General features: G+C 39.1%; 1 protein-coding gene across 1 annotated transcript; it reads right to left on the reverse strand.

Moving 5' to 3' along the window:
- Positions 1-7184: 7184 nt before the first annotated feature.
- Positions 7185-34971, reverse strand: LOC138879073 (pollen-specific leucine-rich repeat extensin-like protein 2). The gene is made up of 4 exons (XM_070158646.1): positions 34486-34971; positions 8413-8518; positions 8028-8328; positions 7185-7443 (listed from the first exon to the last, which is right to left on the reverse strand). Exons 1-4 carry the CDS (start codon positions 34969-34971, stop codon positions 7185-7187), a joined length of 1152 nt encoding a protein of 383 aa, XP_070014747.1.
- Positions 34972-72089: the final 37118 nt, after the last annotated feature.

Here is a 72089-nt window from a genome sequence, read left to right on the forward strand (position 1 = left end):
GGAAATTATTTATATCTTACCTTCGTATAAATTTTCGAATAAATTTGCCCTCGTCATAGGCCTTTGGTCACATATACCCAGGGGCGCATTCAGCCCTTTGGAACTAGGTTTAGATGAACCCAGTAATTCGATGCAAATCACAAATTTATATAAAAAAATTTATTAAAATTGTAACAAATAGTAAATATGAACCATAAGTTTAAAAATATAACGAGTTCAATAATAAAAACCTTAAAGATTGAATTCATAAAATTTAAACCATGGATCCGTCTTTGTATATACTCCTTCGTATATTTCTTTAACTTACAAGTTACAACAAACATTCTTCAGTTTATTCAAGTGCATAGTCATTCCTCTAATAGCAACACAATATAATATTACCCGACATATAATGAGCTGATGAAATTTATAGCAATTGTGCTCAAGTAATATTTTCTTATTTATATTATTAGATTTCTTAAAAAGTAGCATCATCTAAAGCTTATGTCACAGGAATAAAATACTAAATAGAATAAGCAAACACAAAAGGACTATTAATCTAACATTTGCACTTATCACCTTCTAATATGATAGTCTTATTGTCACGATCCGGATTTTTCGCCCTCGAAAGTCGTGATGGCGCCTACTAGTGTGAGCTAGGCAAACCGACTGTTTGAACAAATTACCTTTTTACTCATTTATATTCTTTAACAATTATGAAGCAATAACGTGTAGACAGCGGAATTTACAATAAGAGGAAGAAAAGCAATAACTATCTCAATATGTATCCAATACAACTGTTTGAGCACTGACTACCCAGAACTGGTGTCACAGTTTCACAGACGGTATAAGAATACCATATACAAAGTCCGAAAGATAAAAGATACATTGTTTCTGAAATAAGTAAATGAAACAGGATAAAGGGATAGAGGAAGACGCCAAGGCCTGCGGACGCCTGCAGGACTACCTTGGATCTCCGTGTGGACTGAAGCCAGCCACCCAAGCTACGGTCCAAAAGCTGCTGCTCCGGGATCTGCACACAGTGCAAAGTGTAGTATCAGCACAACCAATCTCATGTGCTGGTAAGTGTCTAGCCTAACCTCGGCGAAGTAGTGACGAGGCTAGGACCAGACTACCAAATAAACCTGTGCAATTTAACTATATACAGCGGAAAAGAAGAACAGTAATATACAATCAAGTATGGAAGGGAAAACATGATGCGGGGAAACTATCACTTAAGAATAGAGAGACAGCGGGTAATTAAAAAGGAACAACATATCTCAGATACCAACAAAATCAGGAATCAATAAGTGCACGACATCACCCTTCATGCTTTTACTCCCGTACTCACCCAAAGCAATCAAGTAATGAAAATGTGCACGGCATCACCCTTCGTGCTTTTACTCTCGTCCGCACCATATAATCAATATAATCGGCACGGAATTGTACATCGTGCGGCATGACATCACCCTTCATGCTTTACACTCTTCCTCACAAATCATACACGGCATCACAGTACGTGCTTTAACACTCTCTCACCAAAATAATACACGGCATCACCCTTCGTGCTTTAACATTCTTCCTCACCCAAACAACAATCACAAACAATAGGGCAAGGGAATAAATGAAATTACAATAAGAATCCCGGCAAGGGAACAATAGTTCAACAATCAAGTCCTGGCAAGGGAACAATATCAAAAGAAGCATCAACATCCCGGCAAGGGAGATAACATTAAAAGCAACAATATCTCGGCAAGGGAGGCCACGTAATAATTCTCTTCTTTATCTCACTTTTACTCCACAACTCACTTCACAACTTGAGCCAATGCTCTAAAAGGTTCAATTACCATTTATACTTTCACATTTCATTATACAACTTGGGCCAACGCTCCTCAATGTTCAAATGACATAATTACTTCCACAAACTTTGCCCAACAATAGAAATCATCACTAAAGCATGAATAATACAATGAAGTCATAATAATCATAATATAAGACTCACAAGCATGCTTGACACCAACGTATAGATACTTGTCATCATGTCTATACATCGTACTCAACAAATACCACATAGCAAATAGGACTCGACTCCTAATCCTTCAAGCTAAGGTTAGACTAAACACTTACCTTGATGCCACGAATACAATTCAAGTCTCAACTATCGCTTTACCCCTTGATTCCACCACCAATTCGCTCGTATCTAGCCACAAGTTACTTAATTACATCAATAAACGCTAAATAATCAATTCTAATGCATGAAAATAAATTTTCCAAAGTTTTACCCAAAAAGTCAAAAATTGCCCCCGGGCCCACATGGTAAAAACCCGAGGTTCAAACCAAAACCCGATTATCCATTCCCTCGCGAACACAAATATTTAATTTGTTTTGAAATCAGACCTCAAATAGAGGTCAAAATTTCCAAAATTTGAAAAACCTAGGTTCTACCAAAAACACCAAATTTCTCCCATGAAAATCATTGATTTTGAGTTGAAATCATGTGAAAAGATGTTAAAGATTGAAGAAAACTAGTTAGAAACGACTTACAATTGATATGGAAGAGAAGTTGTCTTTGAAAAATCGGTCAAGAGTGTTTTGGTTTTGAAAGAGTGAAAAATAAAAAAAAATTCGGCTAAGTTATAAAATTGCAGGTTGCAGATGTCGCAGTTGCGACCAGGGTTCGCAATTGCGAACCCAGACTTCTGCTAAGCTCGCATTTGCGAAGCGACCTTCGCATTTGCGAAATCGCTTTTGCGAACAATATGTCGCATTTGCGAACTCGCATTTGTGAGTTAGGCTTCGCAAAGGCCTGCAATAGAGCAGCTGAAACCTGCAATTTCACAAGTCCAAAATCCACCCCGTGGCCTATCCAAAACTCACCCGAGCCCTCGGGGCTCCAAACCAAACATGCACACCAACCTAAAAATATCATACGGACTCGCTCGTGCATTCAAATCACTAAAATAACATCAATGACTATGAATTTAGCATCAAAATCATGAAATTTCTTAAGAACTTCAAATTTACCATTTTCTCAAATAAGGTCCGATTCACATCATTTCAAGTCCGTTTCTTACCAAATTTCACAGGTTCGATTCAAATCATATATAAGACCTGTACCGGATTCTGAAACCAAAATACGGTCCCGATACCATCACACTTTAAACACACTTCACTTTCAAAAACTCATAAATATTCCAGAAAATAATTTTCTTTAAAAATTCATTTCTCGGGCTTGGGACCTCGGAATTCGATTCCGTGCATACACCCAAGTCCCATATTTTCCTACGGACCCTCCGAGACCGTCAAATCACGGGCCCGGATCCGTTTACCCAAAATGTTGACCGAAGTCAATTTAATTCATTTTAAAGTCAAAATTCATCATGTTCCACAGATTTTCACATATTGGTTTTCCGACTACGTGCCCGAACTGCACACGCAAATTGAGGTGAGACAGAAAGAGGTTTTTAAGGCCTCGGAATGCAGAATTTATTTTTTAAAAACAAGTGATGACCTTTTGGGTCATCACATTCTCCACTTCTAAAATAATCGTTCGTCCTCGAACAGAAAGAAGAGGGAAGTACCTGAGTCGGGGAAAAGATGGGGATAACGGTTCAGCATATCGGACTCGGACTCCCAGGTTGATGCCTCAGCAGGCTGACCTCTCCATTGAATCAACTGACGAACCTGTCGGTCTAGAATAGCTATCGGCTCCTCCTCGTAGTACAAGTCCTTGTCCAACTGGACAGTGCTGAAATCTAACACGTGAGATGGATCGCCGTGATACTTCCGAAGCATGGACACATGAAACATTAGTGCACGGCTGATAAGCTCGGCGGCAACGCAAGTCTGTAAGCCACCTCTCTCACTCGATCAAGAATCTCAAACGGGCCAATGAACCTAGGGCTAAGCTTGCCCTTCTTCCCAAATCTCATCACGCCCTTCATAGGCGACACTCGAAGCAATACCCGCTCACCAACCATGAATGCCAAATCACAAACCTTATGATCGGTATAACTCTTTTGCCTGGACTGAGCTATATGAAGCCTATCCTGAATTATCTTGACCTTGTCTAAGGCATCCTGCACTAGATCCGTACCCAACAATCGAGCCTCTCCCGGCTCAAACCATCCAACTAGCGACTGGCACCGCCTACCATACAAAGCCTCATAAGGAGCCATCTGGATACTCGACTGGTAGTTGTTGTTGTAGGCAAACTCTGCTAAAGGCAAAAACTGATCCCACGAGCCTCCAAAGTCAATGACACAAGCTCGGAGTATATCCTCCAAAATTTGAATGGTTCGCTCGAATTGCCCGTCTATCTGAGGATGAAACGTTGTGCTCAACTCAACCCATGTGCCCAACTCTCGCTGAACTGCTCTCCAGAAATGTAAGGTAAACTGCGTACCTCGGTCCGAGATGATAGGCACGGGCACACCATGAAGCCGAACTATCTCCCGGATATAGATCTCAGCTAACCTCTCAAAAGAATAGGAGACTGCCACAGGAATGAAATGTGCTGACTTGGTCAGCCTATCAATAATAACCCACACTGCATCGAACGTCCTCTGAGTCTGTGGGAGTCCAACAACGAAGTCCATAGTGATACGCTCCCACTTCCACTCAGGAATCTCAATCTTCTGGAACAAACCACCAGGCCTCTGATGCTCGTACTTAACCTGCTGACAATTCAAACACCGAGCCACATATGCAACGATACCCTTCTTCATTCTTCTCCACCAATAATGCTGCCGCAAATCCTGATACATCTTAGCGGCGCCCGGATGAATAGAGTACCGAGAGCTATGGGCCTCCTCTAAAATCAACTCTCGAAGCCTATCCACATTAGGCACACAAACTCACCTGCAATCTCAAAACTCCATCATTTCCTAAGGTAACCTGCTTGGCACCTCCGTGCTGCACCATGTCTCTGAGGACACACAAATGAGGATCATCATACTGCCAATCTCAGATACATTTCAATAAGGAAGAACGAGCGACTATGCAAGCTAACACACAGCTGGGCTCAGAAACATCCAACCTCACGAACTGATTGGCCAAAGCCTGAACATCCAAAGCAAGTGGTCTCTCACCGACCGGAATATAAGCAAGACTGCCCATACTGGATGACTTCATACTCAAGGCATCGACCACCACATTGGCCTTTCCTGGATGATATAAGATGGTGATATCATAGTCCTTTAATAGCTCCAACTACCTTCTCTGCCTCAAATTTAGCTCCTTTTGCTTGAACAAATACTGCAAACACTTGTGATCCGTGAACACCTCACATGCCACGCCATACAGATAATACCTCCAAATCTTTAACGCATGAACAATGGCTGCTAACTCCAAATCATGAACCAGATAGTTCTTCTCATAAATCTTTAACTGTCGCGAAGCATAGGCAATGACTTTGCCATCCTACATCAACACTGCACCAAGTCCAATACGAGATGCATCACAATAAACTATATAAGGCCCTAAACCTGTGGGCAAAACCAACACCAGTGTCGTAGTCAGAGCTGTCTTGAGCTTCTGAAAGCTCACCTCACACTCATCCGACCACATGAACTGGGCACCCTTCTGGGTCATCGAGGATGCGATAGATGAAAACCCCTCCACAAACCGACGATAGTAGCCTGCCAATCCCAAGAAACTCTAGATTCTGTAGCTGATGCTAGTCTAGGCCAGCTCTTGACCGCCTCAATCTTCTTCGGATCAACCTGAATACCCTCTGCGGATACAACATGACCCAGGAATACAACTGAACTCAACCAGAACTCACACTTTGAAAACTTGGCATACAACTGACTATCTCTCTAGGTCTGAAGAACCACTCTAAGATGCTGCTTGTGCTCCTCCCGGCTGCGGTAATAGATCAAAATATCATCAATGAAGACTATCACGAACGAATCCAAGTAAGGCCTGAACACTCGGTTCATCAGATCCATAAAAGCTGCTAGGGCATTTGTCAACCCGAATGACATCACCAAGAACTCGTAATACTTGTACTGAGTGCAAAAAGTTGTCTTAGGGACATCGGATGCCCTAATCCTCAACTGATGGTAGCCAGATCTCAAGTCAATCTTCGAAAATACCTTGGCACCCCTGAAGCTGATCAAACAAATCATCAATCCTCGGGAATGGATACTTATTCTTGATTGTAACCTTGTTCAACTACCGGTAATCAATACACATTCTCATCGATCCGTCCTTCTTCTTAACAAACAACACCGGCGCACCCCAAGGCAAAACACTAGGTATAATGAAACCTTTTTCAAGCAAGTCTTGCAACTGCTCCTTCAACTCTTTCAACTCAGGCGGGGCCATATGATACGGTGGTATAGAAATAGGCTGAGTGCCCGGAGCCAAATCAATGTAGAAGTCAATATCCCTGTCAGGTGGCAAACCTGGCAGGTCTGAAGGAAATACCTCAGGAAACTCACGAACAACAGGCACAGAATCAATAGAAGGAACCTCAGTACTAGAATCACGAACATAGGCCAAATAGGCCAAACACCCTTTCTCGACCATACGCCGAGCCTTCATATAAGAGATAACACTACAAGTAGAATGACTAGGAGTCCCTATCCACTCTAAACGAGGTAAACCCGGCAAGGCTAAGGTCATAGTCTTGGCATGATAGTCCAAGATAGCGTGGTAAGGTGATAACTAGTCCATCCCCAATATGACATTGAAATCAACCATGTCCAAAAGAAGCAAATCTACACGAGTCTCAAGACCCCCAATCACAACTATACATGAACGATGGACTCTATCTACCACAATAGAATCACCCACCGGTGTAGACACATAAATAGGAGCACTCAATGAATCACTAGGCATGACCAGATACGGTGCAAAATAAGATGACATATAAGAGTATATAGATCCCAGATCAAATAAAACTGAAGCATCTCTGCTACAAACTAGAACAATACCTGTGATAACTACATCGGAAGCCTTAACCTCGGGCTTGGCTGGAAGAGTATAACATCGTGGTTGGGCCCTACCACCCTGAACTACATCTATGGAACGGCCTGCTGCTGGCTGGTCTCCACCTCTAGCAGCATGAGCTCCACCTCTAATACCTCTACCTCCACCTCTAGCACCTCTACCCCCACCTCTAGCTGGTTGGGCGGGATGTGGAACACTCGGTGCCTGAACCATGGCACGAGAACCCTGATGCTGAGAGCTCCTCGATGCTAGAGGGCAAAACCTAGTAATGTGACCCATATCACCACAAGTATAACAAGCCCTCGCTTCTGAGATTGCTGAACCTGACGACCTGAGTGACCACCCCGAAAACTCTGGAGCGGTGGTGCACTAATAGGAGCCGGTGGTGCACTGTAGGACTGCTGATCAGAATAATGCATATGAGGACCACGACCACCTGAAGCACCGTGAGAAACCTGAAGTGCTGACTGAAAAGGCCTATGAGGATGGCGTCTACCATACGAATCCCTGCCTCCAGATGAGGTACCACTGAATCTGCCTGAATGACGAGGCCTCTTATCAGACCCCTGACCACCTCCCTGCGATAGAACCATCTCAACTCTCCTGGCCACATTGGCCGCCTCCTGAAAAGAAATCTCGTTTCCCGCCTCCTTGGCCATCTGAAGTCGAATAGGCTGGATAAGTCCCTCAATGAACCTCCTTACCCTCTCTCTCTCTCGGTGGGAAGTATGATAAGAGCATGGCAGGCCAAGTCGATAAATCTGGCCTCATACTGAGTAACGGTCATAGAACCCTGCTAGAGACGCTCAAACTGCCTCCGATAGATCTCTCTCAAAGTGATGGGGAGAAACTTCTCCAAAAATAGTTGAGTAAACTGCTCCCAAGTCCAAGTTGGTGATCCGGCTGGTCTAGACAAACAATAATCTCTCCACCAAGTCTTGGCGGATCCCGACGAGCGAAAAGTAGCAAAATCGACCCCATTGGTCTCCATTATCCCCATGTTCCTGAGAACCTCGTGACAGCTGTCTAGATAATCCTGGGGATCCTCAGAAGATGCACCGCTGAAAGTAGTAGTGAAGAGCTTGGTGAACCTGTCCAATCTCCACAAAGCATCGGCAGACATAACTGCACTATTACCGGTTTGAGCTACCACACCTGGCTGAACTACTCCAACTGGTTGAACTGCTGGAGTCTGAAACTGGGGAGCCTCCTGCTCCGGAGTGCGAGTAGCAGGAGTCTGGGCTCCTCCTCTAGCCTGAGAGACGGCTGGTGCTACAGGAAGCAAGTCTGCCCGGGTAACACTCTCCATAAGGCCCACTAGGCGAACCAGAGCATCTTGGAGTACTGGGGTAGCAATGAACCCCTCTGGGACCTGAGCTGGGCCTACCGGAACTGTCGAAGACGGAACCTCATCATCAAAGTCAACCTGAGGCTCCGCCGCTGGTATTGCTGCTCAAGGATGAGCTCTACCCCAACCTCGGCCTCTAGCACGGCCTCGCCCTCGCCCTCTGCCCCTTGTAGGAGCTACTACTGGGGGATCGGGCTGCTGGTCAGTGGATGAGGAAGTGCGTGTTCTCGCCATCTGCGAAAGAACAGCGTAGAAATTTAATTAGCATTGAGAAACCAAACCGTACGACAGGAAGGAATAAATGTGAAGTTTTTCCTAACTCTATAGCCTCTGGGGGATAAATACAGACGTCTCCGTACCGATCACTCAGACTCTATTAAGCTTTTCTATGAACTGTGAGAGCCATGTAACCTAGAGATATGATACTAACTTGTCACGACCCGGATTTCCCGCACTCGGGAGTCATGATGGCGCCTACTAGTATGAGCTAGGCAAGCCGACTGTTTGAACAAATTATCTTTTTACCCATTTTATATTCTTTAAAAATTATGGAGCAATAACGTGTAGACAACAAAATTTACAATAAGCGAAAAAAAAGCAATAACTATCTGAATATGTATCCAATACAACTGTTTAAGCACCGGCTACCCAGAACTGGTGTCACAGTTTCACAGACGGTCTAAGAATACTACATACAAAGTCCGAAAGATAAAATATACATTGTTTCTTAAATAAGTAAATGAAACAGGATAAAGGGATAGAGGGAGACGCAGGGCCTACGGACGCCTGCAGGACTACCTTGGATCTCCGTGTGGACTGAAGGCAACCACCCAAACTACGGTCCAAATGCTGCTACTCCGGGATCTGAATACAGTGCAGAATATAGTATCAGCACAACCGACCCCATGTGCTGGTAAGTGCCTAGCCTAACCTCGGTGAAGTAGTGACGAAGCTAGGACCAGACTACCAAATAAACATGTGCAATTTAATTATATACAGCGGAAAATAAGAACAGTAATATACAGTCAAGCATGGGAGGGGAAACATGCTACGGGGAAACTATCACTTAAGAATAGAAAGACAACGGGTAATTAAAAAGGAACAACATATCTCAGATACCAACAAAATCAGGAATCAATAAGTGCACGACATCACCCTTCGTATTTTTACTCTCGTCCTCACCCGAAACAATCAAGTAATGAAAATATGCACGGCATCACCCTTCGTGATTTTACTCTCGTCCTCACCATATAATCAATATAATCAGCACGGAATTATACATCGTGCGACATGACATCACCCTTCGTGCTTTACACTCTTCCTCACAAATCATACACGGCATCACCCTTCATGTTTTAACACTATCTCACCAAAATAATACATGACATTACCCTTCGTGCTTTAACACTCTTCCTCACCCAAACAACAATCACAAACAATAGGGCAAGGGAATAAATGAAATTACAATAAGAATCCTGGAAAGGGAATAATAGTTCAACATTCAAGTCCCGGCAAGGGAACAACATCAAAAGAAACATCAACATCCCGGCAAGGGAGATAACATTAAAAGCAACAATATCCCGGTAAGGGAGGCCACGTACTAATTCTCTTCTTTATCTCACTTTTACTTCACAACTTGAGCCAATGCTCTAAAATGTTCAATTACCACTTATACTTTCACATTTCATTATACAACTTGAGCCAACGCTGCTCAATGTTGAAATGTCACAATTACTTCTACAAACTTTGCCCAACAATAGAAATCATCACCAAAGCATGAATAATACAATGAATTCATAATAATCACAATATAAGACTCACGGGCATGCTTGACACCAACGTATAGATACTCGTCACCATGCCTATACGTCGTACTCAACAAATACCATATAGCAAATAGGACTCGACTCCTAATCCCTCAAGCTAAGGTTAGACTAAACACTTACCTCGATCCCACGAATATAATTCAAGTCTCAACTATCGCTTTACCCATTGATTCCACCACCAATTCGCTCGTATCTAGCCACAAGTTACTTAATTACATCAATAAACGCTAAATGAATCAATTCTAATGCATGAAAATAAGTTTTCCAAAGTTTTATCCAAAAAGTCAAAAATCGCCCCGGGCCCACATGGTCAAAATCCGAGGTTCGAACCAAAACCCGATTACCCATTCCCCCACGAACCCAAATATATAATTTATTTTGAAATCGGACCTCAAATCGAGGTCCAAATCCCAAAAATTTGAAAAACCTAGGTTCTACCCAAAACACCCAATTTCCCCGTGAAAATCATTGATTTTGAGTTGAAATCATGTGAAAAGATGTTAAAGATTGAAGAAAACTAGTTAGAAACGATTTACAATCGATTTAGAAGAGAAGTTGTCTTTGAAAAATCGCCCAAGAGTGTTTTGATTTTGAAAGAGTGTGAAAAATGAAAGATGTTTGGCTAAGTTATAAAATTGCAGATCGTAGATGTCGCAATTACGATCAGGGTTCGCAATTGCGAAACCCAGACTTCTGCTAAGCTCGCATTTGCGAACAATATGTCGCATTTGCGACGACTGGCCAAATGGGGAAACATCGCATTTGCAAGGTAGGCTGGCCTGGGCTATTTTCGCATTTGCGACATAGCTTTCGCATTTGCGAACTCCTGCAGACCTGCAATAGAGCAGCTGAAACCTGCAATTTCCCAAGTCCAAAATCCACCCCGTGGCCTATCCAAAACTCACACGTGCCCCCGGGGCTCCAAACCAAACATGCACACCAATCTAAAAACATCATACGGACTCGCTCGTGCATTCAAATCACTAAAATAACATCAACGACTATGAATTTAGCTTCAAAATTATGAAATTTATTAAGAACTTCAAATTTTTCAATTTTCTCAAATACGGTCCAATTCACGTCATTTCAAGTCCGTTTCTTACCAAATTTCACAGGTTCGACTCAAATCATATATAAGACCTGTACCGTACTCCGGAACCAAAATACGGGTCCGATACCATCAAACTTTAAACACACTTCACTTTCAAAAACACATAAATATTCTAGAAAATAATTTTATTTAAAAATTCATTTCTCGGTTTTGGGACCTCGAAATTCGATTCCGGGCATACGCCCAAGTCCCATATTTCCTACGGACCCTCATGGACCGTCAAATCACGGGTCAGGGTCCGTTTACCCAAAATGTTGACCGAAGTCAACTTAATTCATTTTAAAGTCAAAATTCATCATTTTCCACAGATTTTCACATATTGGCTTTCCGGCTACACGCCCGGACTGCGCACGCAAATCGAGGTGAGACAAAAGAGGGTTTTAAGGCCTCGGAACGCAGAATTTATTTTTTTAAAACAAGTGATGACCTTTTGGGTCATCACAATTATGCTTAAATTTTTTATATATTTTAAAATTTAAAAATTGCACTAACCCTCTTAGCCTTTTGATTTTCATTATAGAGATCAAATAAATGTTTCAATATTAATCTAGAAGTTGAGCTACTTTAACATCTACTTTCATTAAATGAGCCAAGTCATGCTCGTACTCTATAAGAGAGTATTAATTATCTTTTTATTTTTTCAGAAGCTACGTCTTTTAAGTACTCTCTTTCGTAAATTAAGTAAAAAATTAAAGTTCTAATAATCATTATAATGATTCAAAATAATGATATAATTTTCTCAAAAGTTACAAAAAGAAATAAGTAAAATGCATTGCTTGAAATTTGTTAGTCCCTGTATGTGACATTTTTCGCTTTTCAAGAGTCAATTTTATTAATATTTGTAAGTAAATTGGATTAGATCAGTTCAACTGAATATTCCAAAATTAAAATTTAGATACTCAAAACCATATGGAAAGTACTATAAGTTGCAATTCTTATAATATTAATATGATAAAAAAATATTTTAAAATATTAATCAAAATTCATATAATTTGAATCTCGAAAAGCAAAATGTGTCATGTAAATTTGGACAAGTGGAGTGTAAAAAGAGAGGGTGGTTTCAACAAATAGATTTTCATATTTGCTTAAAGGTATGTTATACTGCAAAAGAAGAAAAAAGTGGAACAAAAGAAAGTTGAAAGAACAAGTATAACTCACCTAAAAAAAATTAATTCAGAAAAAGGTTAAATGTTGGATAAATATAAACAATTTCGCAAGTACATGGGTTGACCCCTTTTTCGTATATTTTTTTAAAATTTACGTGGTGTTGGAACCAACTTGCATGCATCTTAATTAATACATTAGGTACATGCTCCCTCCCACGAGTATAATAGTAACTTTGCCTACCAAATCGCAAATGGAAAGACGTTTTGTCTGTGCTGAATTTGATTCCGATGTTTTATAATTTTCACGTTATTCATTGATCACTAGACCATATCCTAACTAGGTGCTTTTTTTTTTTTTTTTTTTGGTTTGAAGAAAATTATCTATATAGAATGTCTCAATTGTTTTTTTTTTCCTGGGCAATTAATGGTGTGTAAACTTTGCAGTTTTTCAGAAGCAAATGATTAAATGTGTAATGACTTAATTAATTGGACGCTAATTGGAATAGACATGCTTGTATTGAGTCTTAATGTTTCAATCTAGCTAATGATAATTCACAAAAGCCAAAAATTCCTTTTGACTTCGAGACTGTGAATGTAAGGAATGCTATAAACCAAAACTACTGCTCCATATGATCTTGCTCCCTCGCACCACCAAAGGATGTGGTGCAGTGGAAGAGATTGTTCTTCCCTTAAATATAGGTTTCGAGTTCGGGCCCTGGATATGCAAAAATTCTTGGCAGGGAGTGCTTCCTCCCCCCGAATGGGGCCACACGCGGCGCGAGTCCGAATATAGTCGGGCTCCAATGCAGGTACCGAACACCGGGTGAGAAACAAAAAAAAGTTGCAATAATTAAAAAAGAAAGATTTATTGCTTAATTATCTTTCTAACACTGATTTAGACTGAAATATGCAACTTAGAAAATAGAGAAAATACATAGGAAAGTGTTTTTCTTTGGGTCCCAATATAGTCTAATAAATCTAGTGAGACCTTAAAAAAACGGAATATATAATCATTTCTTTTCGTATATAATATAATCTGCAACGATTGCTTGACGATATTCTTTTACCTAAGTTATATTTTCTTTTTATGTTGAAAATTCAGCAATTTAGGAAAACTAATTAGTATAACAATTTAAGCAAGGAAAAAAATAGTATAAAGAAAGCTATGGCAATTTCTGTGGGGTCCATCCCATTAATTAAGGAAGACTTTTCTTCCTTGTTGGTTGTTTTCAAAGTTGGCAACCATCATCTCTTTTGCATTTATCAAATTCGGCAAACGTGCAGAAGGAAATGTCAAATGTAGTAGGCAAGGCTCTGCCTATAAAAAGAGAGCTTCGACTCTCATTTCTATACACCAACAAAAGAGAGAAAGAAAGAGTGAGATTTCACAGATAAGGTATAAGAAAATAGTTTGTGCAGAAAATAGAGAGTGAGCGATATTGTAGTGAGGTGAAAATATCAAAAGAGGGTTATTTCTTTTGAGTGTTGTAGTGGTCTTTGGAGTATTTTACTCGGACCTACAAAGTGTAAAATTTCTTACTATAGTGATATCAGTTGCTCGTCTCGGGGCCATGGTTTTTCCCTTATTCAAAAGAGTTTTCCACGTAAAAATCTTGGTATCGTTGTCACTCTTTTATTCTTGTTAGTTATCGTATCTCGGTGCTACATTAATATTCCGCTTTTAGTACCGTGAATATTATTTTTGTAGGGGGTTTATTCCCAACAACTGGTATCAGAGCACATATTCTGCTCGTTCACTGAAATACTATTCACTATCGGTAGTACTATACTCGGTGAAAAATAAAAATGTTCGGAGTAAAGTACGAGGTAGCAAAATTCAACGGAGGTGACGGTTTCTCAACATGGCAAAGAAGGATGAGGGATATGCTCATCCAACAAGGATTACACAAGGTACTAGATGCTGATGCCAAAAAGCCTGATACCATGAAAGCTGGGGATTGGGCTGACTTGGATGAAAGAGTTGCTAGTGCAATCAGGTTGCACATATCAGATGATGTGGTAAATAACATCATTGATGAAGACACTGCACGTGGAATTTGGACAAGGTTAGAAAGCCTATACATGTCTAAAACGCTGACAAATAAATTGTACCTGAAGAAGCAGTTATACGCCTTACACATGGGTGAAGGTACGAATTTTTTGTCATGTTAAACGAACTAATCACACAGCTTGCCAACCTCGGAGTGAAAATCGAGGAAGAAGATAAAGCCATCTTGCTATTGAACTCGTTGCCATCTTCGTACGATAATTTGGCAACAACCATCCTGCACGGTAAGACTACTATTGAGTTGAAAGATGTCACATCGGCTCTTCTACTCAATGAGAAGATGAGAAAGAAGCCTGAAAATCAAGGACAGGCTCTCATCACAGAAGGTAGAGGCAGGAGTTATCAAAGGAGTTCGAACAACTATGGTAGATCCGGAGCTCGTGGGAAGTCAAAGAACCGATCCAAATCAAGAGTCAGAAATTGCTACAACTGTAATCAACCAGGTCACTTCAAAAGAGATTGCCCAAATCCAAGGAAGGGCAAAGGTGAAACCAGTGGCCAGAAGAATGACGACAACACAGCCGCCATGGTGCAAAATAATGATAATGTTGTCCTCTTTATAAATGAGGAAGAGGAATGCATGCACCTGTCAGGTCCAGAGTCGGAATGGGTGGTTGACACAGCGGCATCTCACCATGCCACACCGGTAAGAGATCTTTTTTGCAGATATGTAGCAGGTGATTTCGGCACAGTGAAAATGGGTAACACAAGTTACTCAAAGATTGCGGGGATTGGTGACATTTGTATCAAGACAAATGTCGGATGCACATTGGTTCTAAAGGATGTGCGGTGTCACACCTCCTTTTTCGCCCGCGCCGCCTCAAAGGGACGCAGAAGGGAGTTTTTCCAATTAAAGGACAATCGAAACGGGATTTATTTATTTATTTCAGAGTCGCCACTTGGGAGATTTATGGTGTCCCAAGTCACCGGTTGAATCCCGAATCGAGGAAAAGAATGACTCTGTTTAATAGTCTGCGCACCAGAAATCCGGATAAGAAATTCTGTTAACCCGGGAGAAGGTGTTAGGCATTCCCGAGTTCCGTGGTTCTAGCACGGTCGCTCAACTGTCATATTCGGCTTGATTATCTGATTTTATACAATTATGAACCTACGTGCAAATTTTAACTGTTTACCGCTTTGTTATTATTTATTCAAAGAATTGCAACGTCGTGAGAATGCATCTCGAATTGCGCCACATAAATGTACCCGCAATTTTTGATACGTTCCGACTTCGTTGAGATTTGGATTTGGGTCACATAAATGTGCACCCGAGTTTAGGAAAATAACATTATTAAATACGCACCTAAAGACTAACGCGTTGTTATTTTGAGAAAAGCCGTAAAGTTCGCTATGCGGCCTATCTCGAAATCTAAGCATTCGAAATAACTATCCGTTGAGGGCCCCGCAATTTGTGTATTCTTGTTTGTCGAGGCTCATCTCGTTTATTTTAAAAGGATAATCCTAAAGTGACTACATTTTTTCTATTTTAAGTTCGTCTCTAAAAAAAGAGAAAAATTCTAATTAATTACATGCTTGAAAAGGCCGCTACTTATTTATCGGATTAAGACAAATGCAAACAGAAAACTGCAATCGAGACAAAGGGAGATTGTTTCATGCCTTATTCTATAATTGAATATTACTAAAATTGAAATTATAAATAGAATACGGAATTTACAAATAATATTACCAAAATAAACTAATTATCCTCTAACTAATTTAAACCCACATTGTTAGATGAATTGAACCGTTGGAATTAATTGTTTATAACTATTTGAAACTGGAATTAACCTTAATCACTAATGCTTATTCGAAAGTTTGTTAAACTTAATCGTTAACTCGTCTTGTTTGAACTCAACTCATGCCTATTGGATTAATGATCTTAGCAATTACTACTACGATCCTAACTTAAAATATAGTGGGCCTACTGATTATACGAAATTACTGACCATTTTTTATTCTGCCTAATATTTACAGATCTCCATTACTAACATGATTAAAAATTCACAAGCTTTGACTCATTTCTATTCCGGTTTGCATGAATTCAGAGTTATACTTCTTAAATCAAAATAATCTCCAATAATGACTATCTATCAATTCATGTACCCATAGGCATATAGAAAACAATTCAAACTACTTAGAATAGTTCTAAGCACAGTCCAATTTTCAGTATAGTTGTACAATGTAAATACATGTTTAAGATGAGCATAAACATATACAATATTTCCTAATGTACATTCTAATACATTAATTGAACACACTTTAATAGGCAATTTGTTAAGCCTTTTAATTCAGTATTTTTGCAGTTTGAAGTCACATCAGTACTAATCTCATAAATGTGTACCTGGAAAGGACCACAAGGAAAAGGAAGAAAAGGATCAGCAGGAGTAGTAGCAACAACACAGCAACAACAACAGTAACGGAAACAGAACAGCCCAGTAACAATGTTTAATAAAACTAGCAGAATTCCAGCAACACCCCAATGAAAAAATAACAAATAACCAACCAAACTCAAGGAACAAACCAAATGAAAGCCCAGAAACACCAACAACAATCAACGGGCAGACACAAAGTGAACCAGAAATGCAATAGGACAATCGATTTCTGACTCTCTGTCTTTCAGACTCTTAAGGAAAGAAACTCAGAACTTCAATTCAAAAAACCCAACACTAATTCTGATTTTCAGTAGTCAAAGCAAGACCTCACTCTTTCAGTTTTTATTTCTTAAGTTACTCACCTTTTTTTAAAACTTAAATTGAAAGACCAGTTAATGTTTTACCCTGCAAAATCTCCTCCCTTAACTTGTGTCAACCCCCTTATTTATAGCCAAACTTGAAGCACTCAAATTAATTCCCACCATCTTCTACCCATCCCCCTTTTGAATCTCACTACTTAATGTTTTATCCCCTACTATATTAAACAAATTATTATTCCCACTAACACATATCTTTTCTTTATTTAATTCTCTTATTCCCCACTATCGCATGCTTTGTCCCCCACTATATTAAACAAATATATTAATTCCCACTACCACTTGTCTTGTCCCCCACCATGTATTAAAAAATGTATTAATTTAATATTATTAGTACTTAGTGGATAGAACACTCAAAGTAATCATTTTTTAAAACTTAAAATCCCGAAAATGCCCCTGAAACTACTGAAATTACCATTCTAACCCCCATCCCTTTCAATCTGTACCAAAAACCATATCAGCTATAACCAATTCACCTAATCAACGATCCAATTACAGCAGCTATAACCAATTCCTAATCAAAATTTCATCAACAAATTTAAGCTAGAAACTCATATTATGTCAAATATCATCAAAACAAAGACTCAGGATTCAGGGAACCAAACCATATGATGAACAATAAAGAAACAACTGAAATCATTTTGACTGAACAACATTTTTAACAACAAACATACTTTCAGATTCAATAACAGTAACAAATTGAACATAACAAACAAGTAGATTCAAATTACTAAACTCAATAATCAATTGAACTTCAAATTAAATCTAACAACATTACAACCAAGATAAAAGATTCAAGTGATTAAACTAACACACTTCCATATTAAAACTAAACAAGAACAAATGAATAAAAACAAACTGAAGAAATAATCAAGAAATGATAAACAACGAACAAGAAAAGAATCAAACATATACTGATTTCAGATCCGAGAATATCAAACAAAATAAGGACAGAAATGAAACTTAAACCAACTAACCGGATCGGAACAACGACGAACTCGAACAGAAACAAATCTGCCCGGAAACTTTGAAACCAAAATAACTCGAATCTGCTCGGAAATTTTTTGTATGTTTTCCGGTTGATTTCAGGCGATGAAGCTGGACGACGAAGACGACCACGAACACCACTGAAAACGACCGAATAGTCAGTGGTTTCCGGCGTGGCTGGGCGACGAGGCAGTGTGAGGCTACTGTGCGTCGTGAGATGAAGCAACAACACTGTCGAAGAAGCTGCAGCAGCAGCTGTTCGTCTGGTGGGGGTCGTTGGCAGTGTGGTCGACGGACTGCTGTGCGTCGTTTAACGATGGTTAGCGACGAACTGCTCAGCTGCTGGTGGGCGACGAGGCAGCGTGAGGCTGGACGGAAATGGTGTTTGCGAGGCTGTGCGATGGGCTGAAGAAGGAAGCAGCTGCGTTTGGTGTTCGATGAATGACGAAGCAGCTATGGTTGTTTAGACGTGAGGGAGGCGTCGTACTGGTTTTTCCGACGACTAGAGGGGTCGTTTGGACGTGAGGCTGGACGGAAATGGAGAATGGACGGGGAGGGGGGGATGGACAGTGGTGAACAGAGGGGGGGCTGTGGGGTTTCGTGGTTGAAAATGAAGGGAGAGGGGGCGGGCAGCCATGGGAGGTGATGGTGAAGGGGAAGGGGGGTGGTTTGGGGAAGATGAAGAGGAGAGGGGGGCTGGTGGTTTTAGGTTTTTTAGGTTTAGTTTTTTTTCAAAAATGAAAAATGGAAGAAAGGGGGGGGTGTTTGTTTGGGTTATGGGGCGGACCGAGTCGGGTCGACCCGGTGGGGGTTTTTTGGGTTGGATAAGGGGTTATTTGTTTTTGGGCTTGTGGTTTAGAATTGAATAAAAGGCCTAATCCGATTTTTTTCTTCTTTTATTGCTTCTTTTTTCTTCTTTTATTTTTTCTTAAACTAAAACTAAATTCTAAAAATCCTAAATTATCCTATAGAACTAAATTAATTTGTAAAAGTGTTAATTAATTATTAATAACAATTAACACACAATTAAATAGCAATTACGGTAAAATCACACAATTTGGACATTAAATGCTAAAAATGCAACGTACATCATTTTTTTTATGATTTTTTTTGTTCTTGTAAAAACAAACTTAATTGCTCCTAATTGTAGAATTAAATCCTAAATGCAAATGCGACATATTTTTGTATTTTTATTAATTTAACAAATAAACGTGCATGGACAAATACAAATAATTATCACAAAAATGCCACAAAATCCTCAAAAATTGCACACAAAAGGAAAATTATTTTATTTTGAATTTTCTGGGAGTAATTCTCACATAGGGCAAAAATCACTTACTTACAGTTGCCCCTCTTTGCCCGAAAACACGAAGAGTTTTCGTGCAAAGATAAAGTGAGCAGATACTAGCGATTTTTGCCCATCCGAGTACTCCGTGTGAAGCAATATTTTGAAAGATTTAACCGAACCTTTGCTTCAAAGGTTTCCTACATATCCCTGGCTAGAAGGGAATCAGGTTAATGTAGTTCGGGAAATTTTGGTAGCTGGGACTACCATGGGACTGCAATGTTACTGTTGTTGCATGCTGTTATTACTGCTTGCCGATCTCCTTATTACACTATGCTGAAAGAAAACAAGAAACTAGACTAAACTACAGTCTATGAATTACAAAATCTTATCTAGATCTTCAGCCATGCTCTTGTGTCTCTTGTTGCTTTGATGTCTCGGTGACTCCTCTGGTATTTCTTTACTTCTGATTTGTCTTGTATTCTCCCTTGACTGCCGATCTCAAACTGCTTATTTCCTTCTCGTGAGCTTCGCATTAGCTTTCCATCGGATCTTGAACTTCCTTCCTCTGCTGGGGATTTTTGTTGTTTCCCGCTGGGGATTTCGGTTGTATTCCTCTGCTTTACTAGCTTCGACACCAATCACTTCTTCAACACCAATTACTTCTGACTCGACTTGTGGTCTTCCTTCTGATTTCTGCTGGGGTTTTTTGTTGTAACCCTCCGCTTTGCTGACTTCAAACTTCCATGTATTCCTCTGTTATATGGGCGGGCTCCCAACTTTAAAACTTGAAATTTAACAATTGAAATGTATTCCTCTGTTATATGGGCGGGCTCCCAACTTCAAAACTTGAAATGTAAAGCCTGAAATGTATTCCTCTGTTATATGGGCGGGCTCCCAACTTCCAGACTTGAAATATAACAACTGAAATGTATTCCTCTATTATATGGGCGGGCTCCCAACTTCAAAACTTGAAATGTAAAGACTGAAATGTATTCCTTTGTTATATGGGCGGGCTCCCAACCTCAACCAACAATTTCGAAAAATAAATCGTCATTCCGTTCTTCAGGGGGGCTCCTGACCTCAACAACAACTTCGAAAAATAAATCGTCATTCTATTCTTCAGGGGGGCTTCTGACCTCAACAACAACTTTGAAAAATAAATCGCCATTCTGTTCTTCAGGGGGGCTCCTGACCTCAACAACAACTTTGAAAAATAAATCGCCATTCCTTTCTTCAGGGGGGGCTCCTGATCTCAACAACAACTTCGAAAAATAAATCGTCATTCTGTTCTTCAGGCGGGGCTCCTGACCTCAACAACAACTTCGAAAAATAAATCGCCATTCTGTTCTTCAGGGGGGTTCCTGACCTCAACAACAACTTTGAAAAATAAATCGTCATTCTGTTCTTCAGGGGGGCTCCTGACCTCAACAACAATTTTGAAAAATAAATCGTCATTCTGTTCTTCAGGGGGGGCTCCTGACCTCGACAACAACCTCGAAAAAATAAATCGTCATTCTGTTCTTCAGGGGGGCTCCTGACCTCAACAACTTCTTAAAAATTTCAACACCTCCATTCTCCAGGCGGGCTCCTGATTTCAACAACTGAACATTGATAATCTTAAGAAAACTAAAAAAATGGCTCCCCTTTTTTTCAAAATCAAACTTCCATTTTTTTCAAATTATCCTAGGAGAATATTCGTCAGACTAAGATTTTGATCCTAGAAGAAAATTCATCAGACTAAGATTGTGATCCTAGGAGAAAGTTCATCAGACTAAGATTTTGATCCTAGGAGAAGATTCATCCGACTAAGACATTTATCCTAGGAGAAAATTCATCAGACTAAGATTTTGATCCTAGGAGAAAATTCATCAGACTAAGATTGTGATCCTAGGAGAAAGTTCATCAGACTAAGATTTTGATCCTAGGAGAAGATTCATCCGACTAAGATGTTTATCCTAGGAGAAAATTCATCAGACTAAGATTGTGATCTTAGGATAAGATTCATCCGACTAAGACGTTTATCCTAGGAGAAAATTCATCAGACTAAGATTTTGATCCTAGGAGAAGATTCATCCGATTAAGACGTTTATCATAGGAGAAAATTCATCAGACTAAGATTGTGATCCTAGGAGAAAATTCATCCGACTAAGACGTTTATCCTAGGAGAAAATTCATCAGACTAGGTCTATTTTTGTTATCTTAGGAGAAAGATTCATCAGACTAAGATTTCTATCCTAGGAGAAAAATTCATCAGACTAAGATTTTGATCCTAGGAGAAAGATTCATCAGACTAGGTCTACTTTTGTTATCTTAGGAGAAAGATTCATCAGACTAAGATTTTGTATTGAGAGGAAAATCCATTAGACTAGGACTTTTATCCTAGGAGGAAAAAGGTGAAGACAATGGCATGATTTTATGCACAATAGCAAGACAATTAAAGACAAAATTTTTGAGAAACTTCCCTTTGTCGGCTCTTTTTTTTTTTTGAACCATTTTCCTTGCCCTGCTTTGTTCCTGTTTCACAAAGAAAAATTTGTCAGTTTTGAAAATGGTGGTCGGTTTGTGGCCTTTGGTCTTGAGCAGCTTGGATTTTGCTCGATCAGCTTGAGTCAGCTTCAGCAGCCTTTTGCTCTGCATCAACCCTAATTGTTTCACACCCGGTACCATTGTATTTCTAGTTCAATCAGCCTTATTCCAACCAGAGATCTTTTCTTAGATGATCTTTTCTGATATCTGAGCACTTTGTCTGTCAGAGAGAATCACAAGTTACCTTTGTTTGCGCCAACCCGACTGACAAGAGTCTTTTGGGGGAGCCTTTGTATGAATCCTCAAGGCATGTTGACATTAACAACTGAGTTTGCTGGCCAAATTTACTTTGTACAACTGAAAAGCTGGTAGCAGATTTTGAAATCTTTTCTTGCTTGTTTTGAGAAGGACTGACTCAGGGTGAAGGACACAATGACGCAAAGAAAAATATTAACAAGAAATGCCCCTGTCGGAAGGACAGAAAGAAGAATTTTTTTTTCAATAACTAGCCTTAATAATCATGACATGCATTTTGGACTCAATGGCCTGATCTATCAAACTAATCCAATCTTCCCTTTTACCATTCTTATGATCTTTGAAGTCGGGCCTATCCGTGCCAATCCTTTGCATCAGCTTCACGACTCACTTTCGACTAGTAGCGCCCTAGGGGTTTTCACCAACAAGTTTCTCTCATCTATTCATCTCTGCTTACCGTCATCTTACAATGCCCGGGAGGGTTTTTACTAGTAAGACTCTCTCATTTTTCTTCTCTATTTTTTCTTCTTTTTTTTTTTTTTACTTTCTTGCGCAAACATCCTGACAGTGTTATATGTTGCGTGACAACCATTGCTCATTGCATGCTTCTCTTGGCATTCTTGAAGGCATATCGGGAGGTCTTTATTTGGAAGGTTTTGGATAGGGTTGGAAAGAAGGGTCGACATGAAGGCTCAAAGTAGACTCAAAATGAGGGGTTGTAGACTTACAACTCTTGGAATCGACTCTTTCAAAAGTGAAATAAAATTTTTGCCCCAGTTTCAGATGCTGGGGATTTTTGGATTTTTCTATTTTTTCTTTTCTTTTCTTCTAAATTCTTATTTGGTTGGACCGAACCGTGAGGCTGCCTACGTATCCTTATTTTTTAAGGAATTAGGTCAAACATAGTTCAAACATCTGACCTAACTATAATTTTCATCATTCTTTTTGTTTTTTTTCTTCTTTTTCTTTTTCTTTTTTTTTTCAAAACAAATTGCCCCAATTTCTATTTTTGGAGGTAGACAATCCTTTTCTTCTCTTTTTTTTTTGGAACTTTCTAAGAATTGCCCCAGTTTGTACTTTTGGGACATGGACTTTTTTTTTTCCGACTCTAAACTTGATTCCAAAAGAGGGTGGTCAAAGAAAATAACACATGCTCAAAGGGGTGGCAAAGGATATAAAGTGTTTGGGTAGCGGAAAAAGGGTCTCCTAGTCTCGAGAATGCCAATCATGCTATCTTTTCGCGATCCCAGCATTGACGAACATGTTTGTCTTCTTGGTGTGTCGTGGTCACAAGACACTTTCCATCCCTTAATGTCAAACTTTCCAACAAACTTCAATTGATTCTTCCTCAAGCCCGATCTTCACAATGATTTGAAGGTGAATTTTACTCGAACTTGGTTCCAAAGTACTTCAACTTTTTTTTTTTATCCAATTCTAGATTAAATCAGTTTCTAAGATCTAGCCAAAATTTCCGCTGCATGTCATGTCATTAGAACCAACGAGAAAAGAACTAGAAATAAAATGACACAAAAGGACAAACTGTATTTTATTGAGTAAGGATGGAAGGGTTTGACAACTAAACAAGCAACCTAAAATCCGAGTACAACCCTAAAATAACCCGGTAATAGCAACAGAACAGACAGACAAGACTCATACAAACAGAATGGAGGGATAGAAGGGTTTGACTCAATAAAACAAATAAAATCTGGATCACGACCCTGAAATAACCCAGATAATAGAAAAAATATCAAAACAAGCTACCAAGATTCCTTCCTAGTGAGGAGGGAATGACTTTTCAATTGCTAGACTTGACATTTAGCCACAAATTTGCTCATTAGAATTAGCAGAGCCTTCTCCAATTTCAACATCATTAACTTCAGTCAGTAAGCTCCTGAGAGGATTCTCAAACTCCATGTTACCAGGCATCTTCCCCACAAAGTGTTCATCATGATGTGCAGGTAAACGATTCTGCGCGATATTCTGGGTGTCACTATCTTGGATCACAATCAGATTTTCCTGGATCATCGTTTCTATTTCTCTTTTCAAATCCCGACAGCTTTCAACATTGTTCCCCTGAGCATTGGAATGGTATTCACACTTTTTAGAAGGGTCAAAGCTTCTTGCACGGGGGTCCACATGATTTGGAGGAATATGTGCAATCATGTCATGATACTTTAACTTCTCAAACAAGCTTGCATAGGACTCTCCTATTGGCGTAAAATTATCTTTCAACCTTCGTTCCCCTTTATACCTCTGGCTTGGATGTGGGTTATAGGGCACCTGAAAATTTTATGGAGGCTTCTGGAGATTTTGTGATGCTCGTGCTCTCCTTCTGGGGTGTTTTGGTGGTTGGGCAACATACTGAGGTGGAACAACAGAGTGTTGTGGGTTCTGAGGGGGATAATACTACTCAGGGGATTCATGGAAAACTTGAGGAGGCTGCTCATACCTTCGAGATGTTCTCCTGGGACCTCTTCTCGACCCTGATGTCATCATGATTTCTTCAATCTTCTCATTTGTGTCGCTAAAATTATCAGACTCAACCCGGACAGCGTGAGTTGCGGCTTTAAAAATTTCTTGACTTATAATTTTTCCTGTCTTAAGATCATTCTCTATCATTTCTCCTATCGCACCTCCTTTTTCCGTACCCGCGAGGGGCGTAGGGAGTTTTTTCCAATTAAAGGACAATCGAGACGAGATTTGTTTATTTATTTCAGAGTCACCAATTGGGAGATTTAGGGTGTCCCAAGTCACCAATTTTAATCCCGAATCGAGGAAAAGAATGACTCCATATTACAGTCAGCGTACCAGAAATCCGGATAAGGAATTCTGTTAACCTGGGAGAAGGTGTTAGGCATTCCCGAGTTCCGTGGTTCTAGCACGGTCGCTCAACTGTCATATTCGGCTTGATTATCTGATTTTATGCAAGTATGAACTTATGTGCAAATTTTAACTTTTAACCGCTTTTATCATTTACTGTTATTTTTTATTAAGAATTGCAACATCGTGGAAACACATCTCGAACCACGTCACATCAATGCACCCGTGGTTGTTGGAGTATTTCAACTTTGTTGAGATTTGGATTTGGGTCACATAAATGTGCACCCGAGTTTAAGAAGGTAAGGTTTATTAAGGCGCGTCTTAAAGAGACTAACATATTGTTATTTTAGGAAGAGGCCGTGAACGTTCGTTAAACGGCCAAATCCAAAGTCTAGTCAATGGTTATGTATTTATTGAGGGCCCCAACGATGTGTGATTTATTTGGCGAGGCTCGTCTCATTTTATTTTAAGGATAAACCTACAGTGACTACATTTCTTCTATTAAGTTTGTCTCTTAAAGCAAAAGAAAATTTCTTAATTAATTACATGCTGAAAAATGCAACTTATCAGTTATTAAGTTACGACTAATGTGAACGGAAAATTGCGATCGCGTTTGTACGAGGAAAACTACTTTAATTCTACATTCTATTATTTACTAATGTTATAACATGAGATAGATACACAATAATATCAAAAACAGATTAATTATTCTCCGATTAATTTAAACTAACATTATTAGATGAAGAAATTATACATATGCAACCTCATTACTCATTAATCATTCAACTACATATTTATACAAAGAAAGAAAAATTATATTCAACCACAAATCTAAACAGGAGGAATTCAACAGGAACAAAGCCTGATTAATATTTCATTTTTTGCTTCAAGCCGAGATTGTACAAATGTGTACCCTGGAAACAGCAGTACAAGAACAAAAGAAGGAGAAGTCAGCAGCAATAATACCACAGCAACAGCAGATTCAGCAACACCGCAAACCAGTAACAACCAGTAGAATAACCCAGTAACAGATTAAAAACTCAGCAATACCAAAGTGCAATCACAATCAAAGCAGAGGAGAGAAAAGATACAAGATGCAGTAGTTTCTGATTTTTGAATAACACTCGAAGAAAAGCAAACGGAATTTATTCGAGTGAAAGTTCAAATTGCATTTCTCTTTTACTCTCAAAATATTTCAAGTCTGTCCGCTCTCAAGTGTAGAAATCTGTTTTATGTTCAACCTCAAGTATTAAAATTCTCTCCCCAAAATCCTCTCCTAATAATAATCTCTCAATAATGTTCAACCTTTTTTTCCTCAATGTTTAAGTCCTCTAAAATGTGTCAAATGACCCTATATATATAGCAAGACAAGTCTTCAATTCCCAACCCCAAATTATTCTCCCAATGGCATGCTTTGTCCCGCTACTTAATGTTTTATTTATTTTAAATATTGTCCCCCATGCCTACATTAAATAAATGCTTCCACCCAATCCCATTATAATTTGTCCTCCATGCCTATATTAAACAAATACAATATTCCTCCCCATTATAATTTGTCTTGTCCCCCATTATATTAAACAAGTACATCAAAAACTCCACCCCATTATATTTTGTCTCTCATGCTTAACATAAAGAATCAAAATAATGTTCAATTACCAAACTACCCCTCCGACCTTATTGCAATTACAAATCTACCCCCGAATGGATTGCAATTTACCAAATTACCCCCTCAGCTCTAAACGATCAATTAATCATAACTTAACCAAAATATAGTCAAGATGACCAATTTCTCAACAATCTTCAACAACAACTCACATGAACACGATGAACAACACAACTCAAAATTAATGGAATGAATTAACCATATCGGGAACCAATCCTGGTTAATTTAGACCATGAATGTATGAGCAAGGATACAACAATACAAACAACAAAATACATGATTCAAATCAACAAATCACAAACAAACATAAACTCACATTAAATCACTGGATTAAACATGAACTTCAAACAAAGATGAACATGAATTAAATCTATTTTTAAGCAACAAACATGACGGATTCAAACGATTTAAACAACATTAATAATTTCTGGAAAATTATAACAACACATGAAACAAATTGAAGAAATAATTAATTAAATTTCAATTTGAATCTAACAAAATAACAAATATTTAAACAATAATACAAACATGAAAAACAACTAATTAATCTTTCATTTGAAATCTGAAAAATTAATTTAACAAAGCATATGAACATGAACAAAACCAAAAAAAATCAAATATCCAAACATAGACATGAACAAAACAAACACTTGCCGATTTTAGATTCGAAAATATCAAAACAAAATACGGACAAAATAAAACTCAAAATCTACTAACCGGATCGACACGAATGTGTATGGACTGTTTCGACAAACCTCGAATGGGAATAAATCTGTCCGGACTCAACGACGAACTCAACTACGAACTCACCTTCCTTGTAAACTTGACGAACTCAAAACTACGCTCGACGACCTCGACTAAAACTCGACCAAACGAAATGGTTGGATCTTGTTTTGGGACTGAAGGCGACGAGAAGGAGATGAAGAAGACGTTGGACGTAGCAACTGCTACAGTGACGACGAAGGAGCTGGATAGTAGCAGCGTGCCGCGAAACAGAAGCAGTTGCGTTTGGTTGTGGCGAACAAGTTGAAGGTGAGGCAGCAGCTCGGAGACGGCTTGGCCATGGTGATGCTCGAGCTTTGAAGAAGACGAAGTGAGGCAGCAACTCGTCGATGACAGAGGCAGCTGTTCGTCGAGCTCCGACTCGAGCAGCCATGGACGTTGCAAGCAGAAGCAGGAACGATCTTCATGGACGACGCAGCTGGAGCGAAGACACAGGAGCATCTAGAATGGAGTAGCAACGACGGACTGGTTATGGAGGTGAAGGGGTTAGCCATGGAGGGAGTGGCCGTGAGGGAGTCGGACAGGTGTTTGGGTGGTGGTGTTTGGACGTGAGGGAGTCCGGACTGGTGGTTTCGCGGTGGGAAGGTGATGGGTGGTGGACGCAGAAGAAGCCATGGGAGGCAGCCATGGTTAGCTCGGGTTGAAGGTTTTTGAGAGGAAGAAGATGGAGGGGGGCGGGTAGTTTTTTAGTTTTTTTAGGGTTTTTTGGTTTGTGTTTTGTTTTGTGTTGGACAAAAATGAAGAAGGGGTGTTGAGTTAATGGGTTAATGGGGCGGACCGGGTCGACTCGGTCTGTAGTGGACTGGGTCATGGAGAAGATTGGGCAATTATTTGGGCCTGAGGTTGAAATTTGAAGAAGTGGCCCAATCCGATTTTTCTTTGTATTTTGTTATTTTTTCTTCTTTTATTTTCTAAAACTAAATTATAAAAGTACTTAAATTATTATTAAGAACTAAATTAAGTTATAAAAGCGCAAATTAACTCCCAATAACAATTAACGCACAATTAAGTAATAATTAAGCATAAAATTGTATATTTGGACATTAAATGCTAAAAATGCAAAAGATGCCTATTTTGTAATTTTTAATTTTTTGTAAACAAATTTAATTAGTAACAATTATAGAATTAAATCCTACATGCAAATGCGATATATTTTTGTATTTTTTATTAATTTAACAAATAAACAAACACAGACAAATACAAATAATTATCCAAAAATATCACAAAATCTCACAAAATTGCACACCAAGGAAAATCAATTTATTTGAATTTTTTGGGAGTAATTCTCATATAGGGCAAAAATCACGTGCTTACAGCTGCCCTCTTTGCCCGGAGACACGAAGGGTTTTCGTGCAAAGATAAAGCGAGCGATTTTTGCCCATCCGAGCACTCCGTGTGAATCATTTTTTGAAAAAGATTTAACCGAACCTTTGCTTCAAAGGTTTTCTACATATCCCTGGCTAAAGGGGAATCATGTTAATGTAGTTCGGGAAGTTTTGGTAGCTGGGACTACCGTGGGACTGCAATGTTACTGCTGTTGCATGCTGTTATCACTGCTTACCGATCTCCTTGTTACACCGTGCTTAAAATAAAACAAGAAGCTAGGCTAGACTGAAATTTGTTCTTGTTGCCTTGCTTTCTTGTCGGCTTGTGTTTCCTCCGGTGCTTTTCTTCCTTGAATTTTGGAATGATACTGGCCCTTTGCTTTTCTGAATACCAGTTTTCATCATTTTGCTCGGTCCGCTAGGGACGTGGCTTTCTTCATTAAGCTTTTTGGCGGTTCCTCCGGGGGGCACGACTCTCTTCATCAGATTTGTTATGCTGGGCACGTTTTAATGTTCACAAGCTGCTTCCCTCAAGACGCGTCTTTTCTTCCCTTTGACTCATGCGCCTGAATTTGTGCTGGGACCTGACTCATGCGCCTGAATTTGTGCTGGGACCTGACTCATGCGCCTGAATTTGTTCTGTTTCTTGGTGCTGGGGATTTTATTGTTTACTGCTGGGGATTCCTGTTGTAACCCTCTGTTTTATTGTCTTCTGACTTGATACTGAAATGTATGCCTCTGTTCTATGGGCGGGCTCCCAACTTCAACACTTGAAAGTAAAGACTGAAATGTATGCCTCTGTTATTATGGGCGGGCTCCCAACTTCAACACTTGAAATGAAAAGACTAAATGTATGCCTCTATTATATGGGCGGGCTCCCAACTTCAACACTTGAAAGTAAAGACTGAATGTATTCCTCTCGTTATACAGGTGGGCGCCTGGCTTCAAACAACAACTTAGGAGGAAATGCCTCTCCTATGGGTAAAACTAAACTTAGGAGGAAATTCCTCTCCTATGGGTAAAATAATCTTAGGAGGAAATGCCTCTCCTATGGGTAAAATAAACTTAGGAGGAAATGCGTCTCCTATGGGTAAAACTAAACTTAGGAAGTGTGTCTCCTATTGGTAAAGACGTGGAATGTATTCCCTTGTTATACAGGTGGGAGCCTAATATATGAAATGAACAGACAAAAAGTATTCCTCTCGTTATTCAGGTGGGCGCCTGTCTTCAACAACAATTTAGAAAATAAAATCCTATTCGAGGGCGGATGAACCCAAAATATCCTATTCGAGGGCGGATGAACCCAAAATATCCTATTCGAGGGCGGATGAACCCAAAATATCCTATTCGAGGGCGGATGAACCCAAAATATCCTATTCGAGGGCGGATGAACCCAAAATATCCTATTCGAGGGCGGATGAACCCAAAATATCCTATTCGAGGGCGGATGAACCCAAAATATCCTATTCGAGGGCGGATGAACCCAAAATATCCTATTCGAGGGCGGATGAACCCAAAATATCCTATTCGAGGGCGGATGAACCCATCTTCAAAAACTTGGAATTGTCTTACCTCCGACTGTCTTTCTTAGAATTGTGTTGTCTTGCTATCTCTTAAAACTTGAATTGATTTCCTCGTTCATTCGAGAAAATTTTCGACAAATGGCAGAAAATTTTCTGCCCCAGTGTTGGTGCTTTTCCTTGTGGCATGTTTTTTCGCCATTAACAAGATTTCCTTTTCCTGCTTCAAATCAAAGAAAATTTGTTAGTTTTAACACATGGTGAGTGGTCGTGCCACTCCTGCTGGGGATGGTTTTTCCCTTTCCCTCTTCCCCGCTCTGTGCTTCATTACGCTATCAAAACTTGCTGGGGGTTATTTTGCTGGGAATGAATTTTCCTTTTTTTTTATTTTCCTTCCCCACATCTTGATGATCTGTTGGGGACCCTCTTGGAATTAGGTCCACAATTTTTCTCAACTGTTGTTTTCCTGTTTTTCTCCAACTTCCCTTGGAAATTTGGTCCTCTTGAGATCTAGACCCATTCAACATTTGGTCTTGCGACCAACTTCTTTTCGCTTTATCGCCTTATCTTTGGCCTGTCCTATTCGCATTTTGCTTTGCATCATTTTGGCAACTGGTAGTAAGCTCTGAAAATTCCTTTTCAAAAACAAACTGCTGGGGAGGTAAAGTCTTTAAACCAAAAAATGAAAAAGTGATGATTTCAAAAAATAGAAAAACAAAAGAAATCTTCCTGAACAAATGCTGGGGAAAAGGAAAGAAAAGAACTTATCTGAATGATATAACCGATCCCAACGATCATGTCACGCATTCCGGATTAATCAACCCAGTCTATTTGTATCAATCAACCTTTCGGACGGCCTCATGTTGCTGGGGATAAACAGGTACTCAACTCTTTGCCAAATGCGGATTCTTTCCGCCAATCTTGTCTTCTCACCTCACAGTGCCCTTCGAGGGGTTTTCGCTAATAAGACTTTCTCATTTTATTTTTCTCATCTTTCATCGCCTTATGGTGCCTGTGAAGGTTTTCACCGATAAGACTCTCTCATTTTATTTTTTCTCATCTTTCGTCGCCTTATGGTGCCTGTGAAGGTTTTCACCGATAAGACTCTCTCATTTTATTTCTCTCATCTTTCGTCGCCTTATGGTGCCTGTGAAGGTTTTCACATATAAGACTCTCTCATTTTATTTTCCAGCTGGGGATTGGAGTGCTGCCGATATGACTCTCTCTGCTGGGGATTCTTTCGGCTATCAATTCATTTCCAGCTTATGATCTTCTTCCCTGCTGGGGATCAAAGTGTTATTCCCGACTTCCATTTGCATTGATTTAACACTTCTCGGATACTGATCGGGAGGTCTTTTTTGGACGTCAATATGGGTTAAAAGAAAAGGGGTAACAAGAGGTTCAAAATGATTTTGATGGGTAAAACATTACAACTCTCGGAATCAACTTCTGCCCCAGTTTTTCTTGCTTGGGGATTTTTGTTTTTTTTGTTACACTATGACCGAGCCGTGAGGCGCCTACGTATCCTTCTTTGAGGAATCAGGTCAAACGTAGTTCCCAATTCCTTTGTTTTTTTTTGTGACTTTTCTTTTGTTCTTATTATCATTACTTTTTTTCTTCTCTTTTTCTTTCATTTTCATTACTGATTCCAAAAGAGGGGTATGAAAGAATAAATAAGGCTCAAAAGGGGAAGCAAAGGTTAAAGTGTTTGGATAGAAGAAAGAATTGCCTCCGTCATTTCATTCTCTGATAAATGCTAAATACAAACAAACAACAATTACAATCATACATAATATCTCTTAACTGCGTCAGAATTGATAGCCATGTCGACGCAGTTCCCTTCGATATTTGTTGATCACAAAGCGTCATTGGGCTTGCTCTGTTTAGATTGCAATAATCAACACACACCTGGATTTTCCATCTCCTTTTTTTTTTTTTTTTTACACTGGCACCACATTAGCCAACCAATCAGGATATCGAGCGACCCGAATAACCTTAGCATTCAGCTGTTTGGTTACTTCTTCCTTAATCTTCACACTTACGTCGGTTTTGGACTTCCTCAATTTTGCTTGACGGGGGAAATGCCGGGTCAGTGGGCAATTTTTGAACCACTAAATTGGTGCTTCAACCCGGCATGTTGTCGTATGACCATGCAAAATATTTTGAATTCAGTAAGTGCTTTGATTAGTTCTTCCCTGATGTTTGGTTCCATATGGACGCTTATCTTAGCTTCCCTGATGTCATCCGCATCCCCTAGATTGACGGCTTCCGTGTCAGTTGGGCTCTTTTTTTTTTCTTCAAATTGGCTCAACTCTCTGTTAATTTCTTCGGAGGCTTCATCCTTATCGTATTCCGACTTATCATCACAATCTTGTACTATAAGTTCGAAATCAGATTGATTTTTTTAGACTAGGTTGAAGATCCGTCGTGCATGCCATGTCATTAGAACCAGTATAAAGAGAACTGTTCAGAAGAGAAAAATAAGAAGAAAAATTAAAACAAAATAAGGAATGAGGAAAAAAACTTTCACTTTATTAAAATACGGGATAGCAAGGTTTCACACTTTGGCGAGCACAAGAAAAATCTGGATTACAACCCTGGAATAATCCAGACAACAAAAAGAAAATCAGAGCCCACTACCAAGACTCCCTTCGTATAGGAAGAGGAGTAGCCGTTCAATTGTTGATTTTTGCTTTCAACCCCACAAACTGCACATCTGCCTCGTTGGACCCTTTTCCAACACCATAACTGGCTTGTCATCCACCTTTTCCAACTATACCACCGCTTTTCCACTGGTTAACATTTCTTTTGAACCGACACGGATCATCATCACTGTTTGTGAGGGTTTCTTTAGCTCCCCTCCTTCGTGCACTAGCTCAATCATGTGGGTTTCAAGGTGTGCCGGCAACGGGTTCTGATTGATGTTGGGCGCCTCTAGTGTCTGAACCTCAATCTTGTTGGTGTCAATAAGATTTTGTACTGCATGTTTCAACTTCCAACACTTCTCGGTATCATGTCCGGGAGCCCCCGAACAATACTCATAGCTTACCGAGTGGTCCATATTTTTGGGAAGGGGATTTGGCAATCTGGGCTCAACAGGACTCAACAAGCCTAACTGCCTTAATTTGTGGAACACGACAGTATAGGTTTCTCCCAACTCAGTGAATGTTCTTTGTATTCTTTCATTTCTGAAAGCCTGATTTCCCCGGAAACCTGCCCCTTGAGGGTTCTTGTAAGCTCTTGGCGGTGGATAGGTGTTTTGCGATGGTGTATGTGTGTTCTGGGGAGCCGACGCGCGCCATTGCGGGCGAACCGGAGGCTGAGTGTATGTTTGGGCTTGGTGCACGGAGAAGTGTGGTTCTTGAGGTGGATAGTAGTGCTGTGGTGGGCTGTATGGGTAGTTTGGTCTGTGGGGTCTGGGTTGGTTGTAGTATGGTTTACCAGACCTGGACCAACTGCTTGCCTCAATCGTGGCAATTTCTTCTTTCTTCTTTCTTCCCAGCGCACCTCCTGTGCCGCTCTGAATAGCCTGGGTTGTTGCCTTGAGTGCTGAGTAATTCAGGATTTTGTCATACCTCAGACCCTCCTCTATCATGACCCCTATCTTTACTACTTCATTGAAGGATTTCCCAACCGTCGTCACCAAGTGACCAAAGTAAGTTGAATCCAGTGTCTGCAAGAAGTAGTCCACCATTTCTCCCTCTCTCATGGAAGGATCAACTCTGGCTGCTTGCTCTCTCCAGCGGAACCCGAACTCGCGAAAACTTTCCCCGGGCTTCTTCCCGGTCCTCAACAATGTGAGACGGTCAGGGACTATCTCGAGATTGTATTGGAAATGACCTGTGAAAGCCTACGCCAGATCATCCCAAGTGTACCATCTGCTGGAATCCTGCCTGGTATACCATTCGAGTGCCGATCCGCTCAGACTTTGGCCAAAATAGGCTATCAGCAGTTCATCTTTGCCGCCTGCCCCTCTCATTTTGCTACAGAAACCCCGCAAATGTGCCATGGGGTCACCGTGCCCTTCATATAAATCAAACTTAGGCATCTTGAACCCAGCCGGGAGTTGGACGTCCGGGAAAGGGCATAGATCTTTGTAGGCCACACTGATCTGGTGGCCCAATCCGTGCAGGTTCCTGAAGGACTGCTCCAGGCTTTTGAACTTCGTCAATACCTCCTCTTGTTCCGGGACTTTAACCGGCTTTTCAATCTCTGCCGGTACCTCCAAGTGAGGATTGTAGGCATGTGGTTCGGGGGCATGGAATGTGGGCTCAGGGGGATAGTATTGCGTATCGTGAGCCTGAAACAACGGCTCGCTGGAGGATCTTTGCAACGTGGCTGGCGGAGGTGCCCCGACGACGGGGACGATTGGCGGAGGAGGGTTTTGTTTGGGTGGTGGAGCTTGGGGATTATAGGAAGTATCCCCTTGGTAGTATTGGGCAACGGGGAAGCTCGTTGAAGGGCCGGGTAAAGGGTATTCCGGTGTGTGTCCCGGTGGGGAAGTAGGAGTGACGAGTGGTTTGGGCCCCTTTTGCGCCTTAGCCATGGCTAGCTGCATTTCATGCATTTCCAATCTCATTTTTTCTATATTGGCCATCGCCTCCTTCAGCATCTGATGTGCCGTCCCTTCCGAATCAACACTATTTTCTGAGCCAGCCATGCTTTCTGGTATAATCCCTTTTGATCTTGTTTGATAATGGTATGGTGCCAGTACGCTTTAACAACTAACTGTTTGGATTTGGACAAACAACAAACTTGTTAGCGTTAAAGTTTTAACAGATATTGCAATTGCATGTTGGGGAACGCAATATTCTTAGGCAGTTAACCATTTCTAACATGTTTTTTTTACCGCGAGCATCCTCCCGCGTGAAACCCTTCATTCCACCCTTTTTTTTATTTATTCTTTGTGCCTTTTTTATTTATTCACTTTCTTTTTTTCTTTTTTTTTGTTGTGGTCGAATCTTATGGAGATTGCCTATGTATCATGCCCCCGCATGAATCAGACCTTGCATAGTTCGGACCACTAAAAGATAAGCAATACTAAACATTTTTTTTCAATTTTTCATATTAAGACAAACTGGGTTTCAAAGGTTTGAAGATGACCTACAAACTGAAAATCAAACAACCCACATATTCTAATTAAAAGATTTACAAACTCTAAAACAAATGGCCAGCTTCCTTTTCCCGTTTGACAAATGCAACCAAACGGCTATTTTTGCAAATGTGACCCCTTCCCAATCTCACATGAATTTTGAGGCCGGGGAGGATTATTTTACGACACTTTACAAACTTGTCCGTTCTTTTACGAAAATAACCTTTCGACAACTGAAAGATACTCTAAGGCTATTTTGGCAAGAACGGTTTAAGACACTGCCGAAGCTGGCTCGGCTTATTTTTGACTAAAATTCAAACGGTATTCGCCTGACTGCTGACTCTTTGTTTTTTTTTTCAAATTACAATAAAAACCTGGTGTTGCAAACACGGCCCTTCAGCGCCTCGGGGACGAAGATTTTTAAGGCTATGAGGGTCAACTGGACCTAATCTTAAAAAATGACCCGAAGGTGGCTATTTATGCAAAGTCAGCCTTCCGGAGTCCCTTTCGGGAACATTCGGCTATTTATGACAAAACAGCATCACCTGACTTATTTATCGTTTTTCGAATTAGAAAAGTCAATATTGCAAACACGGCCTTTCAACGTCTCGGGGGCAAAGATTTTTAAGGCTGTGGGGGTCAACTGGACCAAATCTTTAACGTGACCCAAAGAGTGGCTGTTTATGCAAGGTCAGCCTTCCGGCGTCCCTTTCGGGAACATTCGGCTATGTTTTGACAAAACAGCATCACCCGACTTCTTTATGACAGAATTAAAATTTTGACACATCTTTTTATTATTATTTTGTTTGTTTTTGGCTTTTTAGCAAAAAGGTGGGTTGGAATCACCCGACTTATTTATGACATGTTTTTTTTTATTTATTTATTTGTTTGTTTTTGGCTTTTTTTAGCAAAAAGGTGGGGTTGGACCCGATGAGGGTTGCCTACGTATCTCACATCCGGTGAGAATCAAACCCGCGTAGTTCGGGCCGATCATGAATAAGTAAATGAACTAACATTTTTTTTTAATTGGAATTTGTGAAAGAACTGCTTCAAAAGAAGAAAGGAAGTATTTTTTTTTGATTGATTTTCTTTTTGAAAGAAAGACTTGTAAGAATTCCTTTTCTTTTGATTTGAACTTTGAGAATTGCAAAAGTAAAGGGAAGATATTTTTTGTCTGAATTTTCATTTGTTTTCTCTTATTCTAAAGAAGAAAGAAAATATTTTTTGGAATTTTACCTTTAATAAAAGAAATACTTCTAAAAAATATATATATTTTGAATTTTGAATTTTCTTTTCAATTTTGAAAGAAGAATCAAAATATTTTCGGATTTTTTTAAAAAAAAAAACGAAAATATATATTTATTTTTTTATATATTTTTTTTAAAAAAACTATTAAAAAGACTTTCTAAAAAAATCAATAATGAAAAATAAAGATATATATATATCTATTTTTTGCAAGACATATCTTTTTGAAAATTTACTTTGAATTTTCTTGGTAAGACAAATATTCTTTGCAACAAATAAAGATATATATACATTTTGGAAGTAAAGAAAAATACTTTTTGGATTATATATATATATATATATATATTTTGGAACAAATAATAAAACATATATATATATATATATATTTTGGAACAAATAATAAAACCACGTTCAACGCACGACTCTTTTTATTTTTTATTTATTGGCATTTTCATAAAAAAAAACTCTTTTAAAAATAGGACTCTTTTTTCATTTTCATTTTCATGGCAAGACAAACTATTTTTTCTATTTTTTTTTCTAATAGGACATTTTTTTTATTTTCTCAAAATTTCGCCAGAGTTTTGACAGTATTTAGGTATTGGTTTTTTTTTTCAAAAATAAACAATCAATTCCCTAACCGCTATTTCTTTCTTTTTTTCAGTTTCAAAATATTATTCCTGATATTTACAAGTCAGTCAACACACAAGTCCGAATCAAATAAATGCGCAAGTAGTAGCAAGTAAGATGCATCAGGATGGTCATTTTCATTTTTTGGTGCACCTGTCCTAGACAGACCCAACCCCTGTGTTGAGCCTCCAAAGTCAAATGCACGTGATGCAAACAAACGTTCCTACTAGGGATCCGGCATGAAGCTGAGTTATTCTAGGTTCATAATCTGGGTGTTTGTTCTAGACCTGTGTACCCGAGCGGACAACTCGAGTCGAGGAGGGGGCTACGTACCGGGGACCCGCGGGATCGTCTGGCTTTGTAACTTATCCGGCCTCTTTCTTATTTCAGGTATTGACACTAACAGAATAGGGAGTCTCGACCAGCGAGCTTCTCCCCGGAGGTAAGAAGAAAAGGGTTTCGACACAGTTTATATGTACAGTGCAAATAATATCAAAGCAGTAAAAGCAACATTTAGCACATTAGGCTCAAACATGTAAAAATCAGATAAAACCAAATATAACAATTTATCTAAGCTCGAATTTCTAACCCTGAACCAGTGGTTCTGGGTCAAATCCCCAGCAGAGTCGCCAGAGCTGTCGCACCTCCTTTTTCCGTACCCTCGAGGGGCGTAGGGAGTTTTTTCCAATTAAAGGACAATCGAGACGGAATTTGTTTATTTATTTCATAGTCGCCACTTGGGAGATTTAGGGTGTCCCAAGTCACCAATTTTAATCCCGAATCGAGGAAAAGAATGACTCCATATTACAGTCTGCGTACCAGAAATCCGGATAAGGAATTCTGTTAACCCGGGAGAAGGTGTTAGGCATTCCCGAGTTCCGTGGTTCTAGCACGGTCGCTCAACTGTCATATTTGGCTTGATTATCTGATTTTATGCAAGTATGAACTTATGTGCAAATTTTAACTTTTAACCGCTTTTATCATTTACTGTTATTTTTATCAAGAATTGCAACATCGTGGAAACACATCTCGAACCACGTCACATCAATGCACCCGTGGTTGTTGGCGTATTTCAACTCTGTTGAGATTTGGATTTGGGTCACATAAATGTGCACCCGAGTTTAAGAAGGTAAGGTTTATTAAGGCACGTCCTAAAGAGACTAACGTATTGTTATTTTAGGAAGAGGCCGTGAACGTTCATTAAACGGCCAAATCCAAAGTCTAGTCAATGGTTATGTATTTATTGAGGGCCCCAGCGATGTGTGATTTATTTGGCGAGGCTCGTCTCATTTTATTTTAAGGATAAACCTACAGTGACTACATTTCTTCTATTAAGTTTGTCTCTAAAAGCAAAAGAAAATTTCTTAATTAATTACATGCTGAAAAACGTAACTTATCAGTTATTAAGTTACGACTAATGTGAACGGAAAATTGCGATCGCGTTTGTACAAGGAAAACTGCTTTAATTCTACATTCTATTATTTACTAATGCTAGAACATGAGATAGATACACAATAATATCAAAAACAGATTAATTATTCTCCGATTAATTTAAACTAACATTATTAGATGAAGAAATTATACATATGCAACCTCATTACTCATTAATCATTCAACTACATCTTTATACAAAGAAAGAAAAATTATATTCAACCACAAATCTAAACAGGAGGAATTCAACAGGAACAAAGCCTGATTAATATTTCATTTTTTGCTTCAAGCCGAGATTGTACAAATGTGTACCTGGAAACAGCAGTACAAGAACAAAAGAAGGAGAAGTCAGCAGCAGTAATAACACAGCAACAGCAGATTCAGCAACATCGCAAACCAGTACAGTAGGAATAGCAGAAAACCCAGGAGACTATAAACGACTCCAAGTATAGTGAAGAAGTAAAAGGTAGGAAGGTTCTGACTATTTCAGATCTTAAGCGAGGCAATGAAGCAGTAACTATTCTTTTTCAACTTCAAAACTCTCCAAAATGAATTCTGCCCCTGTATATTCAGTGTATCCAGAATGTATATCGGGTGTATACTTCTCACTCCGCCCCCTCTTTTTTTCTTCTCTCTATCTAGTTTTTCCTCTCTTTTTTTCCACCCTTCTTCCTAAATTTTCTCTTCTATTTATAGCAAAATGTCTTCAATTCCCATCCCCAAATTATTCTCCCAATGGCATGCTTTGTCCCACTACTTAATGTTTTATTTATTTTAAATATTGTCCCCCATGCCTACATTAAATAAATGCTTCCACCCAATCCCATTATAATTTGTCCCACATGCCTATATTAAACAAATACAATATTCCTCCCCATTATAATTTGTCTTGTCCCCCATTATATTAAACAAGTACATCAAAAACTCCACCCCATTATATTTTGTCTCTCATGCTTAACATAAAGAATCAAAATAATGTTCAATTACCAAACTACCCCTCCGACCTTATTGCAATTACAAATCTACCCCCGAATGGATTCCAATTTACCAAATTACCCCCTCAGCTCTAAACGATCAATTAATCATAACTTAACCAAAATATAGTCAAGATGACCAATTTCTCAACAATCTTCAACAACAACTCACATGAACACGATGAACAACACAACTCAAAATTAATGGAATGAATTAACCATATCGGGAACCAATCCTGGTTAATTTAGACCATGAATGTATGAGCAAGGATACAACAATACAAACAACAAAATACATGATTCAAATCAACAAATCACAAACAAACATAAACTCACATTAAATCACTGGATTAAACATGAACTTCAAACAAAGATGAACATGAATTAAATCTATTTTTAAGCAACAAACATGACGGATTCAAACGATTTAAACAACATTAATAATTTCTGGAAAATTATAACAACACATGAAACAAATTGAAGAAATAATTAATTAAATTTCAATTTAAATCTAACAAACTAACAAATATTTAAACAATAATACAAACATGAAAAACAACTAATTAATCTTTCATTTGAAATCTGAAAAATTAATTTAACAAAGCCTATGAACATGAACAAAACCAAAAAAAATCAAATATCCAAACATAGACATGAACAAAACAAACATTTGCCGATTTTAGATTCGAAAATATCAAAACAAAATACGGACAAAATAAAACTCAAAATCTACTAACCGGATCGACACGAATATGTATGGACTGTTTCGACAAACCTCGAATGGGAATAAATCTGTCCGGATTCAACGACGAACTCAACTACGAACTCACCTTCCTTGTAAACTTGACGAACTCAAAACTACGCTCGACGACCTCGACTAAAACTCGACCAAACGAAATGGTTGGATCTTGTTTTGGGACTGAAGGCGACGAGAAGGAGATGAAGAAGGCGTTGGACGTAGCAACTGCTACAGTGACGATGGAGGAGCTAGACAGTAGCAGCGTGCCGCGAAACAGAAGCAGCTGCGTTTGGTTGTGGCAAACAAGTTGAAGGTGAGGCAGCAGCTCGGAGACGGCTTGGCCATGGTGATGCTCGAGCTTTGAAGAAGACGAAGTGAGGCAGCAACTCGTCGATGACAGAGGCAGCTGTTCGTCGAGCTCCGACTCGAGCAGCCATGGACGTTGCAAGTAATAATTAAGCATAAAATTGTATATTTGGACATTAAATGCTAAAAATGCAAAAGATGCCTATTTTGTAATTTTTAATTTTTTGTAAACAAATTTAATTAGTAACAATTATAGAATTAAATCCTACATGCAATTGCGACATATTTTTGTATTTTTTATTAATTTAACAAATAAACAAACACAGACAAATACAAATAATTATCCAAAAATATCACAAAATCTCACAAAATTGCACACCAAGGAAAATCAATTTATTTGAATTTTTTGGGAGTAATTCTCATATAGGGCAAAAATCATGTGCTTACATCTCCCATTTTGATTGCTTCCGAGAAGGATTTGCCAACTGCGGACATCATGTTTTGAAAGTAATCTGGCTCTTGCGCTTGAAGGAAGACTGTGAGCACGTGATTTTTGCCTTACGAAAAACTACTCCAAAATAAATCAAAAAATAAAATAAATTTCTTTTACTGTGTAATTTTTGAATTTGTGTGGTGTTAAATACTTGTGTTATGTCCGTAAGTGTTTACATTGTCATAATAAAATGAAAAAATAAAATAAAATACATATTGCATGCATATAGGATTTAATTATGCATTTAAGAGATAATTTAAATAAAATCACAAAAATATGCATTGGTTCTATTTTAAATGTTTCACTGTGTGATTGATGTTTTGTCTATGTGTTAAATAATTGTTATAGAGTAATTAATATATTTTTGTGAAGTTAAAATTGTTTTACAATTAAAATTAGAAATTTAAATTAGAAAAAAATGAAAAAAATAATACCTATATACAAAATTGGACCTGGATTAAAATCCAGGCCCAAATCAAATTAATTCCCCCCCCCCAGCCCAATCCAGGTAGCCCCAAGACTGGTCCAAGCCAGACGAACCAAAACGACAGCGTTTGGTCGTGGCTTCTCAGAAACCGTTGGATCAAATCCAACCCTACGGTCAAGATCCCCTGCCCTTACCCGCAACCTGTAACCCGACCCAATGACCCGATTCAGTCCGACCCCAACTTTAAACCAAACGACGTCGTTTGGTTTAATGAATTAATCCTGGCCCTTCATCTTACTTGATCGGACGGACGATACCAATCCACCCCACCCCTATATAAATCCCAAGCCTTACCCCGGCCCCTAACTGAACACCCCCCCTCCTACACTGTTCATCATCGTCCCCCAAACCCCCACTCCTAACCCTAGCCGCCCTAGGATTCCACCGCCTGAAACCCGGCGGCATCAACGCCGCCGGTCACCATCTTGACACCCCAGAACCCCCTGAACACCCTCTATCCGAATATGTTACCTGCTTGGTTCGAATCTCCCTGAAGGTTCTCGAATCTTCATTTGAAGATTCGAGCCAAGTTCAGATCTAAACCTAACAGTCCCAAATCGACACCATAGCTTCCCCTAGTCACCCTGAGTATGGATCTATTGTTTGTTTGGTTCGAATCAGTTCTGAACTTCTCGAATCTTCTTTTGAAGATTCGGACCAAACAAGAACAAACTCAGATCCGTTTCAAACTAACACCAAATGACCCCTAGGCTACCCTCACCCTTGTGTCATGTTTGGTTCTTCTCGAATCTGACCATAAATGGTTAAATCCCAAATCGAATTTTTAAGAACCCTAAAAATACCAAACTTCCGGATTCTGTTCAGATTAAGTAAGGATTGAGGTTCAATCGACCCTAGTCGAAGTATTTTCAGTGGAAAATACTTCGACTAAGGTCTGTTTGATTTCAAACAAAAATCCGAAGCCGAGTTGAGTTCGAGTTTGATGAAGATTCAGAGGTATTTTTTTTATTGTGTATTCTACGTGTATTGTTGTCTGTATTAATAGCTTGTTAATTTTTCATATTTTGTTTTGATTAATTCTGTCATTTCTGTCTCCTACCTATCTACTTGATCCAAATGTGAATGGTTTCTGTTGGTTGTGACTAATTACAATGTGTGTAATCGACTCGATTAAGTTCGTCGATTAATTATATTACGAATTTTCATTTCTGAAAGTGTTGACTGAAATAGCCTGTCTTGAATAGATTATTTTATTATAACCAGTTAATTAGTTATTGTTAATCAGTTAGTTCTTGTTTAATAAACCAGTAAATTCAAATGTATGATGTGTATGTATTGTTTTCTGAACAGGGCATTGTCAGTATATTGACCATGACCCTGTGTATGTTTGATCTTGGTTCAATGTTAAGTCCAGTCTGAATTGTTATGATAATTTCAGTAATATGTTGTTATGATGTTAGTTCTGAATTCAGTGTAATATTGCTGTAATGTCAAGTTTGAATTCAAGTTTACAAAAGTTGGTCAAATACAATTGTGTTAGGAGGTTAATAGGATTGGTTATAGCTGTAAATCAGAAAGATAATTAAGTTTATACAGATTTTAGAATCTGTTTTGCAGTAGGTTCTGATTTTTCAGTAATAACATCAGGATTTCAAGGGCATTTCTGGGAATGAAACAGTAAAAACAGGGTGTTAGTGCTAGTGTATTATAATGTAATGTTAGTGGCTATAGTTTAAGATACTAATGGGAAACAAGGGATAATGGGGCTGCTGAAAATCAGGTTAGGATCATATAAAGTATTAAAAGTAGTTTTTAATGGAAACTTTCTAATTTTTAAAGGGGTAAAGGGTCCATCCAGCATTAAAAGGGTGCAACCAGCCCTGTATAAATACAGGAGTTGGACAGACCTTAGAGAGGAGATTTTAGGAAGAGCTGGACAGACCTTAGCTGAACAGACCTTAGAGAATTTTTAAGAGAGTGAAAAGTCAGATTTGAGTGTGGAAAATCAAGCAGAAAATCAGAAATGAAAATCTAAAAAGAAACAGAAAAGAAACAAAAGAGAACAGTCACACACACTCATACACAGATACAGCAGTAGAAACAGAAAAATCAGAAAAATGGGAATTTGAAACTGAAAAGAAACTGAAATCTGAAATGTTGTTCTTTTGTTGAATCTGTTCAACTTTATGTGATTCCGCTGTTCAGTTGAAATCTGAAGCGTCTTTTAAAATACTGTATTGTGCATCTGGTTTCCTCGGGTCGTATTATCGCTCAAATCTGTGGAAATACTGCTATTCTGCTGAATTTGTTACTGCTGCTACTGCTGAAATTTATTCATTCTACCTTCATTTTCAGGTACATGTCTTTTAAATTTTAAATTGGAAAGAGATTCAACATGATTCATCAATGAAGCTTGAATTGAAATTCTATTTTCAATTTGTCCAAGTTCATCAAAGTTTGAATTTCATTTTTTATTTCATGTTAAGTTAATTAGTAGTGAATTCAATTTGATAGCTATGAGCTAATTGTCTTACTTTGAAAGTTCGTATAAAACTTTGTAATAATGTTAGTTCTTCATCTCATTAGTTTAATCATATTTGAACTGTCAAGGTAGGAAACATGACATAAAGATTGGCCATTTACTAGGCCTTGTGGCGTTGTTAGAATAGAGTGAAAAATATCAAAACCATATTGCTAGTTTATTCTTATACTTGATTTAGTTATGGATTGAATGGTGTGAGTTATACATTCATATATGGCGTAATAACAGGTATACATATAACCCTTAAGGGATGATGAATTGATGTATCTCATTATGATGCTAAGAATATTATGAATGTTTAACGATGTTGCATGTAAGGCAATATTAGTAATCGATTTGCATAATAATTCCCTTTCTTAGCAATTTGGTGCTTATCTGCCATCATAAACAATTTAATAAAAAAATAATTTCGCCTATTAGATTAAAAAAACAAGTACATGAGATGAGACGTATAAGAACAAATCGCGACACTTTATATCAATGGTAAATAAAAGTAGAATTTGCATTAATTAAGATAAATAAAAATTGTTCAAAAAATACTTCTTCCCTTCATAAATTATTTTCGTGAATTTTCATAAGGCATTCAACCTTTGGTGCATGTATATGTTGTATTTGTGAAGGATAGCATTAATCATGTTCTTATTTTACTTTGAATTTGAATAGTCTTGGGATGAACATAATTAATACTCGGAAATTATAGTCAATGGGCAATATTTAATAAATTGTGAATTTCTTTTAAAAGAATTTAAAACATCCCTTAAATGGGAATTTATCATGATTTTCACATAAAAATGTATGGATATAATAAACAATTTGTGGAAAATCCATAATATCATTACAAATATTTTGCGCAATTAGGGATACGTTCGCGTACCCTGATTATATTTTTAAAAGCAAAAAATTCGGATTATGCGTACGCGCAACTTCGAGCGAATATTTAATAAAAGGATTTTTCCAAAGGCGTTAAATCAATTTCATAAAAACCTGAGATGTACGGTTCACTATTCAAGAAAAACAAATATTCTTGATTCAACATAATTTCTAAAAATGAGTATATTACCAAAAATTATTGTGTACACGTACGCGTGACACAATTCTGTTTTTTTTTAATTTATAACACGAATATACGTACGCGTAATTCGATTCAAAGAAGGGTCCTTAATCACAATAAGTAAAAGTAGTAGAAAAATCACGTAACAAAAAGTATTTAATAAAAATCAAGACAATTAAGCCAATAATAAAAACAGTTAAGCGACCGTGCTAGAACCACAGAATTCGGAAATGCCTAACACCTTCTTCCGGATTAACAGAATTCCTTACTCAGGATTTCTGGTTCGCAGAATAATAAACAGAGTCATATTCTCCTCGATTCAGGGATTATAATTGGTGACTTGGGACGCCTTAAAATTCCCAGGTGGCGACTCTGAAATAATTAAATAAATCCCGTTTCGACTGTCCTTCAATTGGAGAAAACTCCCCACGCGCCCCCGCGGGCGCGGTAAAAAGGAGGTGCGACAGCTCTGGCGACTCTGCTGGGGATCAATTTGTTATTATAACCCAGAACCATTGGTTCAGGGTTTAAAGAATTCGAGCTTAAAATATCTGTTTTTATTGGCTTTATTTACTATATGATTTTCAACTGTTTATATGCTAATATGCTAAATGTTTTTTTTAACCGCTTTAATATTATTTGAATTGTGAATATATACAACTGCTACGAAACCCCCTTCTTTCTGAGTCTTCTGAATTTATGGTGTACACGTGCGCGTGACCCACCTTTCTGTTAAAGTCATACCAAATAAGACGGAGTTGGGACAAGTAACTAGGCCGGGCAGACTTTCGTGCTCCCGGTACGTTGCCCCCGCTTCGGCTCAAACTGTCCGTTTGGGTAAGCCAGGTTTAGAACAATCAACCTAAGGTTTTACACTTAGAATAACTCAGCCATGTACCGGATCCCTAGTAGGAACGAATATTTGCATCATATGCATTTGGCCTTGGAGACTCAACACAGGGGTTGGGTCTGTCTAGGACAGGTGAACCCAAAAATTAAAAGACCATCATGATGCATCCTACTTGTTACTTGTGCATTCATTTGCCTCGAACATGGTTGTTGACCAGCTTAAATAAAATCATGGTAAGAAGAAAGGAATAAAATAGGTTGTTTTAAAAATTTCGAAAAAAAAATATAGTTTTAAAATAAAGATATTTAATAAAAAAAAATCGAAAATAATTTTTAGTATAAATTTCCCAAAAAATGAATTTTGACTTTATTAAAATTAAATTTCAGATACAAAATGAGCACCACACAAAGCCCCTCATCCACAAGTACAGAGGAATTTCTATGTCAGCTTCAAATGTGGTGGTATGATTTAGGCGAAGACGGTCAAAAATGGGTCGTCAAGCATTTGGGAAATCTCACGGACATTATGAAAGTTGAACCTCGTGATGATCTGATTACGGCGTTAGTAACTTTCTGGGATCCTGTTCACAATGTTTTTCGTTTCTCTGACTTCGAGCTTACTCCTACATTAGAGGAGATAGCTGGCTATGTTGGTTTTGACGGAAGTTTAAGAAATCAAAGCTTGATATTCACAAAGGCTCCTTCGGTACATCGATTCTTCGGTCTTCTGAACATCAGCAGTCAAATCAGGAAAAGCAATGTCATCAATGGATGTTGTTCTTTCAACTTTTTGTATTCAAGGTTCGGAAAGTCAGATGGGTTCGAAATTCATGAGAAAGGCCTTACTAATAAGCAAAACAAAGACACTTGGCAGATGCACCGTCGATTTGCTTTCATGGTGGCTTTTCTAGGAGTCATGGTCTTCCCAAATAAAGAGCGAACAATTGATATTCGCACCGCAAAAGTTGTGCAAATCCTCACCACTAAAGAAAATCACACCCTTGTCCCCATCATTCTATCAGATATTTATCGGGCTTTGACTTTATGCAAATCAGGAGCAAAAGTCTTCGAAGGATGCAAAATTTTGTTGCAAATGTGGGTGATTGAACATCTCCAACAACAGCCCAAGATCATACAGTATGGGTCAAACAAAGCTAATTGCATTGAGAGCTATGAGGAAAGAACAAAAAATTATCAGGCTCCAGAAGGGATAGAAGCATGGGTATCTCATCTAAAGGCTTTAACGGCAAATCAAATTGAATGGACTCTGGGATGGCTCCCGATGAGGGAAGCAATACATATGTCAACCTCAAATAGTTATCTACTACTATTGGGATTGAGAAGCATTCAGCCGTATGCACCACTAAGAGTCCTAAGGCAACTAGGGAGATATCAAATAGTTCCTGATGATGAAGATTTGAGTATGCAAGTAATCGAATTACACCCAGAAGCCACTATTCCCGAAGCTCTACTTCAGCAGATGTGGAATGGGTGCCGATACTTGAAAAGTGATACTCAAGTCCTAGACGCTACAAAGGGTGAGATAAATCCTGGATATGCAAGGTGGTTCGAAAAACGGTCTCGCGTGGATGATGTACCAGAACCTGAGCTAAAAAGGCCAACAAAAAGACCCCATGTTCAAAACTTCAATGATAAAATCCAAGAGCGGTTGATCTGGGGAGAAAAAGAAAAAGGGTACAAAGCAACTATCCATGCCCTAAAAGAAAATCTAAGAAGCCTCAGTTTGGAGAAAGATTTGCAAGAACAAGAAGCCGAAGGCGAGAAAAAGAGTCTAGCTTGTGAGAATGAAAATCTTCATGCTCGATTCCAAAAAATGAAAAGAGTTTCTGAAACGCCAAAGAGGAGCTGGAAGGATCAAAAAAACCATCGCCAATCTCTTTGAAAAAATGCAAGATTATGATTCCATTCTTGCGGAAAACGAAAGGGAATTGAACAAAGCAAAAGAAAGGATCCAACAATTAAACGAAGAGGCCAGATCTAACAAAGAACGCCAAGATAGGCAATCCGAAAAAGACAAGGCCCAATTCAAGAAGGAAAAAGACTATTGGATGCGATCAGAAGACCAGCTTCGTGCGCAACTAGAAGAGGCAAGAAGATGCAATAGAGAATATCAACAAGCAGACCTCGACAGGGAAAGATCGCAAGCAAGATTAGAGCAGGCCAGACTCCGAGCTCTATTAGAATCAGCTCTAGATCGTGAAAACCGTGTCAGAGATATAGCTACCACTCGTCAGCAGCAATTGCAAGACCAAGACCAACGTCTCCAAGGTTTCAGGGCACAAATCCATGACCTGGCAGTCTTCATATCTCAAAGTTATGTAAACTGCCAAGGAATGGATTATGAAAGATTTACAGAGCATGTGCCCACTTTTGCTCGTCATCTAGCAATGGAATTGGAAAGGATGTATCGTACGCTGGGAGGCCATCCAGGTCAAGCCCCACATTGAGCAGATAATCCAATATTTGACAAACAAAAGTGGAAGGTGGGGCACGTTGTGAGATGTTATGAATTGTATCTTTTATTTTGATTTAAGTGTGTGTGTTTCAAGCTATTTTCTTAAAGTTTTCAAATGTAATTCCATCTTTGTGTAATGAATAAATGTGATTGCCTTTAGTCCGAACTACGCAAGGTCTGATTCATGTGAGGCATGATACGTAGGCAATCTCTAAGATTCGACCACCACGATAAAAGATATATATAGTAAATAAACGCGAATGACAATTTTTCAATTTCAAGAAAGCTGGGACGACACAAGCAGCCGAGCGAATGCATAATAGAAAGAGATTATTTGTCTAGGAGCATTGCATCTCAATGTGTGATTATATATGTGTTAAACTCTCAAAACTAACAAGTTTGTTCATTTTCAGAATTCAAGCAGTTAGTTTCTCTAAAGAGTATACTGGCATATTATCACTATCACACAAGATCAAAAGGACCAATACCCGAAAGTATGTCTATCCCAGATGTTGACACATGTATGGAGATAGAAGATATGGATGTCGGGAAAATGAAAGAAGAGATGTTTAAGCTCAAGCAGCAAATGGCTGAAATGTACCAAGCTTGGTCTACAGGACAGTTACCCCCATCTTACCCAAATAACCCTGCTCCATCAATAACCCAAACTCAGGATAATATCACCACTGAAATATCCCCAAGTTTCCCCATTTATCAGCATTACCGAGGCACCACCTCTCAGACACCACAGTCTCCACCTCCAAAACCAGTTCCGTACCTTCCTCCACCTATGACTCCTGTTTTCGTAGCACCTCCCCTGCTACATTTCACAAATCTCCTAGTGAGCCTACATTTCAGGCCCAAGACAACCAATATTACCCCCCGGAGCCCACCCTCAAAGCCTCCGAAATCCATTCAACTACTCCTCGGTTTGATCTCCCAACCGAAATTGACAAGCCAGCCAAAAATGCTGAACAAGAAGAGATGTTCAGGAAGGTCAAAAGTCTAGAACAATCATTCCGAGACATGCGGGGATTAGGTGGGCAAGTCAGTGTAGCATACAAAGATTTATGCTTATTCCCTAATGTACAATTGCCAGTTGGCTTCAAGATGCCCAAATTTGACCTATACAGCGGGCACGGCGACCCAGTAGCCCACTTAAGGGGTTTCTGTAGCAAGATGCGAGGAGCTGGGGGAAAGGATGAATTATTGATGGCTTACTTCAGTCAAAGTCTAAGCGGATCAGCTTTGGAGTGGTATACACGCCAGGACCATGGAAGATGGTACACCTGGGATGACCTGGCACAGGCATTCGCATACCATTTCCAATACAATCTGGAAATCATCCCAGATCGATTATCTTTGACCAAATTTGAGAAGAAACACAATGAAAGTTTCAGAGAGTATGGTTTTCGGTGGAGAGAACAGGCAGCAAGAGTGGATCCTCCTATGAAGGAGAGCGAAATGGTAGACTACTTCCTCCAAGCCTTGGAACCAACTTACTATGCCCACTTGGTTTCAGCGGTTGGGAAAATCATTCAACGAGGTAGTGAAGATGGGAGGTATGGTGGAAGAAGGCCTCAAAACAAATAAAATCATGAGCTATTCAGCAATTAAGGCAACTACTCAAGCTATTCAAGGCGGGGTAGGAGGAATTGGAAGAAAGAAGAGGGAGGAAGCAGCCGTAGTTGATTCAGGAATTTGGCCGGGACCCAGAGGTTCACCACTTTACTATAATCAACAACGACCTCGCCAATCAGCTTACCACCATGATTCATCCCAACACTACTATCACCCTTCAGAGCCTCATTTTGCCATTAACCATGCTCAAGCATACAATCAGCCACCTGTTCACACCAATTGGCGTGCTCCTGTCACACCAAATACTTACCCACGAGCCTATCCCGGACCAGGTTTCAGGCCTAGGCCAGCATTCAGGGGAGAAAGGGAACAGAAAAAGAAAACTTACACTCCATTGGGAGAGTCTTACACTAGTCTGTTCCACAGGCTGAGACAGCTAGACATGTTGAGACCAATACAATCCAAACTACCCAATCCTCCACCAAAGAATCTGGATTACACCATTAGCTGTGAATATTGCTCCGGTGCACCAGGCCATGATACGGAGAAATGTTGGCATTTGAAAAATGCAATACAAGAGCTGATTGATACTAATAAAATCGAGGTTCAAACCCCCGAAGCTCCAAATATCAATAGAAATCCAATGCCAGCCCATCAAGAGGCTAATATGATAGAAATCATACAAGCTGATGGGGAGACAAAGAAGCCGTCACAAACTGTCATGATGATCAAGTCTCATGAAACCAAGCCAGATAAGCAGTTAATGGAGGAGAAGCCGGTGTCTAAGCAGAACAAAAATGGTGATGAACCGTCTATGATAGTCGATGAGGTATCATCAAGCAAAGTTGCCGCAAGACAAGAAAGGCCGAAAGTGATAGTACCAGGGGTTGCTAACAAACCCATTGTATTCGTGGAAGGAGCACGTACAGATCGGGTTATTATTGCACCTGTAATCCAGCTGCTGATCATCAACAACAAAGCCATCCCATGGAACTATGAACGGGTGACTGTAATGTACAAGGGCAAAGAAATCAAGGAAGAAGTGTGTGAGGTGCAAGGCTTGACTCGTTCGGGAAGATGTTTTACTCCCGAAGAGCTGAGAAAAACTAAAAACAATCCAATGCCAACAAAGAGAGCTGTGACGGAAGAAGAGGCGGAGGAGTTTTTAAGAAAAATGAAACTCCATGATTATTCTGTTGTGGATCAATTAAAGAAGACCCCCGCTCAAATTTCATTGTTGTCATTACTGATCCATTCAGAGGAACACCGTCTGGCGTTGATGAAAATCCTGAATGAAGCTCATGTTCCTGAAAAGATCTCTGTAAATCATTTGGGCAAAATAGCCAACAGAATCTTTGAGACAAACAGAATTACATTTGCTGATGATGAATTACCTGTGGAAGGTACCGAGCACAACAGAGCTCTTTACCTCACCGTGAAATGTGAAAACTCCGTAGTAACCCGGGTATTGGTTGACAATGGGTCAAGTGCAAACATATGCCCTCTCTCCACTTTAAACAAATTAAAAATTAAAGAGGAGAGGATCCAGAAGAATAGTATCTGCGTACGGGGGTTTGACGGTGGAAGCAGAGATTCATTTGGCGACATAGTGTTGGAACTAACAATAGGGCCAGTTGAATTCACAATGGAATTCCAAGTGTTGGACATAACTGTTTCTTACAACTTGTTGTTGGGTCGACCATGGATCCATGCTGCTAAAGCAGTCCCGTCAACACTACATCAGGCTGTCAAGTTTGAATGGGATCATCAAGAAATAGTCGTGCATGGAGAAGAAAGTTTAAATGCTCACAACAGTACCATTGTACCGGTCGAGGGAACAGAAATTGACCAAGGACCATGGGTATACCAAGTGTCCGACACGGTGTCAGTAGAGAAAATTCCAGAAGGGAAATACCTTTCGAATCCAAAGATATCCTCTGCATCAGTCATGGTAGCTTATGAAATGCTGAAGAATGGCTTTATACCCGGCAAAGGTCTGGGCTTATCTTTGCAAGGAATTGTACAACCAGTATCTCTCCCCGAGAACTGGGGAACATTCGGTTTAGGATTCACACCAACCGCCAATGACGTGATGAGAGCCAGGAAGTTGAAACACCAAGCATGGGTTCTTCCAAAACCAGTACCACAGCTGTTGAAGTCTTTTGTCAAGACCGGTGCTAAAAATCGCCCGATAACAACAATTCCTAAATCCCAGGTCAATCCTGAGGAGGAATTAATTGAAAGGTTCGAGAAATTGTTTAGTGATGTAAATATGCTGGAAGGCGGAGAAGGGTATAGCAACGCAGAAATTTAATTCGTTGGACCAGAGACAAAGCTCAATAATTGGAAAGTCATTCCTCTCCCAATTCGAAAGGAGTCTTGGTAGTTTATTTTGATTTTTTTTCAGTTTGTTTGGGTTATTTCAAGGTTGTAATCCCAAAGCTTATCTTACAGTTTGTTTGAAGCGTGCAAACCTTGTTATCTTTCATCATCCAATAAAAAGCAGTTTCCTTTTTATTATCATTCCTAATAGTTTTCTTTTCTTTTTTCTTCTTTCCTGTACAGTTCCTTTTACGCTGGCTCTAGTGATATGGCATGCATGAGGAATCCTCAGCCCAGTCTTAAAAATCAATCTGGTTCCGAAACATTAATTCAAGAAATATATTGTGATTATGAATCAGAATATGATGAAGATGAGGTTTTTGAAGAGATTAGTAAAGAGTTAATTCACTTTGAGGAAAAAATCAAACCTAACTTGAGTGATACCAAGGACATCAATATAGGGGACACGAGTAATATCCGAGAAACTAAAATAAGTGTCCATCTGGAACCAAAGATCCGAGAGGAGTTAATTAAAGCACTCATAGAATTCAAAGATGTTTTTGCATGGTCGTATGACGACATGCCGGGCCTGAGCACTGATTTAGTGGTCCACAAATTGCCCACCGATCCAACGGTGCCTCCTGTCAAGCAGAGGCTGAGAAAATTCAAGCCTGATATGAGTGTAAGAATTAAGGAAGAAATCACCAAACAATTGGAAGCAAAGGTCATTCGAGTCACTCGATAATCCTGTTTGGTTAGCTAATATCGTTCCTGTACCAAAGAAAGACGGCAAAATTAGAGTATGCGTCGACTATCGCAATCTCAACAAAGCAAGTCCAAAGGATAATTTCCCATTACCCAATATCCATATTTTGATCGACAATTGTGCCAAGCATGATATAGGGTCTTTCGTGGATTGTTATGCCGGATATCATCAAATTCTAATGGATGAAGAAGATGCAGAAAAGACGGCATTCATCACACCATGGGGAACTTATTGCTACCGGGTAATGCCATTCGGTTTAAAGAACGCCGGAGCAACCTATATGAGAGCAATGACCACAGTGTTTCATGATATGATACACAAGGAGATTGAGGTATACGTGGACGATGTGATCATAAAATCAAAGCATCAGGCCGACCACGTTGGGGATTTGAGGAAGTTCTTCTTAAGACTTCGCAGGTACAACCTCAAGCTTAACCCTGCCAAATGCGCATTTGGAGTTCCATCTGGAAAGTTGCTGGGATTCATAGTCAGTCGGCGAGGCATCGAGCTAGACCCATCAAAAATCAAAGCCATCCAAGAATTGCCACCTCCAAGGAACAAAACTGAAGTAATGAGTTTGTTGGGAAGGTTAAATTACATCAGCAGGTTTATTGCTCAGCTCACAACAACCTGTGAGCCAATTTTCAAATTGTTGAAAAAGGATGCTGCGGTCAAATGGACCGATGAGTGTCAAGAAGCGTTCGATAAGATAAAAGGGTACTTGTCGAAACCACCCGTGTTAGTCCCGCCAGAGCCAGGAAGACCTTTGATTCTTTACTTAACGGTTTTGGAAAATTCATTTGGTTGTGTATTGGGGCAACATGACCTCACTGGCAGAAAAGAACAGGCCATCTACTACCTTAGCAAGAAGTTCACAGCTTATGAGGTTAAGTATACTCATCTGGAAAAGACATGTTGCGCCCTAACATGGGTAGCTCAAAAATTGAAACACTATTTGTCATCCTACACTACTTACCTCATTTCTCGGTTGGATCCATTGAAATACATTTTTCAAAAGCCTATGCCAACGGGAAGACTTGCAAAGTGGCAGATATTGCTCACAGAATTTGACATCATCTATGTGACTCGAACTGCAATGAAGGCTCAAGCACTGGCCGATCATTTAGCCGAAAACCCGGTCGATGAGGAATATGAGCCGTTGAAGACTTATTTTCCGGATGAAGAAACAATGCATATCGACGAGATGAAGCAAATTGAAAAGCCTGGCTGGAAACTTTTCTTTGATGGAGCCGCTAACATGAAAGGAGTCGGGATAGGAGCTGTAATCATTTCTGAAACAGGGCATCACTATCCTGTTACGGCTCAATTGCGATTTTATTGCACCAATAATATGGCTGAATATGAAGCTTGCATTTTGGGGTTAAGGCTAGCCGCAGACATGGGTATCCGAGAAATCTTAGTCATGGGAGATTCGGATCTTTTGGTACATCAAATTCAAGGAGAATGGGAAACCCGAGACTTGAAGCTCATCCCATACCGACAATGTCTACATGATCTTTGTCAGCGGTTTCAATCAGTGGAATTCCAACATATTCCAAGAATCCATAATGAGGTTGCCGATGCATTGGCTACCCTAGCATCAATGTTGCACCATCCGGACAAAGCTTATGTAGATCCAATACATATTCAAGTCCACGATCAGCACGCTTATTGCAATATGGTTGAAGAAGAATTTGATGGTGAACCATGGTTCCACGACATCAAGGAGTATATCAGGATGGGGATATATCCCGCACAAGCCACAGGAGATCAAAAGAGGACCATTAGGCGATTGGCAAATGGATTCTTCTTAAGCGGAGGAGTTTTGTATAAAAGAACACCAGATCTTGGATTATTAAGATGCATAGATGCCAGACAAGCTACAACTGTCATGTCTGAAGTACATTCAGGAGTTTGCGGACCCCACATGAGTGGATATGTGTTGGCAAAGAAAATCCTCCGAGCTGGTTACTATTGGCTTACCATGGAGAGAGATTGTATCAGTTTTGTACGCAAGTGTCATCAATGCCAAATACACGGAGATTTGATTCATTCTCCACCATCCGAGTTGCACACAATGTCGGCACCATGGCCTTTCGTTGCTTGGGGCATGGATGTGATTGGACCAATTGAGCCGGCAGCATCCAATGGACACAGATTCATTCTGGTAGCTATTGATTATTTTACCAAATGGGTTGAGGCCAAGACATTCAAATCAGTGACCAAGAAAGCTGTGGTCGATTTTGTCCACTCAAATATCATATGTCGATTCGGAATCCCGAAGGTGATCATCACAGATAACGGTGCTAATCTTAACAGCAACTTAATGAAGGAAGTATGTCAACAGTTTAAGATTACACATCGTAACTCTACCCCATATCGGCCCAAGGCGAATGGAGCAGTAGAAGCAGCCAACAAAAACATAAAGAAGATACTTCGGAAAATGGTAGAAGGTTCAAAACAATGGCATGAAAAATTACCATTTGCATTATTGGGATACCGCACTACTGTTCGCACTTCAGTAGGAGCAACTCCTTATTTGTTGGTATATGGCACTGAAGCAGTAATTCCTGCAGAAGTTGAGATTCCTTCCCTTCGGATCATCGCCGAAGCAAAGATTGATGATGTTGAATGGGTCAAAACCCGTCTGGAACAGTTAAACTTGATTGATGAAAAACGATTGACCGCAGTATGCCATGGTCAATTATATCAAAGAAGAATAGAAAGAGCATACAACAAAAAGGTGCGTCCTCGGAAGTTTGAAGTAGGTCAGCATGTGCTGAAACGTATTCTTCCACATCAGGTTGAAGCAAAAGGCAAATTTGCCCCGAATTGGCAAGGACCATTCATTGTGACCAGAGTATTATCGAATGGTGCACTATGTTTAACAGATATTGAAGGCAAATGCATAGACATGGCGATCAATTCTGACGCGGTAAAGAGATATTATGCATAAAATTCTTGAATGTTTGTATTTAGCATTATTTCGAAGATTGGAATGACAAAGGCAATTTATTCTGCTATCCAAACACTATACCCTTTGTTTCCCCCCTTTGAGCCATACTTGTTTCTTTCTTACCCTCTTTTGGAATCAATGAAAATCAAATAATAAAAAAAAATTCACTATCATTTAGTGAACTACGTTTGACCTGATTCCTCAAAAGAAGGATACGTAGGCGCCTCACGGCTCGGTCATAGGGTGCACAACATACACAATGTGCACGAAAAGGAAACATTAAGAGACCCCAATCAAAAACTGGGGCAGGAATCGTATCGGAAATAAGAAAAGATTCCGAGAGTTGTAAACCCATACCAAAGCTATTTAGCTTTTAATACCTTTTCCATTTCTAACCCCGTACCAAAAAGACCTTTTGATCAATCTTAGAATAATGCTGAGGCAAGCAAATGAAGTGGTTCATAACACTCTGGTACAAACAAGAAAAGAAAGTAAAAATGAGAGAGTCTTACAGGTGAAAACCCACACGGGCACCATAAGGCGATGGAAGTTGAGAGAAAAGTAAAATGAGAGAGTCTTATTGGTGAAAACCTTCGCAGGCGCCATAAGGCGAAAAGGAAGTGAAGAAGTGAAAAATGAGGAAAATTTATCGAGAAAAACTCCTTGAGACAATTGAAAGGAGATTGATTAAAAGACTGGGTTGATTAATCCGAAATGCATACCCTGATCATTGGTGCCAGTAATTCCAATCAGATAAATCCTTTATTCCTTTTCCAACAGTCATCCAAAAAATTGGATTTTTCTTTTCATTCTATAATTGTCGAAATCAGCGTATTTCGTTACTAATAATCTTACTTTCTCCAAACTTTGAGATAAGTTTTATTCCAAACAAATAAGAAGGAGTGTCAAGGTACACTACCAAGATTCAAGGTTAAAAAACACAGCCACGAAAGGTGGGAGATAAAATATGGGTGTAAGAAAGGTGAAATCAAAAGTGGATCAGCAAAGTCAGAAGAAGCATATGATTACAGTTGAAAGGTTTTGAAGGAAAACATACAGAGGGGAATCCTATAGTCAAGGATCAATTACAAAGACAAAACAGTCTTTTCAACCATTCCAAGGCAATAAAGAGAGACGAAGAGAAGAATCACCATCTGCAAGAATACCACAGCCAACCACCCTGCTTTAAACTAACGAAGTTTTCTTTGATTTAAAACAGGGGCAAATACAATATTTGTGTCAGGAAATACCTGGATGAGAATTGAAGAAGTCAGGCGTCCACCTGGAGAATGAGGATGAGAATTTGAAGAAGTCAGGCGTCCACCTGGAAAATGAGGATGAGAATTGAAGAAGTCAGGCGTCCACCTGGAGAATGAGGATGAGAAAAAGAAGAAGTCAGGCGTCCACCTGGAGAATGAGGATGAGAAAAAAGAAGTCAGGCGTCCACCTGGAGAATGAGGATGAGAATTAAAGAAGTCAGGCGTCCACCTGGAGAATGAGGATGAGAATTGAAGAAGTCAGGCGTCCACCTGGAGAATGAGGATGAGAAAAAGAAGAAGTCAGGCGTCCACCTGGAGAATGAGGATGAGAAAAAGAAGAAGTCAGGCGTCCACCTGGAGAATGAGGATGAAAATTAAAGAAGTCAGGCGTCCACCTGGAGAATGAGGATGAGAATTGAAGAAGTCAGGCGTCCACCTGGAGAATGAGGATGAGAATTTAAAGAAGTCAGGCGTCCACCTGGAGAATGAGGATGAGAAAAGAAGAAGTCAGGCGTCCACCTGGAGAATGAGGATGAGAAAATTAAAGAAGTCAGGCGTCCACCTGGAGAATGAGGATGAGAATTAAAGAAGTCAGGCGTCCACCTGGAGAATGAGGATGAAAATTGAAGAAGTCAGGCGTCCACCTGGATAATGAGGATGAGAATTAAAGAAGTCAGGCGTCCACCTGGAGAATGAGGATGAAAAAGAAGAAGTCAGGCGTCCACCTGGAGAATGAGGATGAAAATTAAAGAAGTCAGGCGTCCACCTGGAGAATGAGGATGAGAATTGAAGAAGTCAGGCGTCCACCTGGAGAATGAGGATGAGAATTTAAAGAAGTCAGACGTCCACATGGAGAATGAGGATGAGAAAAGAAGAAGTCAGGCGTCCACCTGGAGAATGAGGATGAGAAAATTAAAGAAGTCAGGCGTCCACCTGGAGAATGAGGATGAGAATTAAAGAAGTCAGGCGTCCACCTGGAGAATGAGGATGAAAATTGAAGAAGTCAGGCGTCCACCTGGAAAATGAGGATGAGAATTGAAGAAGTCAGGCGTCCACCTGGAGAATGAGGATGAGAAAAGAAGAAGTCAGGCGTCCACCTGGAGAATGAGGATGAGAATTTGAAGAAGTCAGGCGTCCACCTGGAGAATGAGGATGAGAAAATTAAAGAAGTCAGGCATCCACCTGGATAATAAGGATGAGAATTGAAGAAGTCAGGCATCCACCTGGATAATGAGGATGAGAGAATTAAAGAAGTCAGACGTCCACCTGGAGAATGAGGATGAGAAAAAGAAGAAGTCAGGCGTCCACCTGGAGAATGAGGATGAAAATTAAAAGAAGTCAGGCGTCCACCTGGAGAATGAGGATGAAAAAGAAAAGAAGAAGTCAGGCGTCCACCTGGAGAATGAGGATGAGAAAAGAAGAAGTCAGGCGTCCACCTGGAGAATGAGGATGAAAAAGAAAAAAGAAGAAGTCAGGCGTCCACCTGGAGAATGAGGATGAGAATTAAAAGAAGTCAGGCGTCCACCTGGAGAATGAGGATGAAAAAGAAAAGAAGAAGTCAGGCGTCCACCTGGAGAATGAGGATGAGAAAAGAAGAAGTCAGGCGTCCACCTGGAGAATGAGGATGAAAAAGAAAAGAAGAAGTCAGACGTCCACCTGGAGAATGAGGATGAAGAAAGAAAAGAAGCAGTCAAGGCACCCACCTGAAGAACGAGGGAATGAAATTGAAATTGAAATCAAAAGCCCGCTCATATGAAAAAGGAGCATACTTAGAATCAATAAAGCAGAGGAGTCCAACAGAATCCCTAGCAAGAAACAACAAGAGTTCCAAAAGGAATACGGAATAAGCCAAGTGCCCAAGAGTCACCAAGATATCAAGACAACAAGAAACGCAAGGGCATGATCTAGATAAGATTTTTATAATTCCTGTACCATAATCTAGTTTAATTTTTGTATTACCTTTGAAGTAAGGTGTAATAAGGAGGTCAGCAAGCAGTAAAAACAGCACGAAATAGCAGTAACATCACAGTCCCACGGTAGTCCCAGCTACCCAAAATTGACCTGATTCCTTTATAGCCAAGGATATATAGGAAACCTTTGAAGCAGAGGTTCGGTCAAATATTTCAAAAAATGCTTCCCACGGAGTATTCGAACGGGCAAAAATTGCTCGTATCCGCTCACTTTATCTTTGTACGAAAACTCTTCGAGTTTCCGCACAAAGAGGGGCAGCTGTGAGCACGTGATTTTTGCCTTACGAAAAACTACTCCAAAATAAATCAAAAAATAAAATAAATTTCTTTTACTGTGTAATTTTTGAATTTGCGTGGTGTTAAATACTTGTGTTATGTCCGTAAGTGTTTACATTGTCATAATAAAATGAAAAAATAAAATAAAATACATATTGCATGCATATAGGATTTAATTATGCATTTAAGAGATAATTTAAATAAAATCACAAAAATATGCATTGGTTCTATTTTAAATGTTTCACTGTATGATTGATGTTTTGTCTATGTGTTAAATAATTGTTATAGAGTAATTAATATATTTTTGTGAAGTTAAAATTGTTTTACAATTCAAATTAGAAATTTAAATTAGAAAAAAATGAAAAAAATAATACCTATATACAAAATTGGACCTGGATTAAAATCCAGGCCCAAATCAAATTAATTCCCCCCCCCACAGCCCAATCCAGGTAGCCCCAAGACCGGTCCAAGCCAGACGAACCAAAACGACAGTGTTTGGTCGTGGCTTCTCAGAAACCGTTGGATCAAATCCAACCCAACGGTCAAGATCCCCTGCCCTTACCCGCAACCTGTAACCCGACCCAATGACCCGATTCAGTCCGACCCCAACTTTAAACCAAACGACGTCGTTTGGTTTAATGAATTAATCCTGGCCCTTCATCTTACTTGATCGGACGGACGATACCAATCCACCCCACCCCTATATAAATCCCAAGCCTTACCCTGGCCCCTAACTGAACACCCCCCTCCTACACTGTTCATCATCGTCCCCCAAACCCCCACTCCTAACCCTAGCCGCCCTAGGATTCCACCGCCTGAAACCCAGCGGCATCAACGCCGCCGGTCACCATCTTGACACCCCAGAACCCCCTGAACACCCTCTATCCGAATATGTTACCTGCTTGGTTCGAATCTCCCTGAAGGTTCTCGAATCTTCATTTGAAGATTCGAGCCAAGTTCAGATCTAAACCTAACAGTCCCAAATCGACACCATAGCTTCCCCTAGTCACCCTGAGTATGGATCTATTGTTTGTTTGGTTCGAATCAGTTCTGAACTTCTCGAATCTTCTTTTGAAGATTCGGACCAAACAAGAACAAACTCAGATCCGTTTCAAACTAACACCAAATGACCCCTAGGCTACCCTCACCCTTGTGTCATGTTTGGTTCTTCTCGAATCTGACCAGAAATGGTTAAATCCCAAATCGAATTTTTAAGAACCCTAAAAATACCAAACTTCCGGATTCTGTTCAGATTAAGTAAAGATTGAGGTTCAATCGACCTTAGTCGAAGTATTTTCAGTGGAAAATACTTCGACTAAGGTCTGTTTGATTTCAAACAAAAATCCGAAGCCGAGTTGAGTTCGAGTTTGATGAAGATTCAGAGGTATTTTTTTTATTGTGTATTCTACGTGTATTGTTGTCTGTATTAATAGCTTGTTAATTTTTCATATTTTGTTTTGATTAATTCTGTCATTTCTGTCTCCTACCTATCTACTTGATCCAAATGTGAATGGTTTCTGTTGGTTGTGACTAATTACAATGTGTGTAATCGACTCGATTAAGTTCGTCGATTAATTATATTACGAATTTTCATTTCTGAAATTGTTGACTGAAATAGCCTGTCTTGAATAGATTATTTTATTATAACCAGTTAATTAGTTATTGTTAATCAGTTAGTTCTTGTTTAATAAACCAGTAAATTCAAATGTATGATGTGTATGTATTGTTTTCTGAACAGGGCATTGTCAGTATATTGACCATGACCCTGTGTATGTTTGATCTTGGTTCAATGTTAAGTCCAGTCTGAATTGTTATGATAATTTCAGTAATATGTTGTTATGATGTTAGTTCTGAATTCAGTGTAATATTGCTGTAATGTCAAGTTTGAATTCAAGTTTACAAAAGTTGGTCAAATACAATTGTGTTAGGAGGTTAATAGGATTGGTTATAGCTGTAAATCAGAAAGATAATTAAGTTTATACAGATTTTAGAATCTGTTTTGCAGTAGGTTCTGATTTTTCAGTAATAACATCAGGATTTCAAGGGCATTTCTGGGAATGAAACAGTAAAAACAGGGTGTTAGTGCTAGTGTATTATAATGTAATGTTAGTGGCTATAGTTTAAGATACTAATGGGAAACAAGGGATAATGGGGCTGCTGAAAATCAGGTTAGGATCATATAAAGTATTAAAAGTAGTTTTTAATGGAAACTTTCTAATTTTTAAAGGGGTAAAGGGTCCATCCAGCATTAAAAGGGTGTAACCAGCCCTGTATAAATACAGGAGCTGGACAGACCTTAGAGAGGAGATTTTAGGAAGAGCTGGACAGACCTTAGAGAATTTTTAAGAGAGTGAAAAGTCAGATTTGAGTGTGGAAAATCAAGCAGAAAATCAGAAATGAAAATCTGAAAAGAAACAGAAAAGAAACAAAAGAGAACAATCACACACACTCATACACAGATACAGCAGTAGAAACAGAAAAATCAGAAAAATGGGAATTTGAAACTGAAAAGAAACTGAAATCTGAAATGTTGTTCTTTTGTTGAATCTGTTCAACTTTATGTGATTCCGCTGTTCAGTTGAAATCTGAAGCGTCTTTTAAAATACTGTATTGTGCATCTGGTTTCCTCGGGTCGTATTATCGCTCAAATCTGTGGAAATACTGCTATTCTGCTGAATTTGTTACTGCTGCTACTGCTGAAATTTACTCCTTCTACCTTCATTTTCAGGTACATGTCTTTTAAATTTTAAATTGGAAAGAGATTCAACATGATTCATCAATGAAGCTTGAATTGAAATTCTATTTTCAATTTGTCCAAGTTCATCAAAGTTTGAATTTCATTTTTTATTTCATGTTAAGTTAATTAGTAGTGAATTCAATTTGATAGCTATGAGCTAATTGTCTTACTTTGAAAGTTCGTATAAAACTTTGTAATAATGTTAGTTCTTCATCTCATTAGTTTAATCATATTTGAACTGTCAAGGTAGGAAACATGACATAAAGATTGGCCATTTACTAGGCCTTGTGGCGTTGTTAGAATAGAGTGAAAAATATCAAAACCATATTGCTAGTTTATTCTTATACTTGATTTAGTTATGGATTGAATGGTGTGAGTTATACATTCATATATGGCGTAATAATAGGTATACATATAACCCTTAAGGGATGATGAATTGATGTATCTCATTATGATGCTAAGAATATTATGAATGTTTAACGATTTTGCATGTAAGACAATATTAGTAATCGATTTGCATAATAATTCCCTTTCTTAGCAATTTGGTGCTTATCTGCCATCATAAACAATTTAATAAAAAAATAATTTCGCCTATTAGATTAAAAAAACAAGTACATGAGATGAGACGTATAAGAACAAATCGCGACACTTTATATCAATGGTAAATAAAAGTAGAATTTGCATTAATTAAGATAAATAAAAATTGTTCAAAAAATACTTCTTCCCTTCATAAATTATTTTCGTGAATTTTCATAAGGCATTCAACCTTTGGTGCATGTATATGTTGTATTTGTGAAGGATAGCATTAATCATGTTCTTATTTTACTTTGAATTTGAATAGTCTTGGGATGAACATAATTAATACTCGGAAATTATAGTTAATGGGCAATATTTAATAAATTGTGAATTTCTTTTAAAAGAATTTAAAACATCCCTTAAATGGGAATTTATCATGATTTTCACATAAAAATGTATGGATATAATAAACAATTTGTGGAAAATCCATAATATCATTACAAATATTTTGCGCAATTAGGGATACGTTCGCGTACCCTGATTATATTTTTAAAAGCAAAAAATTCGGATTATGCGTACGCGCAACTTCGAGCGAATATTTAATAAAAGGATTTTTCCAAAGGCGTTAAATCAATTTCATAAAAACCTGAGATGTACGGTTCACTATTCAAGAAAAACAAATATTCTTGATTCAACATAATTTCGAAAAATGAGTATATTACCAAAAATTATTGTGTACATGTACGCGTGACACAATTCTGTTTTTTTTTTTAATTTATAACACGAATATACGTACGCGTAATTCGATTCAAAGAAGGGTCCTTAATCACAATAAGTAAAAGCAGTAGAAAAATCACGTAACAAAAAGTATTTAATAAAAATCAAGACAATTCAGCCAATAATAAAAACAGTTAAGCGACCGTGCTAGAACTACGGAATTCGGAAATGCCTAACACCTTCTTCAGGATTAACAGAATTCCTTACTCAGGATTTCTGGTTCGCAGAATAATAAACAGAGTCATATTCTCCTCAATTCAGGGATTATAATTGGTGACTTGGGACGCCTTAAAATTTCCAGGTGGCGACTCTGAAATAATTAAATAAATCCCGTTTCGACTGTCCTTCAATTGGAGAAAACTCCCCACGCGCCCCCCGGGCGCGGTAAAAAGGAGGTGCGACAAAGACAATTATTAGCTCGTGGTCATCCATGGGTGGTTTAACTCGAGCTGTTTGCTCTCTTCATTTAATGGCATATTCCCTGAAACTTTCACTTGGTTTCTTCTTCAGGTTTGAAAAGGAAATGCGGTCTGGGGCAATGTCGAGGCTGTATTGGAATTGTTTGACAAAGGCCTGTGCCATGTCATCCCAGACATACCAGCGAGACGTGTCTTGATCCATAAACCATTCGGAGGCTACTCCCGTAAGGCTTTCCACAAAATAAGCCATCAACAATTCTTCATTTCTTCTCGCACCTCTCAGTTGATTGCAATACCTTTTCAGGTGGGCTATGAGATCTCCATGTCCATCGTACTTTTCAAATTTGGGAGTCTTGAAACCAGGCGGCAAGTGGACATCGGGGAACATACATAGATCTTTGAAGGCAACACTCTTTTGACCTGCTAACCCTTGCCTGTTTTTCAACCATTGTTCTAAGCTTTTCACTCTTTGGGTCATTTCTTCCTGTACCATCTTTCGGGCAGGATCTTCAATCTTTGCAGGAAGATCAAACGAGTACGAGTGGTACTCAGGAGAGTGGTACTACTCTTGTTGTGTCGCAAATTGTTACTCATGACGAGGTTGTCCTTGACCACTGGCCCATGCTTGACACACTTCGGTCATTTGCTGTTTCAGTATTCTATTTTTCTCCGGCATAGTAGACTCTTGTTGAACCCTCTAACCCTGAGTCTCTTGAGCACTTGTAACAACTTCGATGTCAGTTATCATTTTCCTTGGATCTTGTGTTTCCATCTTACCACAAACCGACCACCTCAACTTTCTTCACAATTCAAAACAAAACATGTTAGAATGGACTCAGTCGGTCCTTATTACTATCAATATTTTTTATTTCTGCATTTTTTTTCACTTCTTTTTAATGGTGATCGAACCTGATGTGAGTTGCCTACGTATCATGTGGGAACATGAATCAGATCTTGCGTAGTTCGGGAAGATTAGGAATAAAGGAAATAAACTAAATTTATATTTTTCTGGATTTCGAATTTTCTTTTCTTTTTCACTTTTTTTTTTCAAAAGAAAGACTTATAAAGAAGAAAGAGAATATTTGTGGGTTTTGATTTTTCTTCAGCATTCTTGCAGAGGAAGACTTCTAAAGAAGAAAGATTTTTTTTTCCTTTTTTTTTAATTTCGACTTTTATTGTTTTTTATTTTGGAATTTCGATAGAAAAACTTCTAAAAAAAAAAAATATTTTTGCATTTATGGATTTTTATTCTGAAGTTAGGAAAGAAGTACTTCTAAAGAAAAGGAAAGTATTTTTGAATCTTGGATTTTTTTTCCCGTTTTCGAAAGAAGAATGAAAATATTTTTGTATTATTTTTTTTTTTGATTTTGAGAAGCAATTAAAAGAAAATATTTTTTGTATTTTTAAAAATTAGGGTCTCAAAGAAAAAAAAATTCTAAAGAAGGAAGTAAAAGATTTTATTTTTTTTTGAAAATTGGGGGCCGGAACCGATGAGGTTTGCCTACGTATCTCACATCCGGTGAGAATCAGACCCGCGTAGTTCGCCCAACATAAACTAAACTTGTAAACAAGACTCCTTTCTTTTGTTTTTCAAATAAATCAAACTAAAAAAGACAATTTTCTTTCATTTTTTCAAAATTTCGGCAGGGTTTTGACACTACTTGGACATTGGTTTTATTTTTCTAAAAATAAGCAGTTATCTCCCTACAGTGCTATTTTTCTTTTCTTTTATTTTTTTCACAATTTTTCAAAAAATTTACGATTTCAGAAGCCGGTCAACATGCAGATCTGAAGCAAATAAATGTGCAAAGCAAACAGGATGCAACAGGATGGTCTTTTTTCATTTCAGGTTTCTTGTCCTAGACGGACCCAACCCCTGTGTTGAGTCCCCTAAGTCAAATGCAACATGATGCAAATAAACGTTCCTACTAGGGATCCGGCATGAAGTCAAGTTATTTTAGGTTCAACCTGGATATATGTTCTAGACAGTGTACCCGAGCGGACAACTCGAGTTGAGGAAGAAGCTCCTTTCCGGGAACCAAAAGGCCAGCCGGCTTAGAAACTTTCCGAGCCTCTTTTATTTCAGGGTATGACACTAACAGAATAGGGAGTCTCAACCAGTAAGCACATCCCCGGAGGTGAGAAGAGAAGGGTTTCGGCACAGTTTATATGCAGTTCAGATAATATAAAAGCGGTAAAAGCAGCATTTAGCACATTAGGCCCAAACATGTAACAAAATCAGATAAAGTCAAATATAACAATTTATCTAAGCTTGAATTCTGAACCCTGAACCAGAGATTCTGGGTTCGATCCCCAGCAGAGTCGTCAGAGCTGTCACACCTCCTTTTTCGCCCGCGCCGCCTCAAAGGGACGCCGAAGGGAGTTTTTCCAATTAAAGGACAATCAAAACGGGATTTATTTATTTATTTCAAAGTCGCCACTTGGGAGATTTATGGTGTCCCAAGTCACCGGTTGAATCCCGAATCGAGGAAAAGAATGACTCTGTTTAACAGTCTGCGCACCAGAAATCCGGATAAGGAATTCTGTTAACCCGGGAGAAGGTGTTAGGCATTCCCGAGTTCCGTGGTTCTAGCACGGTCGCTCAACTGTCATATTCGGCTTGATTATCTGATTTTATACAATTATGAACCTACGTGCAAATTTTAACTGTTTACCGCTTTGTTATTATTTATTCAAAGAATTGCAACGTCGTGAGAATGCATCTCGAATTGCGCCACATAAATGTACCCGCAATTTTTGATACGTTCCGACTTTGTTGAGATTTGGATTTGGGTCACATAAATGTGCACCCGAGTTTAGGAAAATAACATTATTAAATACGCGCCTAATGACTAACGCGTTGTTATTTTGAGAAAAGCCGTAAAGTTCGCTATGCAACCTGTCTCGAAATCTAAGCATTCAAAATAACTATCCGTTGAGGGCCCCGCAATTTGTGTATTCTTGTTTGTCGAGGCTCATCTCGTTTATTTTAAAAGAATAATCCTAAAGTGACTACATTTTTTCTATTTTAAGTTCGTCTCTAAAAAAGAGAAAAATTCTAATTAATTACATGCTTGAAAAGGCCGCTACTTATTTATCGGATTAAGACAAATGCAAACAGAAAACTGCAATCGAGACAAAGGGAGATTGTTTCATGCCTTATTCTACAATTGAATATTACTAAAATTGAAATTATAAATAGAATACGGAATTTACAAATAATATTACCAAAATAAACTAATTATCCTCTAACTAATTTAAACCCACATTGTTAGATGAATTGAACCGTTGGAATTAATTGTTTATAACTATTTGAAACTGGAATTAACCTTAATCACTAATGCTTATTCGAAAGTTTGTTAAACTTAATCGTTAACTCGTCTTGTTTGAACTCAACTCATGCCTATTGGATTAATGATCTTAGCAATTACTACTACGATCCTAACTTAAAATATAGTGGGCCTACTAATTATACGAAATTACTGACCATTTTTGATTCTGCCTAATATTTACAGATCTCCATTACTAACATGATTAAAAATTCACAAGCTTTGACTCATTTCTATTCCGGTTTGCATGAATTCAGAGTTATACTTCTTAAATCAAAATAATCTCCAATAATGACTATCTATCAATTAATGTACCCATAGGCATATAGAAAACAGTTCAAACTACTTAGAATAGTTCTAAGCACAGTCCAATTTTCAGTATAGTTGTACAATGTAAATACATGTTTAAGATGAGCATAAACATATACAATATTTCCTAATGTACATTCTAATACATTAATTGAACACACTTTAATAGGCAATTTGTTAAGCCTTTTAATTCAGCATTTTTGCAGTTTGAAGTCACATCAGTACTAATCTCAGAAATGTGTACCTGGAAAGGGACCACAAGGAAAAGGAAGAAAAGGATCAGCAGGAGTAGTAGCAACAACACAACAACAGCAACAGTAACGGAAACAGAACAGCCCAGTAACAATGTTTAATAAAACTAGCAGAATTCCAGCAACACCCCAATGAAACAATAACAAATAACCAACCAAACTCAAGGAACAAACCAAATGAAAGCCCAGAAACACCAACAACAATCAACGGGCAGAAACAAAGTGAACCAGAAATGCAATAGGACAATCGATTTCTGACTCTCTGTCTTTCAGACTCTTAAGGAAAGAAACTCAGAACTTCAATTCAAAAAACCCAACACTAATTCTGATTTTCAGTAGTCAAAGCAAGACCTCACTCTTTCAGTTTTTATTTCTTAAGTTACTCACCTTTTTTTAAAACTTAAATTGAAAGACCAGTTAATGTTTTACCCTGCAAAATCTCCTCCCTTAACTTGTGTCAACCCCCTTATTTATAGCCAAACTTGAAGCACTCAAATTAATTCTCACCATCTTCTACCCATCACCCTTTTGAATCCCACTACTTAATGTTTTGTCCCCCACTATATTAAACAAATATTAATTCCCACTAACACATATCTTTTCTTTATTTAATTCCCTTATTCCCCACTACCGCATGTTTTGTCCCCCACTATATTAAACAAATATATTAATTCCCACTACCACTTGTCTTGTCCCCCCCCCCCCATGTATTAAAAAATGTATTAATTTAATATTATTAGTACTTAGTGGATAGAACACTCAAAGTAATCATTTTTTTAAAATTTAAAATCCCGAAAATGCCCCTGAAACTACTGAAATTACCATTCTAACCCCCATCCCTTTCAATCTGTACCAAAAACCATATCAGCTATAACCAATTCACCTAATCAACGATCCAATTACATCAGCTATAACCAATTCCTAATCAAAATTTCATCAACAAATTTAAGCTAGAAACTCAGATTATGTCAAATATCATCAAAACAAAGACTAAGGATTCAGGGAACCAAACCATATGATGAACAATAAAGAAACAACTGAAATCATTTTGACTGAACAACATTTTTAACAACAAACATACTTTCAGATTCAATAACAGTAACAAATTGAACATAACAAACAAGTAGATTCAAATCACTAAACTCAATAATCAATTGAACTTCAAATTAAATCTAACAACATTACAACCAAGATAAAGGATTCAAGTGATTAAACTAACACACTTCTATATTAAAACTAAACAAGAACAAATGAATAAAAACAAACTGAAGAAATAATTAAGAAATGATAAACAACGAACAAGAAAAGAATCAAACATATACTCATTTCAGATCCGAGAATATCAAACAAAATACGGACACAAATGAAACTTAAACCAACTAACCGGATCGGAACAACGACGAAATCGAACGGAAACAAATCTGCCCGGAAACTTTGAAACCAAAATAACTCAAATCTGCCCGAAAATTTTTTGTATGTTTTCCGGTTGAGTTCAGGCGATGAAGCTGGACGACGAAGACAACCACGAAAACCACTGAAAACGACCGAACGGTCAGTGGTTTCCGGCGTGGCTAGGCGACGAGGCAGCGTGAGGTTGCTGTGCGTCGTGAGATGAAGCATCAACACTGTCGGAGAAGCTGCAGCAGCAGCTATTCGTCTGGTGGGGGTCGTTGGCAGTGTGGTCGACGGACTGTTGTGCGTCGTTTAACGATGGTTAGCGACGAACTGCTCAGCTACTGGTGGGCGACAAGGCAGCGTAAGGCTGGACGGAAATGGTGTTTGCGAGGCTGTGCGATGGGCTGAAGAAGGAAGCAGCTGCGTTTGGTGTTCGATGAATGACGAAGCAGCTATGGTTGTTTGGACGTGAGGGAGGCATCGTACTGGTTTTTCCGGCGACTGGAGGGGTCGTTTGGACGTGAGGCTAGACAGAAATGGAGAATGGACGGGGAGGGGGGCTGGACAGTGGTGAACGGAGGGGGGCTGTGGGGTTTCGTGGTTGAAGATGAAGGGAGAAGGGGCGGGCAGCCATGGGAGGTGATGGTGGAGGGGAAGAGGGGTGGTTTGGAGAAGATGAAGAGGAGAGGGGGGCGGGTGGTTTTAGGTTTTTTAGGTTTAGGTTTTTTTCAAAAATGAAAAATGGAAGAGAGGGGGGGTGTTTGTTTGGGTTATGGGGCGGACCGGGTCGGGTCGACCCGGTGGGGTTTTTTGGGTTGGATAAGGGGTTATTTGGTTTTGGGCTTGTGGTTTAGAATTGAAGAAAAGGACCGATCCAAATCAAGAGTCAGAAATTGCTACAACTGTAATCAACCAGGTCACTTCAAAAGAGATTGCCCAAATCCAAGGAAGGGCAAAGGTGAAACCAGTGGCCAGAAGAATGACGACAACACAGCCGCCATGGTGCAAAATAATGATAATGTTGTCCTCTTTATAAATGAGGAAGAGGAATGCATGCACCTGTCAGGTCCAGAGTCGGAATGGGTGGTTGACACAGCGGCATCTCACCATGCCACACCGGTAAGAGATCTTTTTTGCAGATATGTAGCAGGTGATTTCGGCACAGTGAAAATGGGTAACACAAGTTACTCAAAGATTGCGGGGATTGGTGACATTTGTATCAAGACAAATGTCGGATGCACATTGGTTCTAAAGGATGTGCGGCATGTACCTGATTTACGGATGAACTTGATCTCGGGAATTGCTTTAGACCGAGATGGATACGAGAGCTATTTTGCAAATCAAAAGTGGAGACTCACTAAGGGATCATTGGTGATTGCAAAGGGAGTTGCTCGTGGCACGTTGTACAGGACAAATGCAGAAATATGCCAAGGTGAATTGAACGCGGCACAAGATGAGATTTCTGTAGATTTGTGGCACAAAAGAATGGGTCATATGAGCGAGAAGGGATTGCAGATTCTTGCCAAGAAATCACTCATTTCTTATGCCAAAGGTACAACGGTAAAACCTTGTGACTACTGTTTATTTGGTAAGCAGCATAGAGTCTCATTTCAGACATCGTCTGAAAGAAAATTGAATATACTTGATTTAGTATATTCTGATGTTTGCGGCCCAATGGAAATTGAATCAATGGGCGGTAACAAATATTTTGTTACTTTTATTGATGATGCTTCACGAAAATTATGGGTTTATATTTTGAAAACCAAAGATCAGGTGTTTCAAGTTTTCCAGAAGTTTCATGCTCTAGTAGAAAGGGAGACGGGTCGAAAGCTAAAGCGTCTCCGAAGTGACAATGGAGGTGAGTACACTTCAAGGGAATTTGAAGAGTATTGTTCAAGTCATGGGATCAGACATGAAAAGACAGTTCCTGGAACCCCACAGCACAATGGCGTAGCCGAGAGGATGAACCGCACCATTGTGGAGAAGGTGAGAAGCATGCTCAGAATGGCTAAACTGCCTAAGTCATTCTGGGGTGAAGCAGTTCAGACAGCCTGTTACCTGATCAATAGGAGTCCATCAGTTCCGTTGGCGTTTGAAATCCCAGAGAGAGTTTGGACCAACAAGGAGGTGTCCTACTCGCATCTGAAGGTGTTCGGTTGCAGAGCTTTTGCACATGTACCAAAAGAGCAGAGAACAAAGCTGGATGATAAATCTGTTCCCTGCATATTTATCGGATATGGAGATGAAGAGTTCGGGTACAGACTGTGGGATCCTGTAAAGAAGAAGGTCATCAGAAGCAGAGATGTAGTCTTCCGAGAAAGTGAAGTTGGAACTGCTGCTGATATGTCAGAAAAGGCGAAGAATGGTATAATTCCTAACTTTGTTACTATTCCTTCTACTTCTAACAATCCCACAAGTGCAGAAAGTACGACCGACGAGGTTGCCGAGCAGGGGGAGCAACCTGGTGAGGTTATTGAGCAGGGGGAGCAACTTGATGAAGGTGTCGAGGAAGTGGAGCACCCCACTCAGGGAGAAGAACAACCTCAACCTCTGAGGAGATCAGAGAGGCCAAGGGTAGAGTCACGCAGGTACCCTTCCACAGAGTATGTCCTCATCAGTGATGAGGGGGAGCCAGAAAGTCT

The sequence above is a fragment of the Nicotiana sylvestris genome, chromosome 10 (genome assembly GCF_000393655.2).
Source record: "Nicotiana sylvestris chromosome 10, ASM39365v2, whole genome shotgun sequence".
Lineage (NCBI taxonomy): Eukaryota > Viridiplantae > Streptophyta > Magnoliopsida > Solanales > Solanaceae > Nicotiana > Nicotiana sylvestris.

Coding starts and splice junctions, on each gene's coding strand:
- LOC138879073 (XM_070158646.1), bottom strand. CDS start 34,971: ATGGCTGGCTCAGAAAATAGTGTTGATTCGGAAGGGACGGCACATCAG. Junction 8,329..8,412: donor AGGCCGTGCTAGAGGCCGAG/GTTGGGGTAGAG, acceptor CGTCTTCGACAG/TTCCGGTAGGCCCAGCTCAG. Junction 7,444..8,027: donor GCTTTGTGGAGATTGGACAG/GTTCACCAAGCT, acceptor ATCTGGAGGCAG/GGATTCGTATGGTAGACGCC.